Consider the following 70,919-nt stretch of genomic DNA (forward strand, 5'->3'; position numbering starts at 1 on the left):
GTCAGATAGATAGATAATCTTCAAACACTTCATAGACCTAGATAATAATGGCATTTAAATGTTTTGATAACTTAGAGTTCTGTTGACATGAGACACGATTGCTCCTGGCCCCATGGATCTGATCCCGAGAGAATGTTGGGCACCAAAGACACTCCGTTTGGAAATTTGTCTTCTTTTTGGCACAAAATGGCCTACTGGACAAAGAACTGCCCTTGCCTCGGCTGCTGACAGTATGCACGCTGTCCTTTCCGGACAAGCAGGACACAAAGAAACGTGACCGCTGAACCTTGCCAAGACAGGGTAAAACAGTCTTTCAAAATTCCTGCTTCTGAAAAAGGTCTGTCAGATATTCTGGGCCTGTAGCCAATATGGATGCCCCAATGGTGCTGAAACATTAGGTGACTGTCCAGGCTGCCAGCTGTCTCTGTCTATTCTTGCAATTTTTTGGAAATTGCTTGCTTACACTTTCTGTTTTCTCAGATAACATTATTTTCCTTCTCAGGTCTTCGATGGGGTTGAAAACTAGATAGTTACAGTTGTAATCCTCTCATATCTTAGCTAAGAACATTTCGGGTACTAAAGTTAGACTCTACAGGATAGGACAGCTATTGGAGTAATCTCTGTAACATGCCATTTACCTATGGTCTGGACATTTCTGGACATTTAGCATGTGTTTCTTTTTTGATGTTGTTCTTGTTGGTTGTAGTTCCATTTTTGTTTATGTTATTACCTTTCCCTCCTCCTGAACATTACTTGATAATCATTTTTATTATATATAGTTTGCATTTGGTTTAGAACCTTCTTATTTAGACAAAAAGGGGAAATGTAGTGGTATTTGCTCCACCCATGACGTTGGGCTATAAAGCCTGAAGAGGCGGTGCTTCTTGCCTTCCTACATGACTTCTTAAATGGAAAGGGAGAGGGATCTCGTAGCTCCTTGTTTCTTCCTGGCATGATCAGACGGCCAAGTGCATTCGCTCCCAGACAGAACAGAGGACTTCAGCTGTTTCCTCGGTTCTGTGTTCGTGAGTGTATTTCCTCAATTTATATCTTAATAAATCCCTATTACCCATTAATAGAATCACGTGGTTTGATCTTAATAAAAAACCGCTGAATTAGATGCTCTAATTCTCCTTTAAATCACTTACACTGGTAGCCTTGGGATCTGGAGCATAGTAGAAACTGAATGAAATAACAAGAAATGAGAGACAGAGACAGAGGGGAGATATATCTCCAGCAGAGCAAACAGGGACTTCATATTCACCCACTTATTCCCTCTCTACCTTTTCTCAGGACCACATAAACATGTTACATTATCTTCTTTTGTCCTCATTCTTCTTAAAGAGTACATTTCCTTATCCCATAGTCTCCTCATGAGACTCCTGAGGTCCCCAGAGATTTAACAATTTGATATCCCAGAGGCTGGAAGCAGTCAGGGTTTGAACTGAGACCCATTTGACTCCAATGGGATGTAGTTCAGGACTTGCCAAGCACCCGGGCCCAGGAACACCACATATGGCCCTCAATATTCTCTGGTGTCAGAAATATAGTCATAATCACCTTTTCTGGCTTTTGTTAGCATTTCCTTTAAATGCATGGCTTTCACAGCAGCTTTTTTACCCGCTGATAAAGGCTGTAAAGATCCCATTGACTGGTACAGAGCAGTCGGTGGCTCTCAGTCAGACGCTGACGCTATGGTGGTTGAAGTGTCCGGAGGTTCTAGTGGGAGTATTCAGATTCCCTGTTTCGACTTCTGTTGTTTTTTCCTCTTTGGTTCTTTAGCAACTTGTGTGCCGTCTTGTGTGACCTGTTTGCGAGGGATGCGAACCTGTTGAAAGGGTGCACCCGCCATGCCATGCGAGACAAGAATCCTGTCTGCACCCCACACTGTTTGCTTTGTGAAATTCCAGACTGTTTAATCTGCTCTACCTCATCCTAATAACTCCAGATTCCACTTTTCTTAATGACTTTCCCCTCCTTACATGCCTACACACAGTTATCTTTGAAGAAGGCCTGGATGAATCACTTGCAGGAAATGGGGGGGCAGGGAAGGAGTGTGGTTGGAACAGCAGATGGCTGAGTGTGTGGGCACTTAGCTGTGTCTGTTGTTTCTCCCGCCACGCTCTGGAAACAAGTCTCTTGGAAGACGTATAGTCATTCCAGGGTGGGAGCTGCATCCGCTTTCAGGTACTAACATGTAAATCCACATCCGCTGGGATGCGTTGCAGACATCCAAACCCCAGGCTCAAGCCCAGGTTGCGATAGTCTCCTGTGCTTGAATTTTTGACATTAGGCCTTCTAGACATAAAGTAATAAGCCACTTCAACTAGTGGAAACAGAATTTCTCATGACGTGTCTCTCTCTCTCTCTCTCTCTCTCTCTCTCTCTCTCTCTCTCTCTCTCTCTCTCTCTCTTCCCCTCCTGCAGGATATGAAGTAAGTGTGTGGGTATTCCTCACGCGTTGTAGTTCCAGCTCCCTGACCTTATAAGGGGCTGGCAAATGCTTCTATAGAAGCTGGACTGTGTTTTCAGAGAAAAATATAGGTTAAGCAGAAAAATCGCAGATTGGTCCTCCTGGAGCTTGTGGTGATCGGGGTGTGGAAAGGAATAATGACAACATTATTCTGCATGCCTGGGGACAAGAACTGACCAGAAAGCTCACTGACGTGAGCTCTCTGATGTATGCATCCGAGCAATTGTGGTCATTTTGCTTAATTAGCTGGACTCGATTTCTAGAATTCAAAGCAGCATGGAGTTGGAAAGAGTCTGACTTTCTCAGAAGGCTTCATTTATCCCCTTTCTTTCTTCCATTTAAGTTGCCAGATGTCATCCATGTATGTACTAGGGGAGAAGTATTTGCTATTTTATTTCTCTGTGCATACACTCATTTAATTGACAAGTTGTCTTTGACTGTTCTTTCTTTCCACTTTCATGGTTACCATCTGCCCTCCAGACCCATTCCATAGCACACAGGCATGCAGAAGAGGGAATGTCCTCTTGTCCTTAAGTCAGTAGGTGTTTTGGTAAAATATCTTTCTAGAATTTGGGCTATGTCTTAGCACAGACGACTACATATGACTTGGGAACAAAACACTGTGGTTTAGACCACGTCTGATGAATGAATGCCTTAAGAGATATCTTTATCTTTAGCAGAGGAGAGGCCTTATTTGGTAACTGTTTGCTGTACACGCGTGAGCACCCACATAACAAGCCAGGCATAGCAGCATGCCTCTGTGTCCCAGAACTGGGAAAGCAGAGACAGGGGGATCCCTGGGACTTGCTGGCTGGCTGGGCTTGCCAATACGTGAGCTCTAGGTACAGTGAGAAATCCTGCCTTAAAAACAAAGTGGAGTAATAAAGAGGATACCTGAGAGTTACTATTGGCCTCCTCACACGCACGTTCACTCACAATCACCTTTAATAGTAAATAATGAACATCATCTGATTAAGCATGAGTAAACTTGGTCCAGAAATCAATATGCAGGGTCACAGAATGTATTTCACAAATCATAAATCAAGATCATAAATTTTGTTAATAGTAGAATTTCCACTCCCATACTCCTTATGGTTAAGTGGCCTTTTATCTGAAAATCTTTCAGATTGATCCCACAAAGATACTAATTCTTAGATCGTAATCATTTGTCATAATTTTAATACACAACTAAACAGACTTTTCTCCTTCTTCTTCTTCTTCTTCTTCTTCTTCTTCTTCTTCTTCTTCTTCTTCTTCTTCTTCTTCTTCTTCTTCTTCTTCTTCTTCTTCTTCTTCTTCTTCTTGAGATTTCCTAGCTTCCCCTGGCCCCATGGCTTAGTGCTTTCCCAGTGATCTGGGGAGAGGGTGGGACTTGGCACCCAGTCCCAGCAGGGGGAACCTCCATGGCTTCAGGACACAGGTGTGGTGTGAATAGGCTGCACGCCTCACATTTTATGGCTGCTTTCCTCCCTCCTCTTCCAGGCACTTCAGTGAGATCTGTAATCTAGCTTCCCCACCCTCTCCCTTAAGTGGCTGAGTAACAACCCAAAAGTATAGGGAAGTGAACATTTAAATCAAGGGATTAGCGTTCAAGGAGAAAATGCCCTCGGTCTTTCTTCCTTACCACCGCCCACCACTCAAGAGATCATCAAGGTGACTTGCAGGACACAGGAACTGGCTGTGTTTGCTTACAGTTATGGCCAGATCCCTAACACATCACCTAGCATTTGTATTTCTTCCTTCTGCCTCCGGCCGCCCACCTCCATTTTACAGCCTTGGGATTTCTTCTCCCGGCACAGCCTAGGATTTCATTTTCCAGAATATTTGGCTAAGAATTACATGTATCTGTATCTATTGCCCTTCCACTTGGCTTCTTGCCAACAGCCTGCTTTCTTCCTGATGAGATGGCTATAGATCTATAATCCTTATGAAGGATAGCTAGAGTTATTTCAGTGAATTGTCTCTGTGTCAAGGATACGACTCTCGCCTAACTTACCTGGGACTTGAAACTCATCAGCCTGTGGTTAGATGTTGGCCAGAGGTTGAGCACAGCGAGAGTGCATGTTCAGAATGTGTGAAGCCCAGGGATAAATCTCCATCCTCAGAGGAAGAGAAATCAAGTATGTTTGGATGCGAGCAGTTACTTGGTTGGGTCAGTTGTTGCTGGCTACCCTAGCCGGGTAACTCCCCTGATGGAAGTCCCACCTGCAGCGCTGACAAACCCACTCCCCTGTCTCTACAAAAACCAGCCACACTGGTGGCTGTCCACTTCTTTTCAAGCAGGAACCCCCACCTCTGTGCCTGAGACAAAGCCGTCCAGAGCAGTGTTTAAAATCTTTCTCATTCAGGAATTTTCTCATTCTGTTGTGTGTATATTTCGGCTGCCAAACGAAATATGATATTTAGGGATTGTAAACAGACACTTCAAACCTTCCCAGATGGAGAAAGAAGCAAAGGGACTTTTCCCACTTCCTTCTAAGTGGGTGAGATGGTATCTTTTTGGGGGGTAGAAGGATGGAGGGGAAGAATTAAAGCCTTCTTGGAAGTCTTGCTTTCTTTTTCCTGCTCCCACTAAGGCAGGAACTGTGAGCAGGGCTGGACCATTGACGCTCTTAACTTCATGACTTAACTTCCTTAGTAAGTTTGCATGGATAATCTATGGCTGAGACGGAGTTTATGGCAAATGACTCTTCTGGGGTTGAAATAAGAGAAATAAACCCCACGGGGAATCTAAAGAGTGAGGACAGGTCTCATTGCAATTTGAGATTGGAAGGAAAAGTCAGGCATTGAATTGTCTCAAAGTGTACTTGAAGATAGTTGAGTAACTCTACATTTATTTATTTTTTTCCTCTGTGAAACTAATGATTGGTTAATGGTATTAAATCTACTGGCTATCCTCAATGTATCATTATGGTTGTATATGAAGGTATAAAGGTAATATTGAAAATCCACTTAGAAATGGGTTAAGAATAGGAAGAGATAGTTCAGAAGAGATGAAATGCATTTGTTTTCTGGTTGCTGACTGAACCCAGACAAGGCTAGGAAAATGCCCTACCACTGAGCTACACTCCCAATAGAGGAAAGGAAATTCAAATAGCCTTTAATTATCTGGAAAATGCTCAACTTTCATAATATTGTAATACTTTTATAAATTAAAATAATCTAATAACTGGACCTTTAACAAAAGAAATACAGATTAAAAGGTACTATGTGATTATCAGTACTTGTGTATCAGCTCAGCAGAGGGTTGTGGTGGAATTTTGAGAGGAATATCTTTTTTTTTTTTTTTTAAGAAATCCTTCTAATTCTTTCTTTCTTTCTTTCTTTCTTTCTTTCCTTCCTTCCTTCCTTCCTTCCTTCCTTCCTTCCTTCCTTCCTTCCTTCCTTCTTTCTTTCTTTCTTTCTTTCTTTCTTTCTTTCTTTCTTTCATTTTTCAAGACAGGGTTTCTCTGTGTAGTTTTGGTGCCTGTCCTGGATCACGCTCTGAAGACCAGGCTGGCCTCGAACTCACAGATCCGCCTGCCTCTGCCTCCCGAGTGCTGGGATTAAAGGCGTGCACCACCACCGCCCAGCAAGGAATATCTTCTCGGTGGGAATTCAAACTAGCAATTTTTAAAAAAGGCATTTGAATAATCCCCATCAAATTCTAAATTCATGCACTCTGACCAAACAACTCCACATCTAAGAATTGTGGCTGTGCTCACATAAAAGACGAATATGTAAAAATAAGTTATAGCTTGTGATAGCAAAACTGATTCTGATTAGCTAAATAAATTATGTGGTGATCATGTACCACAATACTGTGTGTCATTAAAAAGAATGACATTGCAGGGTGGTGGTGGCGCACGCCTTTAGGACCAGCACTCGGGAGGCAGAGGCAGGCGGATCTCTGTGAGTTCGAGGCCAGCCTGGTCTACAGAGCGAGATCCAGGAAAGGCGCAAAGCTACACAGAGAATCTTGTCTTGAAATACCAAAAAAAAAAAAAGACATGACGTAGCGGGGGAAAAGGCACCTGACGCCAAGCCTGACAGCCTGAGTTCGATTCCCAGAACCTACATGGTGGAAGGAGAGAACTGACTCCTGCAATCTGTCCTTTGACTTCCCGTAGACACATTATGGCACCACCCCATAGAGAGAGAAATAAATAAATAAGGAAAAGAAAATATAGACTAAAGAAGTTAGGCCTGGTGACAAAAACCGCCGGTCCCAGCTACTTGGAAGCTGAGGCAGGAGGACCGCCAACCTGGACTACACAGAGCGACTTCCAAGCCAGGCTGGGTAATTTAGTGAGACCCTATCTCAGCATTTAAAAGTAAAGAGAGGGCTAGAGATACATTTCAGTGGTAGAGTCCTTGCTTAGCATGCATGTCATCCTGTGTTCAGCGCCCAACACATGGGGAAAGAAAAGAATGAGGACTCTCTCTATTTTCTGGAAGCCATCGCCAAAATGGAGTGAAGAGAAATGTGTGAAGAGAAAACTCAAATTGTATTCACATGAGTTTTGTCTGCTAGACCTGTGTCATAATAATGAATATGTATATGAATTCATATTCTTGTACAGAGATTGTCTGGATAGACATGTTGGAAGCCAGCTAATAGTGGTTGTCTTGAGGAGAGGTAATGCATGGCCAGGAGAGACATGCTTCCGCTTTCTATTATTCCCTTCCTTTTGGATTTTATTTCATACAAGTATCATGTGCCCCCAGATAAATCAATAATGTTTTATCTTTTTCAATTTTGGTTTTGCTTTTACTCGGTAAAACAAACAAACAAACAACAACCCACCTGTGCATATTTATACAAAAGGTATAATATACTCAGACATTTGAAAGGAGCTATGGTTGTTTCCTGGGTAAACTATCTTTGCAGTTCCAAATCCCATGGCAACCGTCAACCGCATACATTTTTGTTTAAAAGTGAACAAAACATCTTTAAAGATTCTACCAGAACAAGGACTATCAAGTCGCTGCCCACTGTACTACTTGTTCGTGAGTGAGCAAATGACCCTTCGCCTGCAGGTGTGATTCCTGCAAGTCCGCACAGTCCGCTTCCGGCTGCTTTCTCCGAGTTCTCTGAAGTGAAAGAATCTTAGCGTCACACCGAAGAATGCACCAGAGAGCAGGCTGAGATCTGTGAGATGTAAACTGTCCTTCAAATAAGAACAAAGTTGTGTGAGGATTAATGAGGCTTATTCGTCTGTTCTTTGTAATCTTCTGATTGCTTTGTGACAAGTTTCACCAGTGCGTTCGTTTTCCAAGAAATGCCTGATAACAGGAAAGGAATGAATCAGAGTAGTTCACTATACTAGTGCACAGATTTCCACTTGCAGGAACTAATCATTTATTACTCATGCACATGTACTTCAGAGGGGAGTGTATATTATCTATTATCCCCTCCCTATGGGTTCATGGTTTGCCTCCTCATAGTATCACGCTGTACCTATTCAGCTTTCTTTTCCTTTTCTGTTTCTAATTAATTATGTTAGCACACCTTTAACGGTTTTATTAGGACATTTTTATACATGCACATTGTGATACTTTGTTCTGACTGCCCTCAGCTGGACCCTCTGTTCCCTTTGCCTGGTTCCAGAGAGTTCTTTTTTTCTGCGTTTATGTCTTAAGTACTCCCTGATCACACACGCCTGAGATCTTCCTTTTTCATTATTTTAACATGTCCTGCTTTTTAAAATCTCTTATGGCTGATTTTGGACTGAAATCTACTTTCTCAGATGACAGATTAATTATACCAGCTTGTTTTCCCGATGCTATTTGCTTGACAGATCATCGTGCATCCTTTGACTCTCAGCCTGTAGATGCCTTTACCAGTATGATATGTTTCTCGTAGGCGAGAATTGAATCTAGTTCTTTGTTTTGTTTTGTTTGTTTTTGTAATGGTTTCATTGTAAAGCTCTGGCTGCCTTGGAATGTGCTATGTAGACCAGGTTGGCCTCGAACGGCCTGCCTCTGCTTCCTGATGGAATTAAAAGCATGCGCCACCAAGTCCTGCTTGGATCTAGATTTTTAGTCAAATCAGCCCACTTTGTCCCTTTGTTGGTGAGCTGAGGGCATCTACTTTTAAGCTTGCTGTTGGGAAATGATTACTAATTCCTGTGACTGTGTTTTCCTGGATACTTGGATTATTTGCCCTGGACTTTCTTCATCAGAGTTAGAGTTTGCTGATTTACTGTGTCGTCCACGATGGGTTCCTTTCTGACTCTCATTTCTTCTGTCTCTATCATGGAATCTACTTTTTCCCTACTGAGACTCTCTTCCCTATCTGTACACAGCAGTGCTTCCCACCCTTCCCAATGCTGTGACCCTTTACTACAGTGCCTCATGTTGTGGTGACCCCCAACCATAAAATTATTTTCATTGCTACTTCATAACCATCATTTTGCTACTGTTATGAATCACAATGCAATATCTGTTGTTGTAGAATATTATTTTAAGATGTGTTACATTTGTTTGTGCTGTGGAGGATTTGTTTAATGATACAAAGATGTGTTGCATTCTTTTACGTTGCATTTGTTTAACTCTGTGAAGCTGTGTTACTGTGCCTGTCTAAAACACCTGATTGGTCTAATAAAGAGCTGAATGACCAATAGCAAGGCAGGAGAAAAGATAGGCGGGGCTGGCCGGCAGAGAGAATAAATAGTAGAAATCTGGGAAGAGAAGTAGAGTGAGCAAGAGAACAAGGAGAGGAGGACGCTAGGGACCAGCCACTCAACCACCCAGCCAGCCACGGAGTCAGAGTGAAAGTAAGATTACAGAAGGAAGAAAGGGGAAAAGCCCAGAGGCAGAAGGTAGATGGGATAATTTAAAGAAAAGCTGGCAAGAAACAAGTCAAGCTAAGGCGGGCATTCATAAGACTAAGTCTCTGTGTATATTTGGGAGCTAGGTGGCAGGTCCCCCAAAAGAGCAAAAACAACCAACAACAATCTGTGTTTTCTAATGGTCTTAGACCCTGGGAGAGGGTCTTGCAAAGCCCACAGGGGTCATGACCCACAAGCTGAGAACCACTGGCTTATCATCTTCTCTTAAGTCCTTAAAGTGCAGGCTTTATGATCAAAGACAGCTCCAGTTCGTAGTTACCTTGAAGTGTCCTTAATGCTACAGTAATTTTAAAAGGTAGCTTTGATGGGTGCGGTAGTTTGGGTTAGCAGTCAGGTACTTTTAGGGCTGGAATCCATTATTCCGTGCTTTCCTAGCACATGTTCAGATGTCTCTGTCTTTGTCAGTGGATTGACATTTTCCCTGTAGAGTTTTCAATATTGCCACATTGCTTTATGTTTTTGACATCTTGACTACAATCTGTCATGGAGAAGTTCTCCTCACATCATGTCTATTTGAGATGATAAACGCCTATGATGTTTGAACGTCTGCATGTCTCTCTAGTTTTGGGGGGGTGGTTTCTGCTGTAATTACTTTGAACATGGCCTTTGCACCTTTGTTGTATGCCTAAGCTCCTTCTGTCCCATATATTCCCCCGGTTCCCTTGACTGTATTACAGGGTCTGGGGCATTGTGATCATCTTTGGTGACTTTATTTTCCTAATTGGTGTTTGAATATGTTATTCCCTCTGGTAATTGACCATTTTTACTTTTTTTTTTTTTTTTTTTTAAATTCTTGGTTTTTTAAGAGAGGGTTTCGCTGTGTAGCCTTGGCTGTACTGGAACTTACTCTGTAGACCAGGCTGACTCTGCCTCCTGAGTGCTGGGATTAAGGGTGTGTGCCACCACTGCCCAGGTCCATTTTTACTTTTTAAATCATCTAGCATTTTACTTCTTTCAGTATCTGAGTTCTGTGAGTGAGGAGTCACATTAGCTTACTTTTTTCACATGTCTTGTCTTTCTATGTTGCAATTTAGATATCTGATGATTTGTATATCGATTCCAGTTTTATTTAGTAATCTTATTGAGCAGCCTACTCAACTTGGAAGTATCACTTAGAAGAAAGCAAACTGGAAACACCTTCTGCCTGCCCCTGCGGGTGACAGACTGCAGCTATGTTCAGCTCACATCTGGATGTATCACCAACCTTTTCCTCTGTACTCTTGAGAGAGTCTTTCATTTCCTTTGTGGGTCCCAATGCTCTTTCTATCTCTTTTGGAATAGAGTCTGTCTTTTCTTCCAACTCTCTTCTTCACTGGCACACAGAGGTGGCTGCTAGCCTGCCCTCTTACCCAGAAATCCTATTTTTTTTTTTTTTTGAGGGAGGGCTTCTCTGTGTTATAGCCCTGGCTGTCCTGGAACTCACTCAATAGACCAGGCTGCCCTCAAACTCACAGAGATTCGCCTGCTCCCTAGTGCTGGGATTAAAGGCATGTGCCACTACTACCCAGCCCTTTCATCTTTTAGTAGTGAGGATTGAATGGGAGGCTTCAAATATTCTGGACAACTGGTCTACCACTGAACGACAACCCCCAACCCTCCTTTTGAGACAGGGCTTCACCAAATTGCCCAGACTATCCTTGAACTTGGAATTTTCCCACCCTAACCACCCTAACCTCTCAAGTAGCATGGATTACAGCTTTGGGCCACCATGCCTGAGCTCTTAACTCTTCTTCTTCTTCTTCTTCTTCTTCTTCTTCTTCTTCTTCTTCTTCTTCTTCTTCTTCTTCTTCTTCTCCTCCTCCTCCTCCTCCTCCTCCTCCTCCTCCTCCTCCTCCTTCTTCTTCTCCTTTTTTTTGGTTTTTCAAGACAGGGTTTCTCCGTGTAGCTTTGTGTCTTTCCTGGAACTCACTTTGTAGCCCAGCCTGACCTCGAACTCACAGAGATCCGCCTGCCTCTGCCTCCCAAGTGCTGGGATTAAAGGCGTGTGCTACTACCGCCCAGCATACTGTTCTGTTCTTTTCTTTTCTATCTCCTGAATATCTTATACTAACTCAGCACGAATATGGAATATGGGATTTTTTTAAGGTGGAAGACAAATGCATTTTGAGAAGACTTAAACCAGACTCAGTATGCTGTGCATTCTCTCATAGATTCAAGTAATCCTTTTCCAACCAAAATGAGCAGAGAAATAGTGTATGATCCAGGGCAATGGATTCCTAATAGCGGCATAAGTCTTGGTAGCTGAAGGAAAGGGCATGGTTAGGTGCCCTTGACTATAAGGACAGACTGCAAGCTTCAAATTACAAAGTATAACCTGGAGACATTTTGCCCAGTTCTTAACTTAGATATTGTATAACCTTCTCCTAGCATGCCCAGCCCACAATTCTGTAAGAGTAATAATAGGAAGAGCATCTGTGACACTTTTGTTCATAATGGGAAAACCAGGCCTTCCCTTGCAAAATTTCTCTGCAGAACAGTGTTTGCAGCCACGCAGGTTGCAAGGGCACTCTCCTCTGGAAAGCAAAGGGCTCTTCTGTTGAAGCTGTCACTTCCTGGGTAGGGACTCCTCGGCATTTCTGCAAAAGAATACTTCAATGAGTTCTGCAGATTCTTTGACTCAATTGTCAATTTTTCAGTAGGTAGGCTTGGAAAATTTCATAATAAACCATTAAGGGTGTGTGTGTGTGTGATGACAGTTTCTTTTCTCCAAGAAAAATCATTGCAGCTCGCATTTAAAATAAAGTTTCTTCCTTTTCCTGGCTACAGTTGCAAGCATCTCTCGGTACCACTCTGCATGAGGTAAGGTAAGTATTTTGTCATCGTCTATTATTAGGGAGGGATTCTGAGTCATGGAGAAGCGAAGTGATTTTTCCAGCCTCAGAAATAAAGGGATGAAAACGAAGCTGGCTGATGAGTGCATTATTTTAGGATGAGGACAACTGTGTTGGTGTAGCCTCATTTTCCTGGACAATTTCAAGGGGCTTCCTAATTGGTTTTCCTGCCCCCAGTTTCTCTGCTCCCTACAATGTACTCACCCCATCGTTTCCAGAATTACATTCTGAAATCATGTCATACCCCCTTATAAATATCTCTGATAACTTGTCATGCTTTCCGTGTGTGTGTGTGTGTGTGTGTGTGTGTGTGTGTGTGTGTGTGTGTGTGTGTTTTGGCAGGGGGTGGGATGGGGGGTTGGGGTGGTCATGGAGGGGGGAGCATCTCAAGCTCAAACTCCTTCCCATGGCATCTAAAGCCCTTTCGGGATTCTTTTGTTTGTTTGTTTGTTTGTTTGTTTTGAGACAGGATTTCTCTGTGCAGCTTTGGAGCCTGTCTAGGAACTCGCTCTGTAGACCAGCCTGGCCTTGAACCCACAGAGATCTGCCTGCCTCTGCCTCCCAAGTGCTGGGATTTAAGGCGTGCGCCATCACTGCCCAGCCCCATTTCGGGATTCTAAGCTGCCTTGCCCACGTCCTTTGCCAGTCTTCTTCCTCTTTACACTGCTCAGCTGCACTCTGATGATCATGTATGCCCATTGCTCCAAAGCCCACCCCCATCTCTGCCCTAGAACGCCTTTCTTTCTTCATGCCTTGCTGTTATGGTTTGGACCTGAATGTCTGTCAAAAGCTGTGTGATGAAAGTTTGATCTCTAGCCCCAGGGAGACACTGGGAGGTGGTGGAACCTTTAGGGAGTGGGGCTGAATTAAGAAAGTTAGATCATTGGAGGTACACATTTGAAAGAGATAATGGGAACCAACCCATTCTGTTCTCTCCTTGTTTCTTGGCCAACATGAGTGATCGTTCTCTTCTGCTACATGGGTCCGCATGGTGCTTGACTTCATCACAGACTCTGGAACAGCGAAGCCAGCTGACGCCCACCTAAGATCTCTTTAACAAAGAGATCGTTCTTTTTTGTTTGTTTGTTTGTTTTTGTTTTCCAACACAGGGTTTCTCTGTGTAGCTTTTGGAGCCTGTCCTGGAACTTGCTCTATAGCCCAAGCTGGCCTTGAACTTACCACCTGCCTCTGCCTCCCTAGTGCTGGGATTAAAGGCGTGCGCCACCACCGCCCATCGAGATCGCTCTTTTTTTTTTTTTTTTTTTTTGCATTTCTCTTCCTTTGCATTGAGTTTCCTCAGGTGTTTCGTCGCAGCAACAAAAAGCTAACATACTTGGGGATGAGGAAGGGAGAGCTCTGCTTTTCCACAGAGATCCAGCTCAGATAGAGGTTTCTCTGGGTCACTTCCCACCCCCACCTACCCCTCATCTGAGAGTAGAGGATACACTTCCTCCTCTTGGTCCCACACTGCTTCCTTTCTATTGCAGTTACATTATATATATAAATATATATCATATATGTTTATATATATATATATATATATATATATTTCTCTCTCTCTCTCTCTCTCTCTCTCTCTCGCTCTCTCTCTCTCTCTCTCTCTCTGTGTGTGTATTACATTCTAGCTACTGAGGCATGCATTTAGCTTTCCTAGGCAAGTTTCTGTTGTGTGATAACTTAGCTTGAACGATTTCCTGTGCTGCAGCAATCATTTAAGTCTCTTGTTCTCAAGAAATACTTGAAGTCCCTATCAAGGACGGCTTCCTTTCAGGCAAACTAACAGATAGATCTCAGCCCCATGCTCCAGTCACCTGAATAAACTCAGAGAGCTATGCCTTCAAAGGCATGTGGATGAGTTGTGCCGAATATGTCTTTTGGTATAAAGTTTGCCATGTATGCATACAGGGTACTATTTGATTCATCTTTCCAGTGAAGAATCTTCAGGATAATCTCTACACTCCATGACTGGAACACATGGGAGAAAACCCCTTGTGTGGGATATCTTGTGGAGCTTCTCAGAGTGTGGTTTTCCCATCTAAGCTCCTCCTGGCTGCTAGGCTACAATTTAGTTCCATGGGCCCCTCTCTAGACTTTTGGTATAGAAGTCCTCTGGAGATCCAGGTATGGCAGCACATGCCTTGAATTCCAGCACCTGGGAGGTAGAGGCAAGCAGATCTCCATACATTTGAGGCCAGCCTGGTCTAATACCACACTCCAGGCCATCCAACGCTACATGGTAAGACTCTCTCTCTCTCTCTCTCTCTCTCTCTCTCTCTCTCTCTCTCTCTCTCTCTCTCACACACACACACACACACACACACCCCAAAGAAAGAAGGAGTGGGGAGAGAGATGAAGGAAGTGTAGGTGGAGTTTTCCTGTCCCAACCACTCCATCTGAAATAACAGATTCAGAGGCTAAATATGAATTATAAATGCTCAGCCAATAGCTCAGGCTTATTACTAACTAACTCTTACATTTTAAGTTAACCCATATTCCTTATTTACACTGTGCCACATGGCAGTACCTTTATTATCATGGCATATTCATCTCCTGCTCCCTCTGCATCTGGTTGGCAAGGCCTCTCCACCCTTCTTCCCATCATTCTCAGTTTGGTATCCTGCCTAACCTTATTCTGTTCAGCTATTGGTCAGTCAGATTGTTTATTAAGCCAATCACAGTGACAAATCCTCACAAAGGGATTATTCTACAGCAAAGAAGGAAGGAAGGAAGGAAGGAAGGAAGGAAGGAAGGAAGGAAGGAAGGGAGGAAGGCAAGTAGGCCAGGCATTGTGACAGACAACTTTAATACCAGAACTCAGGAGGCAGAGGCAGGTAGATCTCTGAGTTTGAGGTCAACCTGGTCTACATAATGAGTTCCAGGACAGCTAGGGCTACACAGAGAAACTTTGTCATGAAAAAACAATAAAATAAAACGAACGAACAAACAAACAAACAAACAAACAAAAAAAAACCCCACCAGAATGTCTCTGGGGAAGTCCTAGGTATAGAATAGGAGAGAGTAATTATAGGTGTCTCCAGACATTTAATTGTGAGACTTACTAATCTCACGCTCATGGGAAGCCTGTGTAGGCAAGAAACTGATGGGTTCCTTGAATGGGTGTCATGAATCTTTAGCTACCGGTTCTCAGTTCAGCTCACATCTATTAGAATTTTCCCAGTACCAATGTCTGAAACTTTCTTTAGGTCAGCTAAGTCAGAGTCATGGGATGAGACCTGAGCATCTCTACCTTTCAAAAGTTCTGCTTTCAAGATGGGCCTGGCATAGACCTAGAGTCTCAGGAACCCATGTGTGTGAGGCAGGAGGATTACAAGTTCAGTGCCTGCCAGGGCGAGTTCAAGGCTAGTCTGGACCACTTAGTAAGATCTTGTATCAAAATATAAAAGTAAAAAGAGTTCTGAAGACCTAGCTCAGTGAAAGAATACCTGTGTGCCATGCCCAAAGCCTTCAGTTTAATTGCAAGTATTTCAGAGAGAGAAAGAGGAAGAGCAAGGGAGAGGAAGAAGAGAAAGAAGGGAGGCAGGGAAGATGGAAGGAGTTGCTTCTGAGTTAGTATGGCTGTAAGGTAAATATCAGATTTTTCAGGTCAGATCTGGAGTTTCTTTTTTTTTTTTTTTTTTTTTTAGACAGGATTTCTCTGTGCAGGCCCGGCTGTCCTGGAACTTGCGCTATAGACCAGGCTGGCCTCAACATCATAGAGATCTGCCTGCCTCTGCCTCCCAATGTGCACCACTACCACCTGGCTAAATCTGGAGTCTTACACTCTATTGGCCATAGGTCCCACATCCCGGTTAGTGTCTTTACTGCATTTTTTTTCATGATGGAAGTGGAACCCATCCCACATTTAACTGGCTTTCACTCCCATAAGCGTTGGCAATGAGCAATGTAGACAATGGTCCTTTTCCTTGTCCTTAGCACTCTGAATACCAGGGGCCCCAAAGGCCTCATGCTGAAGCAAAAGTGGCAGATCTTTCAGTCTCATAGAGGCAGATCCTAGACACCGTGACTGGAGGCTACAAGGTCGTGTTTGCAGGTAACCTGCTTGACGTCATCCTATAGATTGATCATGCACGATCCTTGGCTCACAACTCCTCCAACAGTAACGTTGTAAGCCCCTGAACTTCAGCACGAAATAATATTTCAGCTGGGCCTGGTTTTTACAAGCATGTCGTCCCAGATACTCAGGGAGGTGAGGCAGGAGGATTCCAAATACAAAGCCTGCCTTGGCAAGTGAGTGAGACCCAGTCTCGAAGGGCTGGGCCAGCACTTGCCTTAGCATGGGGAAGGCACTAGGTTAAATGTACAGGAATACACACAGAGAAGGAGAGAGTTCATCTGTTGTCTTTTATGCTAAGCTGAAAAAAAATTCTCCAGTCACTAAGATGATTCATGCTGAAGAATGTCACAGCCGTCTATACCACAGTGGTTATACTGATTTACATAAAAAGTAAATTCACACTGAGCAGTGGTGGCACACGCCTTTAATCCCAGCATTAGGGAGGCAGAGGCAGGTGGATCTCTGTGAGTTCAAGGCCAGCCTGGTGTAATCAGGCGTTTCCCATCCCAACCACTGGGCCTCAAATAACCAAATCAGAGGCTGAATATGAATTATAAATGCTCAGTCAATAGTTCAGGCTTATTACTAACTAGCTCTTACAACTTAACCCATTTCTTTTTATCCATGCACTGCCCCAAGGCTTGTAGTCTTTACCTCTATCCCATGTTATGTGTTCAATTCATTCTCCCTCTGGCTGGTGTCTCCTTTCGCTCAGCCCTTCTTCCCATCATTCTCAGTTTGGATTTCCCTCCTAACTTTATCCTGTTCAGCTATTGGCCAGTCAGCTTCTTCATTAAACCAATCACAGTGACAAATCTTCAGTGTACAAAAGGATTTTCCACAGCAGCCTGGTCTCCAGAGTGAGTTCCAGGCCAGTCAGGGCAACACGGAGAAACCCTGTCTCATAGCTGGGTGGCGGCGGCGCACACCTTTAATCCCAGCACTTGGGAGGCAGAGCCAGGCGGATCTTTGTGAGTTGAAGGCCAGCCTGGGCTACAGAGTGAGTTCCAGAAAAGGCGCAAAGCTACACAGAGAAACCCTGTCTCGAAAAAAAAAAAAAAAAAAAAAAATTCTTTGGGAAACTGGCTAGATAGAGACATAGCCCAGCAAGGCACTTTAGATTTTGGATGTATGGGTGAAGAAGCCAAAGCTTTTGGTGGGTTTAAAAGAGCTTGATAGATTACAGCAAAAGATGGTTCATGCCAGACATTTAATAAAAATAATCTTGTAGTCTCACGTATGTAAACGTTGCTACAGCAACCGTGTGAGCAGGTGGATTGCTCACTCAGAGCTGGCTGTGAACCTCCACAGCGGCACAGCCTTCCTCACCCAGAAATGGAAGGTTTCTTCCAGTCACACATGGGCGCCTTTCACACCCAGCCCTTTCATCTGACGAACTCCCTCGGGGACAGGAAGGGAGAGTGGAAATTCCCAGAGAACGAGAGTCCTTCCATGCCCAACTCAGTATCAGTGTGTGCTCCCATCGGGGAGGCAAGCTCAGAGGACCTGGGGATGATGGGTCCGTGGCTCAGCCAGTAGATTTCCAATCCCGCTCTGGTAGAATGAGTGTGCAGTCCACAGCAAGCGGAGCAAGTGATGGAGGGTAGAAAGCCCCTGCTACATCAGCAGGTGTGTTCTGGAAAAACCTCTGGAGTGCAATCCGCACTTGCAGCATCCTGGTGTCCCCGCGTTTCTCCACATCTCACAAAGCTTTCCCAGGCATGGTGGTATACACCTTCCATCTCAGCACTCTGAAGGCAGAGTCGGGTGGATCTCTGTGAGTTCAGGCCAACCGGCTACACGCAGCTAGTTCCCGGCCAACCAGGGCTACTTACAGAGATCCTGTCTCAAAAGAAAAATCAAAGATTTGCTTTGGGACTGTTTGCCTCAGCGATGAAAAGGAATGAGAAAAAGGAATCCAGCCACCAGCATCTCCAATATTATTACTGTTATTAGTGTGTGTGCATGGTTAGGGAGGTCCATGCTGTATGGCCCAGGTACAAGTGAGAGGACGACTTCATGGAATTGGTTCCTCCTTTTCACCTTTACAGGGGACTTGAGATTCAACTCAGGTCACCAGGCTTGCATGGCAAGTGACATTTTTTTTTTTTTAACTTGCTGAACCATTTTACTGCCCATTCTACTAAATTTTTATTTTTCCTCTCACATTTTAAATATTTGGGTTTTTCGCTATTCCTGAGAGTTAAATCGGCACTACTGTGTTTTTCATTATATGATCCTTTTGGGCAGGGATAATAAACACTTTTGGAGGGGTGTGTGTGTGTGTGTGTGTGTGTGTGTGTGATCAGTGAAAACAGGTAGCAGACAGTGAATTATTGACATTTTAGGGCTCCTACCCTGTTACAAATATAACCCAATCACTGCGGTAGTCCAGTAGAATAGTATTACTATTTTACAGGTGGCAAAGGGGAGCTATGAGGAGATGAAGTGGTTTCCTTCAGAGTCGCATGCTACAAAGTAGTTGAAGCAGGGCTAGAATCTGGCTTGGTCGGACTCCAGAACTCCTAGTCTTGACCAGAAAGATAATAGTTAACTAATTACATAGACATTGTATCCTATAGCATAATTCACAAGATGCTGCACAGCTGACTTACCCTACCCCCGCCCCCCCCCCCCCCCACCGTTGGTTGGGTGCAGTACAAACCAGCAAAGCTTCAAAGGGACCGGGATGTGAACTGGGTCCCTGACATTTAAACCTTGGCTTCACAATTGTAAAACTTGAGTGATGGTATACCGGCTTTGCAGGGGTATCATGGCAGATCAATTTTTTTTTAAAATATTTATTTATTTACTGGGGAGGTGGGATATGTGTGCCATGGCCCAAGAGGACAAGAGGACAACTTGTAGGGGTCAGTTCTTTCTTTCTAACCCATGGGATCGAGCTCTGGTCGTCAAGTTTGGGGGCAAGTGCCCTCACCCATTGACCCATCTTACTAGTCCAGTCATAATAGATTTAATATGTACAAATCTGGGCACAAATAGACCGTAACCATGGCATTATGTCATGATGTATCAAGACTTGACTCTGACAGTAATGAATCCCCCCAGAAGCAGCACTGCTTAGACTGAAATCTGGGGCTTCCACCAGTGTGTGTGTGTGTGTGTGTGTGTGTGTGTGTGTGTGTGTGTGTGTGTGTGTGATGGGGGCTCTGAGTGACATTTGAGAATCCAAGTTAAAGCCGGAACACGGTCATATCCACTGATTGCTGAGGGAAAATAGAGGGGGAAACAGGGTGGTGTGAAATAGTACGTAACAGATTCTCTTACACCATGGCAGTATGTGTGCTGTTCCCGCCCATGTCAATAAAGGAACGTACTATGAAAGGATAGTCCTAAGGCCAATCAATATAAGGAGGCAAGGGGCAAACACTCAGCCTCGTCCCTGGATCCTACACACAGGGTGCATGCTGGGAAAGACTCTAGAAGGAGGATTGCCTATGTAGATGGCAGGGGCTTTTGGAAACAATTGGAGGGGGCTGCCGCCACTTCTTTTGAAGAAGCAAAAGCAAATGGGCTAGCAGAAATGTCAGCTTCCTGGTGACGGCCTGACTATATACTTCTCGGTGGAAAGAAACAGTAAAAGGAAAGAATTGGGTGTTTTCCTAACGGAAGGAAGAGAACAAAACCTTCTTCAGAAGTTAGCATCATCTTTAAACGAATTCACTTGCCGCTGCTGGAGACAGCCAGCTTCACAAGCATCTTCTAGATAAGGTCTCTGTGGGGTCTGGAAGGTAAAGCAACTGGTGTTGTGTCGGGTGATGGGAAACAGAAACGCAGGAAGGCAGATGGTGGCTGTTATGTTGGCTAAGACCTGATGTTCACCACACCAAGGTTGTTTGCTTTTTCCTCCGGTAGCATCCTTTTGGCAAGGTGTGAAGGCACCATCCTCTTTATAGGTGATCTCTGGCACTCATTCTCCCTATATATATGCTATGGACAAGAAACTGGCACTGCCACCTCCTTTGGGGAAGTCATTAACTGCACTCAGGCTCTATCGCTCCTCTACGGGGCCCAGTTCCATGAAGATCATTGTGAGACATGAACTGACTGCAAACCAAAGCCTGCAGTTAGTTCTGATGGGTTGTGCTAGTTGACTGCAAACCAAAGCCTGCAGTTAGTTCCGATGGGTTGCACTCGTGGTATCGGACATGGGGGCAACTTGAAGCTCTAACTTCGTGCCCGGCCAATCATGCATATGATCAGTGCATCCTGTTGTCGATCCTTTAGGTCTCTTGGGTTCCTGTTTCTGCTGTTCAAGCATAGCTTGCTATTTTTTCAGGCCCCTGTCAGGAGAGACCTCAGGATGAATTTCATGCATTCTCGTATAACTTTATTTTAAATCAGATGATTGCAAACGGTACTCTTCAGCCATAGTTAGATTTCATTTTAAGGTTCAGCTGCTCCAAAAGCCGTTGTCCTCCCAGGACATCTAACAGGAAATTGTGAATATATTACCTGCCTGTATTTTAAGTTGGTGCTCCCAAAACACCCTCTTCCTGTTTGTTGAAAATCCGCTTAGCTGTTTTCACATGATGTGTTAATAAATGTCATTGTATCCAGAGAGATTACTCCAAGAAGATTAAAGGTCGTGCTAACTTCTCTGGGTCCGAGAAGTCCCAAGGCTCCTTAAACTCAGGAAAATTCCTGCAAAGCCACACTGTCTCTCTAAGGGCCTAAAGAAAATATGTAAACAAAAGAATTAGTAACAACTTTTTAAAAGCTTTTCAGGGAAAAACACCGAGAGAAATCCAGCAATTGTTGTTTAGTGCGGCGCTGCCCCGCCCCCTCATGCCTCCTCCTCCCCAACCCCCCAAACAAGGATCATAGAAAGTGCATGCCCCAGCTTGGCCTCTGTTGCTGTGATAAAAGATCTTGACAAAAAGCTAATTGGGGGAGAGAGGAGTTTATTTCACCTTCCAATTCCAGTACAGTACATTATCTTGGGGGATGTCAAGGGAGGAATTCCAAACAGCTAATCTCATGCCATTCGTAGGCAAGAGAGGAGAGAACCGAAGGCATGCATAGTCACTTAAGCTCAACTCAGTCTCTCCACTCACAGACTTCAGGACCCTCTGCCTAGAGAATGGTGCTGCCCACAGGCAGTTGGGTCTTCCCACATCCATTATACTTAATTAAGACGATCCCCCCCCCTCCCACACCAGATCAATCTAATCTAGACAATGCCTCATTGAGACTCTCTTCCCAGAGGATTCTCGGTTGTGTTAAGTTAACAATTTGTGTTAACTATCACAGTGCATCTCCCTGCTTAGCAGAGTAAGTCCAAGATGACTTTCTGCATCTCTGCTTTTTAAAATAGTCTCCTGTGGTTGCGGAATATGGTTCAGTGGTAGAATATTTCCATGGCACATTCGAGGCCCTGGTTTCAATTCCCAGCACTATAATAAATAAATGAATAGCCTCCTACACATGAATGATATTTTAGAAAAGGATGGAAGGCATCATTATCAAGGAAGCCTGTGGTCCTTCTCTTGGTTAGAGCCTTTCTTTATCTTGGGAGAGAGTTCTTCCTGGGAGCCTGAGCAGGCAAAAGATCTGGGCAGACAAAGGGTCACACACAGCAGCAAATCATCTTTATTCAGAAATAAAGGAGTGATTTAAAAGAAACATCATATTTGCCAGGCCTGGGGCAGCAAGTCTGTAATTCTGAACTCTGAAGGCTGAGAAAGAGATTGGCAAGTTCAAGCAAGGCCTGCGTGGGCTACAGAATGAGTTCAAGGCCAGCCTGTGAAACTCAGCAAGATTCTCGCAAAATAAATGATTTAAAAAGGACCAGGGAGTACCAAGCAATCTCCGGTAACACAAGGGGGAAAAAAAAGTCATACTTAGTACCCCTCTTCGTGTCCTACACTTTTGAGTTGTCCCTTATCTCCACAGTCCTTTGAGTAAATATACATATTCCTAAAGGTCCTTTACACAAATATACATATTCCCAACTTCACACATCTCTGCCTTCTATTCCTTTCTTAGTGTCCTGCACAGAACTTCTTCTTTCCAACATAGTGCATAATTGTTTTATTTCTGTTCTTATGGGAAGGTAAGCTCAAGGAAAGTAGGCTATTGCTAATTTTAAAAAGTATATTTATTTTTTGCCGGGCTGTGGTGGCACACGTCTTGAATCCCAGCACTCGGGAGGCAGAGGCAGGCAGATCCCTGTGAGTTGGAGGCCAGCCTGGTCTACAGAGTGAGATCCAGGAAAGGCACAAAGCTACACAGAGAAATCCTGTCTCAAAAAAAAAAAAAAGTATATATTTTTTATTTTATATTTGTGTGTCTGTGGGTTCAAGGTCACCTACGCAGATAAGCCAGAGGACAACCGGGTCTCTCACTGGCCTAGAACTCACCAACTAGGCTGGGCTGGCTGCCTAGTGAGCTCTAGCGAGTTGCCTATCTCTACCTCCTTAGTGCTAGTATGACAAATGTTGGTTAGTATATGTGTGTGTGTATACACACACACACACACACACACACACACATATATACATATATATTTTAAAAAAAATTTTTTTTTTTTTTCCGAGACAGGGTTTCTCTGTGTAGTTTTGGTGCCTGTCCTGGATGTCCCTCGGTAGACCAGGCTGGCCTTGAACTCACAGAGATCTGCCTGTCTCTGCCTCCTGAGTACTGGGATTCAAGGCGTGCTCCACCATCGCCCAGCTTTAATTCTAATTTTTTAAAAAATATGGGTTCTTAACTGGGTGGTGGTGCATGCTTTTATCTCAGCACTTGGGAGGCAGAGGCAGGCAGATCTCTCTGAGTTTGAGGCCAGCCTGATTTACAGAGGGAGTTCCAGGACAGCCAGGACTACACAGAGAAACAAACAAACAAACAAAAATACGTTCTGGAGATTAAACTCAGGACCTCATAGTTGTTCGAAAAGCAAGCATTTTTACCTCATCATTCTTGTCTGTTTCATTCCTAAGAGTTCAGCAGACACTAAGTAGTGCTGCCTCAATATCGGTGAGTGATAGAAGTCAGATCTGAACCCAGGTCCACCCTACTAGATTGGAGCAACTGAAATTGTGAGGATTAGAAGCTATGACATATACCCCAAGGTAGAAAGAATGTTGTTCATTTTGTGAATGGTTAACTAGTGAAGAAAAACCACCCGGTGTGTAGAAGGGCAAAGAAAGAGCCTTAACCTCCCTTAACATACTTGGAGTGTGTGCTACTGAACGTGTGGCCGAAATGCAAAATGTACAACTTAGCGTCTTAGCAGGAAATGGAAGCTTAATGATCTTTGGACCTGGTCATCTTGGGTCTGACCTCAAAACCGGAGCACATTCTTTGTTACCGTATAGCTTCAGGCCAGTTCCTTAATCTCCGTTATCTAGGGTGTGTTAAATTTTCTCAAGACCGTCCAAAATTACCCAGGTGGACAGAAAAAGGCTATGCCCGCCCTACAGTACTGTTCCATACATAACTATTTCAACGGTCTTGGTTTGATGTGATGAAGCAAAAATTTTAAATGCAACTGCAAGAAGTTAGGCACTATCTAGATCCACCCAGCCATAACAACGCTAAGGTGTCATTTGAGCCTGGGCTAGGACCTCTCCTGTTTTATTAAACTGGAGTGAATAAAACTGGTTTGGGCAGTCCTCTGAGGGGTTCTCTGCAAGTGGAAGAGAGGCTGCCAGGCAGGCTTCAAAGGGAGTGTTTGGATTAGGACCCCCTACAAAAAAAAACTACCAAACTGAAGGGCTCCAGCCATTTTGTAGGTAGGTTAGCTCAGAACACATAAACACACCAGCGAACAGCACACCATTACCAGGCATTTCATTGCGTCCATTTAATGTTACAGCGGCCCTACAAAATACAAGGAGAAAGAAGGTAACTGCGTGCAGTTAGCTAGAAAAGGTCTAATTTCTTGGAGGCAGTGGGAGATAACTCAAACTCAGAAACACGGGTACACATGCTTCGCTTCCCACGCGTGCCAAGACGTTACGATCATCCTCCCTAATCTCGGGCGGCTTCACTTTAAAATTTGGTAGAAAGAAACGCAACCTCCTTCCCTCTTCTGTTTGGAGGTTGAGGCTCTCCTTTCACGTTTCCGCGGCAGAGCACCCCGCTCTCCTCCTCCTAGCCCTTTGGTCCCACAGATGAAACATCTCGGGGTGGGAAAGCCTGTAACAGATGGGGAAGGATCCGGGGGCGTCAGCTGCAGCGCAGGCCTACCCCAGCGGGAATTGGAAGCCATCCAGGGAATTATGGGCGTTTTGTTCCCAGCGCAGCCCAAAAAAGGCGCGGAGAGAGGATGGAGGCAACCCCCCATTTTCATCAAAACGCTCCTCCTGGGGCGCCTGCCTGCGGGAGAGCTCCAAAATTGGCAACTTGGACCTCGGAGTCGCCCTGTTTAGCCCACAGTTCCCCCAAACCCCAGAGGAGGAGGGTGATTCAAAATGCAAATTGCACTGCGGGTGACAGCAGGTAGGATGGGGATGCGCGGCGCCGGGCTGGGGAGACCCCGTGACCTCAGGCGCCCTCCGCGCCCCGGATTCGGGAAGGGGCCACAGCCCGCGCTTCCGCCTCCCGACCGCTGCCAGACAATGAGCGGTTCCTTTCCGTGGGGCCGGGAGGGCAGACCGGATCGGGACCCGCGCCTTCCGCAGGGTCTGTCGCCGCCGCCGCCGCACACAGGTGGTTTTCCGTCCGGGAGGGGCGGCCTCGGCACTTTTATATAACAATAGAGCTGTGCGCGCCGGGAATGCGCCCTCGTCGCCGTCGCGGCCCCCGCCGGCCACGCCTCCATCCGGCTCCGGAGCCGCGCCGCCTCCGTCCTAAGTTGCCTGCGGGGTGGTACCGGGCAGCGGAGGTTGTCCTTGAAACTCCCCACCCTCACTTGGGAACCACGGGGTCCGGATACGGACTCCCCTGGCTCTCCACCCGCACTACTTCTCTTCCCGAGGCGACAGTCCCGCGCTGGCCCTATAGGCGATCGCAGGGTCGTCGCGCTCTCTCCCCCTCCCCCCAGAACAGCCGGGCTGTGGCCAGAAGCGCAGCGCGCAAGCGCGTTTGGAGCTTCTAGAGTGCTCTGTGCGGGGCTCGGGCACCGTAGGAACCAAGGAGGGATCGGGGACCGGCCTCACGGTCCACAGTAGCCAGTCGCCCTTTTCGCTTGAGTTCCCGCAGCCTGCAGCTCTTGCGGGAGCACTGCGCCTCGTCTCCCTGGTTGCGGGATCGTTGGTGAGGCCAGGCGTCCTAGGCACCTACCTAACCTAGGCTGCCTTGCCAGACCGGTTCCTCTTAGAAGGCAAACTCCTGCTCCCGGCCTCAAATCATTAAAGGAGCAGGACTCCCCGAGCTCGGTGGGTGACCTGTGGTTGGGAGAAGCAAGATTTCCAGAACAATGGCTCAGAATGTCTCATGCCACCAAAGCAAAAGAAAAGTGTAAGGCTAGCCGACGAGGTTTTTTTCTGCACCCCCCCCCCCAGTAGAGAAAACCTGGGGTTGGAGAGTTACTGGTTTTCTGGACAACCAAACGCTTGTTTGCTTAGTTACTTCAAAATGTTTCGACAAAACCCTAGTTTGTTTCGAAAGATGTTGGATTAGCATTTAACACTTGGTCGGGTCACTAAAGCCCAGGCAGTTCACCAGCCCCAACACAGCCTCGGCTAAAAGAACATCAGAACAAACAGAACTAGACTTTTTTAAAGAGCCAAACAAATGCCACACACGATCTAAAGGAGGACGGGGAGGGGGGCTCTGGCGGGTCTAGAGTTTGAAGGAAATAAAAAAGAAAGGGGGGGAGGGGGGAACCCACTAAGTTTTATTAAAGCTAGCTTGAGAGCGCAAAAGTCGCGAAAAAGGGCTTTTGTGCTTGCTAATTGCACCACTGGTGCGCAAGAGTTCGACGCGGAGTGTGAACTCTCAACAGAAGGAAACACGAGACAACTGAAGTGCCCTGGTTTATGTGCCCTGCTCCTCCTCCACCGCCGCCTCCTCTTCTTTCTCCTTCCTCCCGCCGAGTCCGCAGTTGCAGCTTGTTTGCACTGGGGCTTATCCGGAGCGGAAATTCCTTTCCGTTTTTGTGAATGACAAACTCATTAACAATTCATCAACACAACCTGTTCCAGCCGGCCCGTCCCCACGGCAACAGCCCCTTCCGCAGCGCGCTCATTGGCTGGCGGAGAGAATGTATCCATTGAGACGCTGGCTGTTTGTATCCATTGAGGAGCTGCCTCGCACAGGGGGTGTGCTCTCGCCTAGTCCTAGGGACTGTGAGCAAACCGAGTCTTGAATCCAACCGGGTTGGAGCTGAGGTGCAGCCTCAGAGGGAAGGATTAGGAGCCGCTAGACTTTTTTTTTCTTTTTTCTTTTTCTCCCCTCTCAGTGGCACGGAGTCCGAATTAATTGGATTTCATTCACTGGGGAGGAACAAAACTGGGTACCTTCATTCAGAGAGCTTCGCTGACTCCAAGAGTGATCCCTGCAGCCCGGTGCAGAGGGACCACCGGCTTGGCTTCCGTGCCGCCTTCCCTAACCGCTAGCCCCGGCTTGGGAAAGGCGAGGCAGAATCGAACCCCGCTCCGAGAGCGGCAGCTTCGTGCAGCGTGCTCGGCCTATGCCTGCCTCGAGGGGCGTCTGCTAGGCACCCCGCCTTCTCCTGCAGCTCGACCCCCATGATAGATACGCTCAGACCCGTGCCCTTCGCGTCGGAAATGGCGATCAGCAAGACGGTGGCGTGGCTCAACGAGCAGCTGGAGCTGGGCAACGAGCGGCTGCTGCTGATGGACTGCCGACCGCAGGAGCTGTACGAGTCGTCGCACATCGAATCGGCCATCAACGTGGCCATCCCGGGCATCATGCTGCGGCGTCTGCAGAAGGGCAACCTGCCGGTGCGCGCGCTCTTCACGCGCTGCGAGGACCGGGACCGCTTCACCAGGCGCTGCGGCACCGACACCGTCGTGCTGTACGACGAGAACAGCAGCGACTGGAATGAGAACACCGGTGGGGAGTCGGTCCTCGGGCTGCTGCTCAAGAAACTCAAAGACGAGGGCTGCCGGGCGTTCTACCTGGAAGGTATGTTGTGCACCCCGGGTGCAAGGCTCGCGGGTGTAGGGCTGCGGGCTGGGGAAGCAGCCGGCGAGGTAGCGACCGCCGCGTGCGTTCTGCTTAGGGGAGCTAGGTCCGCGTGTTAGCTTTTCCTCCCTGGCCACCCCCCACCTCCCCAAAGGGTTCTGTCTAACCAGGCAACCTCTACCTTCCTCTCGCTTTCTTTTGGTTTGATTTCAAATTAAGATTCGGAAGACTGGAGAGGTGGCCGTGGGTCAAAATATTAAGAGGAGTTGTCAGTTTTTTGCATTTCCGGATCCAGATGAATACGAGTTCCCCGGGGGGGGGGGAGTAGCCGGTTGTGTTCCTAAAGGTGCGCATACTTAAGTGTGTTTCTCTTAGGACTGCAGGGGGTTCATTGGGTGCCTCGGTAGTGTTTCCTGCACCCAGCTGCGGTGGTTCTCACAGGCTGAAAATTACTACGGCATCTCTGGTTACAAGATTGCTTTTCTTGTTCTGGCAGGTGGCTTCAGTAAGTTCCAGGCCGAGTTCTCCCTGCACTGCGAGACCAATCTAGACGGCTCGTGCAGCAGCAGCTCCCCGCCCTTGCCAGTGCTGGGGCTCGGGGGCCTGAGGATCAGCTCCGACTCTTCCTCGGACATTGAGTCTGACCTTGACCGAGACCCCAATAGTGCAACGGACTCGGATGGCAGCCCGCTGTCCAACAGCCAGCCTTCCTTCCCGGTGGAGATTCTGCCCTTCCTTTACCTGGGCTGTGCCAAGGACTCGACCAATTTGGACGTGTTGGAGGAGTTTGGCATCAAGTACATCTTGAATGTCACCCCCAATTTGCCCAACCTCTTTGAGAACGCAGGGGAGTTCAAATACAAGCAGATCCCGATTTCGGATCACTGGAGCCAGAACCTGTCCCAGTTTTTCCCCGAGGCCATTTCTTTCATAGGTGAGACTAATTTACAGTCATTCATAGAGTGGAAGATGTTAATCTGTTTTTCTGCAAGCTGTTTTGCTGGCCTGCAGGCCTCTACTGTTCCTAGAGTGTTCTTAATTCTGGTTTACCTTCTTGTAAAGGGTCACAGGGCCCTTTGACATAGCAGATCATGGGGACTATTTGGGACATTTCCTTGAACCATTTAATTCTACTTTTAAAAGGCCGTTCCCAATCGGCGTGTTTGTTGTGTGTGTGTGTGTGTGTCTCTAGTCAGAGTAGGAGAGTGAAGAGAGCTAAGTAGAGGCACTCACTTAGAGACCCCAATCCTAGAATTGCTTTATCATTTTAAAAAAGACCCAGGAGTTATTTTAGGACACCCAAGTTAGTTGTTGGAAAGCAGTTCGCATACTAAATGTTACCCAGTTGAGTGATCCTGCAGTGTGCTGGTCACAGCGAGACTCTGGGTAACCTGATCTCAGCAGGAAGAACTATGGGCTCAGAGCCTAAGAGAAGCGAATCTCCAGGCATTGTGGTGCATTTCCTATTACAAAGGAACTCATTTTCAGGCCTTGTAGACATCCTGTTCCTCCTCATGGCTGTCCCCTGTGACTTCCCTCTCTTTTAAAATGCCTGAATACCTCCATTGTGAGCTGCACAACAGTTGGAGAATAATTTAATAGACCCTTGCAGTCTGCTTGTCTGTATGAGAAACATTCAGGACCATATTGCAGGATTTCTGGTATTCACATGCTGAGGCAAAGAATGTACACATTAAGGGATTTTTTTTATTGTTGGTAGAAAGCGTAATACAAAAGCTCTCTTTACAGGAACTATCTGAAATATGTCATTGTGTTCGGCATACATGTTTATCTCAGTTATACATTTTCTCCTGCCTTCAGGGCTCAGCTGCCACACAGGATTGTTTTGAATGTCCCTTCTTAATTCAGATCTTAGGCTGAGCATTCGCAGAGGGTGGTTTTTCCGGTCTAGTAAAATCTTGCCTTTCTTTTTTTGTGTTCACAGATGAAGCCCGAGGCAAAAACTGTGGTGTCTTGGTGCATTGCTTGGCAGGCATCAGCCGCTCCGTCACCGTGACTGTTGCTTACCTCATGCAGAAGCTCAACCTGTCCATGAACGATGCTTATGACATCGTCAAGATGAAGAAATCCAACATCTCCCCGAACTTCAACTTCATGGGCCAGCTGCTTGACTTTGAAAGGACACTGGGGCTCAGCAGCCCCTGTGACAACCACGTTCCAACACAGCAACTCTACTTCACCACTCCCGCCAACCAGAACGTCTACCAGGTGGACTCCCTGCAGTCGACGTGAAAGGCGCCCGACTTGGCCTCGCTGGGAGTGTCCTTGTTCCTTCAGCAGTTTCTCTTGGGCAGCAGCGAGCAGGCTGCTTTCTTTGTGTGTGGCCTCGGGTGTCAGCAATGTCACCAGCTGTCTGTAGTGGACAAGGTTGCCAAGTGCAAAATTGGTTATTACAGAGGGAGAGGTTTGCTCCATTCATTCTTTCTGGAAGGACAGGACATGCTGTCTAGATCCAAGGCAATAGGTTTGCTCCCGTACCCCAGCCTACCCAAGCAGGGACTGGATGTCCGTCCAGATGAAGAGGGTAGGGCCAGGAAGTAGGGTAGGGGCATGTGTTCCCTAGGGCCTCCAGTGGCTGTTTCCTGTTGCATCTGGAACTAACTGTATATTGTCTTCAGTGAAGACTGATTCAACTTTGCATATAGTGGAGCCAAAGAGATTTTAGCTCTGTATTTGTTGTGGTATCGGTTTGGGAAGACAAAAACAGAACTGATACTCTTTTAATTGATCATTGTAAATATTTGATCTTAAAATCACTTGACCAGTGTTTGTTTGGCTTGTGTTTGTTTTTATCTTTGATGGGTTTAAAAGAAGAAGTCCAAAGGGAGAGGAAGAGCAGTGTGCCACTTCTTAAAACAAAATAAGGAAAATTTTGCTCTTTTCTAATCCAAAGGGTATATTTGCAGCATGCTTGACCTTATTGTACCAATTCTGATGACATTTTCGCAGATATTATTATCACTAAGACTTTGTTAAGGTGCGATCTTAAGTATCTTTCATATATCTTCCTTGTGATTTTTTTTTCCCCCTTAATGTACTTTGACTCTGCCTTACCTTTGTAAATATTTGGCTTACATTGTCTCAAAGGGGGGTATCTTGGGAAGACACCAAAATTGGGGGTTCACTTTTTTTTCTTTAACTTCAGCTGTGCTCAGCAGTATATTATTACCTCTGTACAAAATTCTTCAGGGAGTGTCACCTCAAATGCAATACTTAGGGTTGGTTTCTTTCCTTTAAAAAAAAAATGATATGAAACTGGAAGTGTGTGTCTGTGTGTGTGTGAGCATGGGTACCCATTTGTTAGGTGGGGTGCATCAGGCTGTGGAGAAGGGAGGATTAACTTGCTCCATGATGTTCGTGGTGTAAAGTTTTGAGCTGGAATTTATTATAAGAATGTAAAACCTTAAATTATTAATAAATAACTATTTTGGCTATTGAATGTGTTTTTATTTTTAAATGTCTCCTTAGTGTGTGAAGTAACACATTTAAGTAGTGGGGACTGATAAAGCTTGTAGTGATAGCCAAGTCAAGGTTATTACTGTTTTTCAGACAGAAATTTAATTTTGCTTATCGAGAAGACTTAATAGGGTATACATCATACATACAGATAATGCGTTATGAGTAGTTCAGGCTTAACATTTTCCTCCCCTGGAAAAATGAAGTCCGTAGTACATCCCTTCTAAGGTTTGGCTATCTGTAAATTGCCAAAAGAAGGCTGTGCCAGGATAATGAGCCACATGGTAACCTCTGCCCTGCAGGATCCTCTACTCCATGATCCTTTGGCATGCTAGGAAGGAAGTAGAGATAATCATTTTTTCCAAGCTGTCTGGTTCTACTGGAAGTTATCTTAGCACAAGCTAGAATGCCCCCCCACCTTCCCTCTTCTGTGCACATGACTTTCTGATGGCATCTTGGCTTTCTTATGGACTTGCAAGTGGTCGCTTAGGATGAAATCTTGCTCTCCCAATTCAAGTCTGCTTATGTGCTTAGTGGTTTCAGAATGTAGGCCAGAACCCCCACTGAATCTCAGTTATAGACTTGAAATTTCCTTCTGAGCCAAAGGCTTGGCATTCTGTCATTTTAAAATTTTATTTATTTATTTATTTTGGCGACTTTTGAGCACGGAAGTACATAAACCAAAGGTAGAAGGCATGCGTGTTAGAGTCAAAAGTGCTAGGACATAGATTTGGGGATCTCACACCTGAGCTCTATCATGTTGAAATGGGAAACTGAGCTTTCGACACCAGCACCACGGGAGACGACTGCCATGCTCTTTGGCATTCTAACATGTCATTGGCAAGTGCCTTTCATTCTGTAAGCAATTGTGCCCACCTGCCTGGGAGTGATTTTTTTTCTCTTTTAAGCGACTAAGTCCAAAAACCAAACTGCAGAAAAAAAAAAAATAACCGAGTCAGGCTCCTCTTTGGGTGTCCCCGTCAGCAGGAACCCAGAAAGCAGAAACGGATGGCAGTGCAGCTTGGCTCCCGTTAATCCAGTTCTGAAGAGTTTCCGTTCCTGGCATTCCCTAAACGCCCCGTTCAAAGTAGGGATTTGCAAGGAACGTTTCCTGTCCAGCTGCAGCTCAAGTAGCTGAGCGCTTTCATTCCTCCTTTCCTCTGATTTCTTTCCTCTCTCTCTCTTTTTTTTTTTCATTCTTTTTCCGTGGCGGGGTGGGGGCGGGGGTGGCGCTGTGGGTAATTTTAGCGCGTTTCCCCTTGGTGGACCGACGACGTCGCCATCCCTCCCCGAACTTGCACACACTGGGTTCCTACTGCCGGGCTCCAGCCCGACAGCTGGCCTCCCCCCCGGTACTTCCTCTTATTTCACTGAGGGTTTGTTTGTCAGTCCACTTCTGAAATTAATAATGTTTTCTGGCCAAATGCCACAGGCCATTACCACAAAGGGGAAGTAACACGTATGAATAGCAGGAAGCCAGGCAGGGTCACAGTGTGAGCTGAACCTGTGGAGGGGAGCATAATTGAGCCTGGCCCATTCAGCAAGTGTCTGAGAGTGATTTCAGGAGAGGGAGCTTGCAGCGTCTAAGCAGCTCAAGCTGTGAAAAAAAAAAAAAAGAAGTGTCCAATAAATTGGGAGCAAATGGTCTTTGTCACCAGGCTGAGCGAAGGAGACAGAGCACGAAGAGTTTAGGGTCCCCATAAAGTTGCAGCGTTTGGGGTTTCTCCCCTCCTCCTGGCATATTGTTTCGTAAGGCTGGTGAACGCATGGGGTGCCTGCTTCCTCTATTCCCACAAAAGGGCTCATGTTAAAAGGGTGATTTTTACGGTTCACGTAGGCCAGAAGATCCAAAGAGCTGCATGCTTTTCTGCCCTTGCTCCTCTGAATGGGGGGAGGCTGTCACTGACAGCATGGGCCCTCACCTCACCCCGCCTGTAGCCTCCCCTTTCTTCCTGCTACCCTGTCGGCTTTCTTTGTGCTTGCAAGGAGCCGAGCAAGAAGGCTATCATTTTCCTTCTCAGAGTCGGGCTGGTTTCCTGAATGGAGCCCTCACCGTTACCAGGGGCAACCTTCGCCCCGCAGCTGCGGCTCGGCGGGCTCCTTCACTTTCTGTCCCCATCTGTGCCATCCTCCAGTCTGGGGGAAAGTCCTACCTTCCCGGCCTAGAGGCGGGAGGAGGGGGCTCTTGGAGGAGAGGAGGCCGTCTGCAGGTTTTGTGGGTGCTACAGAAAGCTCAGGGCAGCGTGCAGCAGCAGTTAGTGGGATGGACAGGCTTTAGGGTTAAAAGTGGAATGAAGAAGGCTTGTCTGGGGATAAAGAAATACCAGCAGTCTTCAGAGGGATGAAAACGCAGATTTGCATGCACCTGAAAATTGGAAGGCCTGAGATGTAGCTCTTGTTCTCTCACTAAGGAAGGAAGTAATCCTGGGCAAGGCTTTCCACCTCACTGAGTTTTTTTGTTTGTTTGTTTGCTTGCTTGTTTGTTTTTTCTTGTCTGTTAAATGAGTGAATGCTTATCTATCATTCAAGGCTCTTCTCGTACTTCCAACCTTCTGATCACGGGTGGGTGAGACTTGCAAAAGGATAAAATGAGAAGGGTGGTTGAAACTGTCTGTGATAGGTACCACATACTGTACGTGGTGAGTAATACCGCATTTACTCCTCAGAATGGCTCTGTGAGGTAGGCTTTATTATTGTTATCTTCCAAAGGGGAAACTGAGGAAGTGAGAGCTGGGGATCATTTAAATCCACCCATATGGGGCATCTAGTGCTGTGTTGGGGAATCTCTCTCTCTCTCTCTCTCTCTCTCTCTCTCTCTCTCTCTCTCTCTCTCTCTCTCTCTCTCTCTCTCTGTGTGTGTATGTGTCCGTGTCTGTGTCTCTCTATATCTCTCTCTGTCTCTGTCTCTCTCCTGTGTGTGTGTCCACTGACTATTGTTACCTTTCAGAACTGACCTCTGAGGCTCTGTCTACTTTAAACTGCTTGTCCCTCTCCTTACAACATCCTGTGATGCCGGATAGGAAGTGGCGCCTCCATTTTTACAGCCGAGGAAGTGGAGGAATCAGAGGTTACACGGCCAGGATGCCCACAGCCAAAGCATGAAAGGCCAAGCTGCCGTGTGCTGCCGGAGAAATGTCAGTTCATCTGGAAGCTTCTTCCCTTCCTCTCCAGAGAGAAGTTGCCCAACCCCGGGGCCCGATTAGCACATAAATTACAAAACCTGTGTTCCTAAGGATCTCTTGCTAGCTAGCTCTGCCGACCTGGCCCTGACCCTTGCTCACACTCCTCTGCTGGGGGTGAGGGTCGGGGGTGGGGTGGGGTGGGGGATTTCTGGATTTCTGAATGCAGCTCCCCTCCTCGAAATTTGTGAGAGGGAGTCAGGGTGAGGGAAGGGCAAGAGAAAGCGTGGAGGTCTGCAGAACAAGAGGCAGAGGATTAACAAGAATGGGAGATAGAGTGGAGCAGAGTACAGAAAGGTCCCATGGTGGCTGGCTGGAGGACAAAAATCCTTGAAAAGCCCTTAGAAAACCAGTCCACAGACCGTAAACCGCTTCACAAGGATTACTTTGGTGGTAAATTTATATGCAGTTCCTCCCAGGCAGTTTCTCAAATATCCTTCAAGACTTTCAAACATTCGTATCCAATCCCTGCGTCCTCGGCGCTCACTTGGCAACTGGCTCTTCAGTGGGTCCCGTTTGGGGAGATGAATCTTTTAAAATGTCCTTCCAAGTCCAAAGAGAATCGAAGGGCACAGAACAAAGTTCAAACCATTCACAAATATTTATTCAGCCCTGGATGTGCGTTGGTGTGATGAAACAAGGTGAAAATAAAGGGCGCCCGAAGACTGGGACTGGAACCCTCCAAGGCCAAAGGCAAGGCCGAGCTCCCAGGTATCAATCACCGTGTCGGTCTCCGACTGCCCCACATCATAGGGCCCTCTGAAGACAAGCGGATTCCTGGTACGTCCTGCTTTGTTTCAACCATGCAAACAACATTTTATAGCCTGTATGTTAATGTTGACAAAGGAAAGGATGAATAGCCTACGCATCCGCAGTTTGACCCAGCAACTTACCTGGACAAGGTAGGGGAGGTCTGTGACAGAGAAGCTTTGAATCACCGTGTTTTCAGAAGATGAACTCTCAAAGGCGCGGGGAAAATGACGCACGACACCTTCTTTGATAATGACACCCTGAAAGACACCAAGAAAATTAACAACAGAGCCGGGCGGTGGTGGCGCACGCCTCTAATCCCAGCACTTGGGAGGCAGAGGCAGGAGGATCTCTGTGAGTCGAGGCCAGCTTGGTCTACAGAGCGAGATCCAGGAAAGGCGCAAAGCTACACAGAGAAACCCTGTCTCAGAAAAAAAAAAAAAAAATTAACAACAACAACAAACTCTACTGTTCCTTTTCTGTTAGAATTGTCCCTTTCTGGCTTTTGGAGAAAAATCTAGTATTTTATTATAGTTTTTAAAAATTAAGAAATATTCAGCTTTTTTTTTCGGGGGGCGGGGAGGGGGTTCTGAGACAGGGTTTCTCTGTGTAGTTTCAGCTGTTCTGGAACTTGCTCTGTAGACCAGGCTGGCCTTGAACTCAGAGATCTTCCTGCCTCTGCCTCCCTAGTGCTGGGATTAAAGGGGTGCACTGCCCGGCAAAAAATACATTCTTAAAAATTTTTAGTTGTACTGGGGTTTGAACCCAGGGTCTTTGGCATATTAGGCAAGCACTCTACTACCTAGGTAACATGCCGAATCCATTCCATACTGACTACTTTGTGTGTGTGATATTTGTATGTACAGGTAGTTACTCACAGAGGACAGAAAACAACCTTGGGTGTTATTCCTCAGGTCCCATCCACCTTTCTCCTTTTTTCTTTCCTCCCTCCCTTCCTTCCTTCCTCCCTTCCTTCCTTCCTTCCTTCCTTCCTTCCTGCCTTCCTGCCTTCCAACCTTCCTTCCTTCCTTCCTGTCTTTCCTTCTTTCCTTCTTCCTTCCTTCCTTCCTTCCTTCCTTCCTTCCTTCCTTCCTTCCTTCCTTCCTCTTCCTTCCTTCCTTCCTTCCTCCCTTCCTCTTCTCTCCCTTCCTCCCTCCCTCTTTCTTTCTTTCTTTCTTTCTTTCTTTCTTTCTTTCTTTCTTTCTTTCTTTCTTTCTTTCTTTCTTTCTTTCTTTCTTTCTTTCTTTCTTAGACAAGGTCTCTCAATGGCCTGGAGCTTGTGAATTTGGCTAGGGTGACTGGCTAGCAATTACCTGGAATCCTCCCATCTCTGCCTCTCCAGCATTGGGCTAATCACACCACCACACCTGGTTTGTGAATTCTGGGGATCAAGCTCAGCGTCTCCTGCTTGTAAGACAAGAGCTTTACTGACAAAGCTCTTTCACCAGCTCCATATTGATGACTTTTTAGTAGTTTCCATTTAATTACTACTATATACACTAAAGGAAGAAAAAAAGAAGGAAAGAAGAAGGTATGGAAAGAGATCTTTGAAAATAGACAGTCGTCCCCCCCCCCCCGATAATTATAGCAAGAATGACCCTTATGTTTCTGTTAGTTATTGGTACATGACAAAACACCCCAATGATAATTTATTTTGTTTATAAGTCTGCACTTGGGTGGTGCTCAGGAAGGAAGGGTGGTCTTCGCTCTTGTCAGGTTGGTTCTCTGGATGTTCACTGAAATTCTCTGAAGCTCACCTTCAGTCCCAGAGAACCCAATTCTAAGACATCTCACTCAGTCATCTGGCAGTTGATGCTGGAAGCTGGTCAGGGGCTGAAGCCTGCAACTTTGGTTCTTTTCCACATGACCTAGATTTCCTCACAGTAGGGTGGCTAGGTTCCATGGATAAAATCCCAGTGAGAGCACAAGGTGGAAGCCGCGGGAACGTTTACCGCCTCAGGAGTCACTTCTGAACACAAGTTCAGAAGAGGACATTGGAACCTACCTTTGGATGGAGGAGGACCAAGTTTGTGGGAGAACAGGCACAGTGGGGTTGGGTAGCTGTCATTCTTGGTAAACACAACCTGTTTCACGTCTTACATGGAAAAGGCTTGAATGCAGGGCTGTGAGAAGTAATCGTGAGCTTCCCCTGAGTGAAATCGAAATCGTTTAGCTGTATTTATCTCATTGTCCTACGCGGATGACATGATGTTCAGCAGCTACTGCCATAGTTCTTGTAATTTTACTTCCCCCTGTTTTCTAGAGTTAACAGTGGAGTAGGAATGCCATTCAAATATCTTTGAGATTCCTTCTCAAAATTGAAGAAGTATTTCAGGTTTTTAGGTGCATAAATGTATATATATGTGTGTGTGTGTCTCTCGTGTCATGGCTAGTGTGTATGTGAATGTGTACGTGTGTATGTGAGTGTGTGTGTGTGTGTGTGTGTGTATAGGTCAGAGGTCAACTGGCAGGAGTTGATTCTCTCTTACCATGTGGGTCCTGAGGGTTGAACTTAGGTCTATAAGCTTGGAGGCTGTTGTAGAATATTATTTTAAGATGTGTTCCATTTGTTTGTGCTGTGGAACATTTGTTTACTGATGCAAAGATGTGTTGTGTTTGTTTAACTCCGTGAAGCTGTGTTACTGTGCCTGTCTAAAACACCCAATTGGTCTAATAAAGAGCGGAACAGCCAATAGCAAGGCAGGAGAAAGGATAGGTGGGGCTGGCAGGCAGAGAGAATAAATAGGAGGAGAAATCCGGGAGGAGCAAAATCAAGGAGCAAGAAAAGAAGGGGCCAGCCACCCAGCTACACAGTCAGAAACGGAATAAGGAGGAAAGAAAGGATATACAGAAATAGAGAAAGGTAAAAGCCCAGAGGCAAAAGGTACATGGGACAAGTTATGTAAAGCTGGCTAGCCAGGCAGTGGTGACACACACCTTTAATCCCAGCACTTGGGAGGGAGAAGCAGGCAGATAGATCTCTTTGAGTTCCAGGCCAGCCTGGTCTACAGAACGAGTTCCAGGATAGCCAGGGCTGTTATACAGAGAAACCCTGTCTGAAAACAACAACAACAACAACAAAAGCTGACTAGAAACAAGCCAAGCTAAGGCTGGACATTTATAAGAAAGAAGAATAAGCCTTCATGTGTTTTTATTTGGGAACTGGGTGATGGGCCCCCCAAAGAGTAAAAAAGATAACTATAGGAGGCAAGTGTCTTTACCCACTAAGCTATCCTGCCAGCCAAGTAAGACAATCTCTGAATGCTGGGGTTATAGGTGTATGCCATCAAAACAGCTTAAACACAGGTTTTTGTTGTTGTTTGTTTGCTTTATATTAATAAAGGAATGTTAATTTTGATGGAGAAAGCATCATGACTGAGGGTGATTATCTAACTTATTCAATAACTCCCCCCTCCCCAGGGTAAACCTCATTCCTACCTTAGGAAGGGTGCATGACCTAGTCTAGGCCTAAAAGAATCTCACTTTGGGGCTGGAGAGATAGCTCAGTGGTTAAGAGCACTTGACTGCTCTTCCAGTAGGATCTGAGTTCAATTCCCAGCACCCACATGGCAGCTCATAACTCTCTGTAATTCCAGTTCCAGGGGACCCAACACCCATGGCAAAACACCAATGCACATAACATAAAAATTAATTAATTTGTAAAAAGTCTCACTTCTGGTTTCAGGGGTAGATTTCAGAATGGGACATGAGTAAAGTTCACCTATTCATATCACAAGCTCAATTATTATTTTTTTCTCTTAGGGTTGCCAGGCCCCAGAACTAAAGAGTCAATAATCAACGGAAACAAAATTCAGAGCCTGTTTCTTATAAAAGGTCCCTGCGTGTTTTTTTTTGTTTGTTTGGTGTGTGTGTGTGTGTGTGTGTGTGTGTGTGAAGTTTGGGAATTACCCCAATAAGCCATGTACCAGACACGTGTGTTTAAAGAACCTTATGAAAGGGAACTTGCTAACTATGACATGGGCCTCCAGAAGCTAAGCACACATAACTTAGCTATGACCTCACACAGTACAGCATGCAGCTATGGACAGTTTCAGAGTTGGACTTTCTCATAATTCATTTCTTGCCCTTTAGAATGGGACATGAAAACGTGGATTGTTTTACAAGCCCCTGGTTTTGGTTTTACTGGGTCTGTCTTACTGATCTGGTGTCTCAGTTTGTGTGGATGGTACTTGAAGACTTCGTGACTCTGGGCTGCCAGTTCTCACGTTTTTTGTCTTTCTAGGCTCGCGTGTGTGGAAGTCTCCTTGCTTCCTTTTCAATCCCTAATCATTTTACGAGACCTTCTCTGGACAACCTCCAGTTTCATTATGACATTTGGTGGCTAGAACCCTACGTGATATTTCTAGAGGGGATGAATGCTAGTGTCTGTGTGTGTGTGTGTGTGTGTGTGTGTGTGTGTGTGTGTGTGTGTGTATGAGTGCTCCAAGTCTGTGCTTTTCTATTTTGTTTTCTACATCCTTCCTAATGATGCCTGCCTTTGTGATTGCCACAATACATTGGACGGACCTCTTCAGGGAACGGCCTGAATGATGCCATCTTCCTTTTCCTGAATCACGTCTCCACCCGGAAGCCTTGGTCTCTGGAGAATGAGGTGGGTCCCTTTCTACACAGACCATTATTGTGCAGCTGACGCCACGGTGGGTGACTGTCAACACCCTCACACAGGCTCTGTGAGGCCTACTTCACCATTGATTCTCATCAGATTGATGCTTCCATGGCCTGAAACTCTGGATGATTTGAAGTTTCACTTTGTTGGCATTTCAGTCACTGTGGGAAAATGGTGAGCAAGACTGGTTCATAAATACCCAGCTCACAAGTTTCATATATCCTCAGACAAGGCATGGTTATTATCCTTTTCATTTTCCTTCACAAAGTCCACCTGCAACCTGCAATGGCCCCAGGACTTGATTTAAAAATTTGTGCACTTCCTATGAAAATACAGCTTTGTGATCACTTAAAAACTCACCTTTTTCTTCTAGGTCCAATGAGATTGTTACTTCTAAGCCCTTTCAGTAAGGAAACATCAGAATCGTTGCTGGTCTCTATCCATTCTAGTAGTGAAATACAGTTGTTTTAGATAGTATTTTGCTCTGTAGCCCAGCGGGGGCTTATGGGGTCATGGCTGTGGAACAGATTTTCACCCGTGTGCCATGTGACCTTGGACTCAGACTCCCTTCCCTTTGGTTTTCTCACCTAAACAGTGGGGATGAAAACAGTAATTGAAGTCTTGAAAGTCAACGAGACAGCTGATGTCAGTCACTTAGAATGGTGCAAAGAGATGATGATTGATGGGACTCTGGGGAATGTGATTGCAGTATAGACTTCTCACTAACTCAGTGACAGGTAGACAACCCATTGTACTTAGGGAAGGTTCTGGAAAACACAGAAAGCTAGGTTTATATAAATATTGACCTTTAGCCTTGATAGAAAGATAGTAAATATAAATAATTGATAGATGTAAAGTAATGAGTGGTACTACAGTTAAGAGCCCAGGCTCTGGGTTTGGATTCTTGCAGATTCAAATATTGCTTGCATCCTTACATACCTGGGTAACCTTTATTAGCCTCATTAAGTTTTCCTGTTCTTACAGGTTTAAAAGAATGGGGAGCCCAGGTGGGGGTGGCCACGCACACCTTTATTCCCAGCACGTAGGAGGCAGAGGCAGGTAGATCTCTGAGTTTGTGGCCAGCCTAGTCTACAGAGTGTGTTCCAGGACAGCCACGGGTACACAGAGAAACCCTGTCTTGGGGAAGAAAAAAAAAAAGAATGGAGATAATAGTACTATTGACCTTACAGCATCGTTACAGTATTAACTGAGAAAATTCATGTAGGGAAGTTCAGTGTTTTGGCTACCCCATTGAGAATCATGCTATCCCTCACTGCAAAAAGAGATCCAGAAAAAAATAGTGTGGAAATTCAGAGGAGCGTGAGATCTCTCTGTCTACTGTGTGGAGAAATGCAAAATCGTGGGAAAAGATGATAAATCACAAAGTCCCTCCCCAGCACCACGGCATTTGTGATTTGGGACCTCACTGTGGTGCTGTGTGAGTCAGGCAAGTACTCTGCCGTGTGCTACATTCAATGTCTCAGCTTACTGAAGAATACACGTTGTGCCATTACTACTAAGCTGGCTCAACTCTTCTCTGAGGTAGTTTTTGTCTTTTCTCTTCTCTTCTTTTCTTTTCTTTCTTTTGGTTTTTCGAGATTTCAGGATTTCTCTATGTCCTGGAATTCACTCTGTAGACCAGGCTGGTCTCGAACCCAGAGATCCGCCTGCCTCTGTGATTAAAGGTTGTGCTGCTACCACCCAGCTAAGGACTGTTTTTTTTTTTTGTTTGTTTGTTTGTTTTAAGATTATTTTTTATTTTATTTTATTTACGTGTCTGTGTATGTCGTGGGTGAAATGTGCTGTGTGAGCTCAGGGCCTTAAAAGTTGACACTAATGTGTCAGATCTCCCTCCGTGACAGGTGACTGTGAACCAGCTGACGTGGGTCTGGTCAGTATGAACTCCTACCCATGAGATATCTTTCTAGCTCTGAGGAAGGTTTTATATCAATGTTACCTCTTCATCTTTATGACAAGGAAGCAGAAATCCAGCAACTTCAAATGAAATCACTTGCCAAAACTCACCCCCCCCACTCCCCGCCACATATCCCACCCCAGAAACTTTTCTGAAGCTGTGGGTCTGCTGCAAAGCCCGGGATTTCAACTGTTGCTTTGCCCCCAGCTACAGAGAAGGGACTATTGCTCGTGTTTCCAGGATGAGGATTTGTGGGGAGTGGGGTGTACCTGGAAGGATGCTAATACATGTGGAATCTGAGCCACAAGGGTTTGTGGCATATATCATCCTGGTTGTATTAAGGTCAAGAAATAAAACAGCCTTTTCCTCACTGGGATGTTCCCTGAGTGGTACTGGGTCATTCCCACACTTTTTTTTTTTTTTTTTTTTTTTTTGTCCACTGATTCTCTTGTCTCTGTCTTTTTTTTGATGGAAACCCAGTATCATTTACACCTACTCTTAATCTCCAGTACATTAAAACACTAATTGGTTTCACTATTCAGCAGTTGGATTTCTTACTTCTTTTTTTTTTTTTTTTTTTTTTTTTTTTTTTTTTTTTTTTTTGGTTTTTCGAGACAGGGTTTCTCTGTGTAGCTTTGCGCCTTTCCTGGAGCTCACTTGGTAGCCCAGGCTGGCCTCGAACTCACAGAGATCCGCCTGGCTCTGCCTCCCGAGTGCTGGGATTAAAGGCGTGCGCCACCACCGCCCGGCGGATTTCTTACTTCTTGTTAAGCCCTACATAAGAGATGAAAAAATATCACCAACAGCCACCGGCAGATGATTTTCCAATAATAAACATAGAATCGCCATTGATTGAATTCTTCCTTTGTGGCCAAGCCAGATGCTGTCCCACAGCTGACCAGCTTGTCTAGGCCTTGGTGCTTCTCCTGACTCTCAGATTCCTCTACTCTAGTGTTAAGTGCAAGGACTCCGGAGCTACACTACCAGGTTCAAATCCTAGCTCTGTCACTAGTGGCCTGACTTCAAACAAGCTGGCTAACCTTCCTTGTGCCAAGTTTCCTTATTACAATATATATGGAGAGAGCTATGGAGGACATGGAATTATATAGATTTCTATGCTCTGGGTACTTAGAGCATTGCCTTGGTGAGTAATAGATATCGTGTTATCTCTACATCCAAGGAAAGCCTTATGCTCTTTTAGTTCCAGTTAGGGGGCGAGTTACAAATTCAACTGAGAAAAGACACATTGTCAAAAGATTTTTTATTTTTCCCTCTAAAAGACAGGATCTCATTATGCAGTCCTGGCTGCCTTGGAAGTCACTATGTTGACCAGGCTAGACCTGAACTCACAGAGATCCTCCTGTCTCTGCCTCCTGAGTGCTGGAATTAAAGATAGATTTTCTTCACTTCTGTGTGTTGTGTTCATGTACGAACGTGACTTGAGGGAGAGCATAGAATTTGGGAGCTGGCAGCTAAGATGGGTGGGGTAGAGGAACGCCAGTTTGGGAAAAACAAATGACTTCTAGTAGCGATAAATCCGCCCTTAGAAAGAGATGGGAGAAGTGATAGTCTGTGACAATGTCTCTTCCTTCTATTCTTGGTGATCAGAAACTATTTTTCCTGCCGGCGACACTCCTGGCGAGGGCTGTACAGCACTTGAAGACTTCCGGGACGCTCTATACTCAAGTCGGCCAGGGCATTCCAGAAACAAAGAGAAACTGGTCAATCCCAGTGGAATATTCCAGATCACTTCCCATGGTGTCTCCATTTTACAAGTAGCACATTGGAGGCTGAGAGAGATTAATTCACCTAGAATCACCAAAGTGGTCAAGGTTGGAGTTGAGGTTTAAACCCAGATATATCTAACCTCCCAGCTTGTTTAATTTTTCTACTTTAAGGAGAAATTCTAACCTGCCTCGAATTTCTGAGGACTATAAATAGTTTCTCCTTCCCTCCCCCACTCCTTTTTTCTTCCTCCTTCTCCCTCCCTGCTTCTCTTTTTTTGTGACAGGCCGGTCTTCCTATGTAGATGAAGATGACCTTGAACTTCTGATCCTCCTGCATCCACATCACAAATGCTGAGATCGCAGATGTGGACGCCATGCTCACTTTATGCAGTGCTGAGGACTCAACCCAGGGCTTTTGCTGTAGGCAAGTACTCTACCTACTGACCACATCCTCAGCCCTTGGGTGAATATAGATTCTTTGGCATGAATTTATAGCAAGTTTCACCTTCGTTACTTAGAAAATGATAATGTTGAACAATATGGCTTTTAGAGGTCTGCCTGTTAACACTGTGTATTTTGTGTGTATTTTGGTTGTTTAACTGAAGAAATAATAGTCATGTTTTAAAGCATGAACTAGACAAGCCATTGTAGTCTCTCTCTCTCTCTGTGTGTGTGTGTGTGTGTGTGTGTGTGTGTGTGTGTGTGTGTTACCCATGGCCTTGCTCATTTGTGCATACCTTCGCAGGGTCTTGAGTTGCTCTAGAACGTTGGTTCTCAACCTGTGGCTTGCATATCAGATAGCCTGTATATCAGATATTTATAATTTGATTCATAACAGTAGTAAAATTGCAGTTATTAAGTAGCAATGAAAATAGTTATATGGTTGGGGGTCACCACAACATGAGGAACTGTGTTAAAGGGTCACAGCCCTAGGAAGGCTGAGGACCACTGCTCTAGAAAGAAGGGGATGATATACAGATGTAGATAATTGTTGTTTGTTTCTAAGCATGAGTTGCTGACCCAGGCTTCTGCACGTCCTCAGGGAGTGTCTCTTGCAGGCCTTTTTGAAGAGGTGACTGGCTAAGGGAAACAGTCCTTTTTACAAGAGATAAGTGTCTTCTTAAAGTAAACCCAGAATCAATGGAGGACAAGTTCTGTTTACTAAACGCTTCCTGCTTGACAGCCGTCAACGTGCAGGTCCACATGGCGTGTTCTCTGAGGCAGGGAAGAAATGAAGCCCAGCTCTCTTTCCCCATCACGGGAAAGGCATCCAGGAACTACCCCACAGACAGAAGGTTGCGACACTTCTGAGCAGATCACGCACCCGTAGAAATAGGCGCCAACATCGCCCGACCCCCTCCACCCGTCCATGGGGGGGGACGTGTTTAATTTGGAGACCGTTGATAGACTTAGAGGATTTTGAAAGCGTCACACAAAATTTGTTAAGTACATTCCCTTTGGTTTATTAAATCTAGAGAATTCTTCCGTAGCCATGCTTCGCTTCCTTTCTGTTCCCAATCCTTCAGGGCAAGGGCCTTACCTACAGAGCCATCTCCTTGGCCTGAAATTTTGCATTTTTCACTGTTGGGTGGTTTATTGCAGAATTGGGAGTTTTTATTGCAGGTCATTCCTCCCAGGGACTTTGCTCTTGGCTCTCCCAAGGGCCCATGGGGAAGGTGGGTGCTTGACCCAGCTGGCTCAGACATTCCTTTTTGTTTCTTTTTTCCTTTCTTAATTTTCCCCCCCCTTGGAAACATTTCATCTGATGATGTCAGTGATGCTGACGATTTTTGTATTGATTCTGACTTTTCAAGTAGCTTCCTTCAGTCTAAGGCCAGGCCAGGTGAAAAGGGGGTTGTCTGGTGTGGCGAGACCTCTAATCAGGCCAGAAACAAAGCTCTTAATGGGACGCAAAGCTGTAGGGATTCCTCATGATGTCTAAGTTAAAGAGAGAAAGCAGTCTGGCTTTTTATCCCGGCCGTGAATGAAAGGAAAACCCACAAACACATAAAAGTGAACGGAACAAAACCCAAGAAAAGCTGGCCACCAGTCAGTCACCATCAAGAGACTGACGGGCAGGAAGGGAGGCCGGCTTTCTACCAACAGGCTAGAGAAACACGTGGGTGGGATGTTAAATGAGAAAGGCTGGCTCTAATGAGCTCCGGAGCAAAAGGAAAACTAAATCCCACTGCTGTGGAGATTTGAGGCCTAGGGATGCCCTAACCAAAGGAGGTGGAACTGAGGTCATCCAAAGGTCAGGAGCCCTCGCTCAGGTTTTTCCAACTGTACCTAGGGTTAGGTTAGTAATTTGATAGAGGTTAGTAAACCCCGAGGGAGGGAGGAGATGGGAAGTAGTGAGACTTAAAGAGAAAGGGTTTTCTTTTTAAGTTTTTGGAACCTACTCCCTGATTTAAAGAAATAATCAAGTGGTATACCCATGACCTTAGCACTCTGGAGGCTGAGGCAGGCAGAACTCTGTGAGTTCGAGGCCAGCCTGGTCTACAAAGCGAGTTCCAGGCGAGCCAGGGTTATATAGTGAGATCTTGTCTCGGAAGGAACAAACTCAGCCAACACAACAAATAAACAACAACAACAAAAAAAACCCTGATCTCTGGGATGGGTTGAAAATCTGTATTCAGCTGGTACTATGACCTCAGTATTTTTAAGGGTAAAATAGACTATGATAACAGATACATTATAAATACTGTAATTAACAGTGCCTGGTGCACAGCCGTTGCTTAGTAGGTATTTGTAGAATGCAGAGGCAAATAAGGGCATAGTGAGTATTAATGAATCGCATATGTAAGGCAATGCTGTGTACCTGGCACACACCCTATTGTAAAGTTTTGAAAAAGGACCTTGTTAGCCTGCTCTCACTCTGGCACACGCACAGCTCTGGGTCCAGCATCTTAAGTCATCAGCAGGCAACTACGTACCCGCCTTAAAAAAGCCGGACGCTGACCCCCACCCTCTCTAAGTCAGTAAGTAGGTGATGGATGGGACGCTCATGCTCTGGGGATAGAGGTAAGTCTTGGGTAAGCCTTGGCCTGGGAGAAACATGCAAATGAGTGAATACGTAGGAGGCGGCACCCGGGGACCTGGAGAAAGTCTTTGGGAATCTGAGGCACTTAGAATTGCAGGACATTTGGAGAAAAGAGAGCTCAAGTGCCTTTTCCCTACCCTTCTATCATGTTAATATTCAATTTAGTCTGTCTGTCTCCTGTTCCCTTGATCTCTGCTCTTCTTTAAAGCATTTCTCTCTCTCTCCTTCCTTCCTTCCTTCCTTCCTTCCTTCCTTCCTTCCTTCCTTCCTTCCTTCCTTCCTTCCTTCTTTTCTTTCTTTCTATTACCTCAGGTTTTGTTTGTTTTAATTTCAGATGTAGGAACCTTGGGGTCCCTAATTTTCAAATTTCCTTTTTTCTGTGTTTGGCATTGGAAGCTCTAGGTTTCCCTGTCCCCCTTGTTAGCTGCTGTCCTGCAAAGTACGATAGACTCCGTGCTGGCTAGTTTTTCTTTCAACTTGATACAATGTGGGGTCACTTGGGAAGAAGGAATCATGATCTAAAAAAAAAAAAAAAAAAAATGCCTCCATAAGGTTGATCCATAAGCGTGTCTGTGGGGCATTTTCTTGACTGATGATTGATGTGGGAGACCCCAGGCCATGGTGGGTGGTTCCAGCCCTGAGCAGGTGGTCCTGGGGTATGTAAGAAAGCAGGCTGAGCAAGGCAATAGACATCATTCCTTCAAGGCTTCTGCTTTGATTACAGTCTCAAGTTGCTGTCCTGACTTCCTTCAGTGATGGACCGTGTTGGGGAAGTAGAAACGAAATAAACCCTTTTCTTCCCAAATTGCGTTTGGTCATGGCATTTTATTGCAGCAATAGAAACCCAAACTAAAACAGAGACTCTTCTGGCACTACTTAAAAAAACAAAAACTTTATTTTATGTGCATTGGTGTGAGGGTGTCAGATCCCTTCAAACTGGACTTACAGTCATAAGCTGCCATGTGGGTGCTGGGAAATGAACTTGGGTCCTCTGGAAGAGCAGCCAACGCTTTTAACCACTGAGCCATCTCTCCAGCCTCTACTGGGACTATTATTCAACCTAGTTTATCTTATAATTTTCTTTGTATTTTTTTCTTGGTCCTGTGCAATAGTTCCAATATTTGCAAGTAAGTCTTATACATTTTATTATTGATTTCCAATTTGCCTTTATAATGGCTCATGAATAAACTCTGTAATTCCAACCGTTTAAAAACTGTAATTTCAACCCTTTAAAATAGAATTGTTTTATGGCTTAGCCATAATTTGATGGTCAGATCTTGGGCTTTGGAAAAAAAATAAATGTTCTGTAATAGATGGGTACAATGGTCTATAAGTAAATATCAGTGAGCTCCTGGTGGTTGTTCAAATTTACATCATCTATTTATTGTTTGAGAATTTCATTCACAAATATGTGTTTGATCAAATCCATTCCGTACTCCATTCCCTCCAATTCCTCCCATACTCCCTCTACCATTCCTTTCGCCTCCTAACTTTATGTATGCTTTTAAACCCACCCAGTCCACTTAGTACCCTCATGTACACTGGTATAAGACCATCCACTGGAAATTGGGTGACCTATCAGAGGGCTACCTCTGAAGAAAACTGAGTCTCTGTGGTGGTTTGAAAGAAAGTGGCCCACAAGGGGAGTGGCACCATTAGGAGGTGTGGCCTTGTTGGAAGAAATGAGTCACTGTGGAGTCAGGCTTTGAGGTCTCATATATGCTCAAGATACCGCCCATTGTCTCAGACCACTTCCTGTTGCCTGCAAGTCAAGATGTAGTTCACTCAGCTACTTCTCCAGCACCACGTCTGTCTGCACGCCACCCTGCTGCACCATGATGATTATGGACTAAACCTCTGAAAAATGTAAGCCAGCCCAATTAAATGTTTTTCCTTCGTAAGAGTTGCCGTGGTCTTGGTGTCTCTTCACAGCAATAGAAACCTGGACTAAGACACCCTCCCCGGAAGTCATCAATTGTCAACGAATCCTCAGTTAGTGCTTTGTGAGCCTTCAGCCATCCGTGCTGGATCTTTGGCTGGCTTGCTTTGAGGAAGGTCTGAGGAATGCCACTGTGAATTCCTGTGATCAACAACTCTGCTTTGTCTGGAAAGAACTTTCACAGCAACTGGGTCCCTGCCTTTGGTCTTCGCAGTTTTTTGTTTTTTTTTTGGCTTTTTGAGACAGGGTTTCTCTGTGTAGCTTTGCGCCTTTCCTGGAACTCACTTTGTAGACCAGGCTGGCCTCGAACTCACAGAGATCTGCCTGGCTCTGCCTCCCGAGTGCTGGGATTAAAGGTGTGCGCTACTACCGCCCTGCAAGTCTTCACAGTTTTTAAACATCTCTTCCATGATGATCCTTGAGCCTTGGCAGGGACAGACTATATATATAAAACTACATTTTGCTAGTCTGTCTATTAACTGCTGAGAAAGGGATATTTAAATTTATGAGTTTCATATCAAATTTTCTATATTTTTAAAATTTATTTATTTTTATTTCATGTACATTGGTGTCTTGTCATGTAACTGGAGTTACAGACACTTGTGAACTGCCATGTGGGTGCTGGGAATTGAACCAGGGTCCTCTGGAAGAGTAGTCAGTGCTCTTGACCTCTGAGCCATCTCTCCAGCCCTAAAGTGTCTATTTTTTTCCATTTAACTTTTATGGATTTTTTTTTTTTTCCTGAGACAACTTTTCATTCGATAGCCTAGCCTGGCTTGGAAATCATCATGTTGTTCAGGGTGTTCTCAAATTTGTGGCCATCCCTCTGCCTCAGTTCTCCGAGTGCTAAGATGATAGTTGTGAGCAACTATACCCAGTTCTATCCTCACTTACAAAGCTAACCGCGGCACATTTATATGTTTACATAGATATGATTATATTCGCGAATTCCTCTGGTAATCCCCTTCTGGTTGTACTCCTTCTCAGTCAGGAGAAGGGCACACACTGAGGTTCTTTTCACCCACCAAAGATCATGCCATGCCAGATCAAACTTCCCGACAGTACAGATGATACATCAATAGAAACAGCACACAATAGACATTCCACCTGTTACTCTCCCTTTTTACCTTCGTGATGTAGATGTCGAAGATAGAACATAGAAGAGGAAAATCAAAAATTGTATTATAAATGTGTGAGAGATGTCCATTTGACCTACAGTATTTTAACCTCAGATCTCTGTTTGCTTCAAACTTTTGCCACAAGAAAACAATACCTTACCCTGCTCACACCACTCTGAGTATAGTGGCCCAAATTGAGGAGCAATTTTGCAGAAGATAATATCCCTGTGTAGGATGCCATCGTGGTTTGAATAGGAATAGCCCCCATAGACTCCTGCGCTGGAATAATTGGCCCATAGGGCGTGGCGCTAATAGGGGTGTGGCTTAGTTGGAGTAGGTGTGTCTTTGTTGGAGGAAGTGTGTCACTGGGGTTGGGCGTTAAGGTCTCGGATGCTCAAGCCGTGCCCAGTGAGGTAGTGTCTTCCTGCTGCCTGCCAATTTGGATGTAGAATTCTCAGCTACCTTTTCAGGACCATATCTGCCTGTGTGTTACCGCGCTTCCCACCATGATGACAGTGGACTAAACCTCTGAACTGTAAGCCAGCCCTAGTGAAATGTTTCACATTATGAGTTGCCGTGGTCACGGTGTCTCATCACAGCAATAGAAACCCCAACTAAGACAGATGCCCAGGCAGGGGGATGATAGGAGACAGGATAATTGTCTTCGGAGGGTCTGCCCTCCGCATTTTAGGGGCTTCACATGTTATCTCGTTCATTCCCCACCCCATATCAGCCCTGAAAGTCAGGCAATGGTGTTGTTATTCTTCTGTTTTCACAGGGGTAAGCACAAGTTCTCAGAAGACAAGACACTCAGGTCCAAAGGCAGGTCTCCACTATGCAGCATGCCTTCCAGTCTCTAAGAACACGCCCTGGGCAGTGGGTACAGGGCAGCCAGGAGGAGGAGTTAGAAGATGAGGCAGTTCTCTGTCCTCCACAGGACAAATGCCTTTGTGAGCCTTGGGGAACCTGTTGCTGTGTTGGCCAATCAAGCCTCAAGACTGTCCTAAACTGGCCTTGCTTTTGGCAACAGTAGGGCCTATGTTTGTTTCCAGAAATCACAGTAGTGATCACAAAGAGGCTGTGTTCACATGTAATTTGGTTTGACAGAAATTAATTTCTAATAAGAGACTCTATTCAGTCAAATAATTGCCCTTAGGGGCCTGTGTCAGGGTCAGTCATCCAGAGCTGGCCACTGGGACTACTTGTGCTCTTGGCTATAGCCTGGGGCATGTGTGTATGTGTGTGTGTGTGTGTGCATGTGCATGTTCATGTGCATGCCCGTGGAGGGTGTTGGGGTTGGGGAGTGTAGACTGGTCATAGTCGGGTGACAAATTAAGACCAGGTATTAGTTTAATTAGAATTGAGGAAAGGCAGGGAGCCCATTTATTTCTTTGCCCCACCCCACCCCCCAAAAGACACTGAGTATAGTACCCCTCTTTGGTGGCTTATGCTAATACCCTTTCCACACACTCCAGGTCTTATGGACCCCAGGGCAAGTCTTCCACTATGGTGGTGTTAAGGGATGTCTACTTTATTTAATCCTAATGGCAGCCCTCAAGGTACAGCGTCATCAGCTGCATTTCATACAGCCAGGAGGTAAGGGGTTCCCTCATCCCCATACCCAGTCATTTTGCTTTCTTAGTGGCCTGCCCATCCTCATGGTTCCACCCAAGAGTCGCTCTTCTGCCTGTTCCGTCTCTCTCGGTGGAGTTACTTGAAACAACAGTACTTCCTTAGGCCATGAGCGGTTTCTCTCTGTGCTCTTCACCTAATCTCTATGTCATGCTCACCTCTTGCTCGGTATCAATACTGGTGAGGGGGTGCTTACCCCATTTTCAGAGGATCTGAGGACTTCTGGGTTCTCTTTTTTTGGTAGTTGCTTCCATTTTCCTGGGCATTTTCTCTCTCAGGAAATGCACACTTTTTTTCTTTCTTTCTTTTTGGTTCTGCTAAAAGACAGAACCTTGCAGCTCTGTCTTCTCAGAGTGGGCGGCACTGCCATTTTCAGTGCTGAAAACTTATCCTCCAGCCGCCCCCAAAGGCTTTATCAGGAGACATGGTGACTTCTCTCCTAAATTACTCAGATGGGTTTAAAAATAGAGTGCAGGGGTTCCCTCGTCAGGAGAGCTGTCAGCCTGCCCACTCTTGACAGCCTTTTCTACCTCCCTTTGTTGGTACACGTCAAAGCATTTTTTTTTTTTTTAAAGTGTTCTGCTTAAGTTTTCTGGAGCCTTGAAATTACCAGAAACGTCTCAGGAGGCCTTTAAAAAATGATTCTGTTTCCTGACCTAAAATGACGAGCAATTTGATTTCCTGGGCCTTTACTGTCTTTGCAGGCGCATTGTTAGTATGAAAATGAATTGTAAAAACATATTCTGGTGAAGTCGAGAGAGTCCTGATATCTAGAGTTCTGCTGTGGGTCAGATTGGGGCGTAAAGCAGATTGGGGTTGTGTATAACTGTGCCTAGTGAGAACGACGGAGGGTATAAAAGATTAAACAAACGAACAGAAGGCAAAACACATAAAAATGCACTCTGCAAGGAAGACCAAATTAGCCCTAATATTAGTTAAATAAGAACGCACTACACTAATGTGTGGTGGGGACAGAGAACGCAATGGCCTGCCTTCTGGCCAGCGCTCTTTTGTTGATTCTTTCCCCAGATCACAGAGTCTGTGGCAGCGTCTTGTCCTTTGTGTGTGGGGGAATGTAAAACCTTCCATCTCCCCCGTAACCTTTTGCCTCTCCATTCCTTTCCTCTTATCTGTGCTTCCCATTCTTCCCTTATATGGCCATGGCTGCCCTCGGACGTCGAGGAATTTGAATGTTATGTGAAAGGCTAAATGCTAATTGGGCTCAGTGACATTCACGTCGCATGGGAGATGTATGGGGGTCACCCTGCGAGAGATCAGCGGCTATCCTCATTGGGCTGTGATGCCTTCCCTGGCTGTCTCTGTAAACACCAGTCTTAGCTAATGGCCCCACAGCCCTGCCATCCCCCCTCCCCCCTCCCCGCCCTAGCCCGCTGTTTCCTTAATTAGCAGGGCAAAGATTTCTTTAATGTTTCAGCCCTGCAAAAAGATGTTTACACTCATGATCTCATGTGCTGCACACAGAAGGAGCCTGTGAGATAGAAGGGTAGGTATTATATTACATCATGCCCACTTTGCGACCCAACTGGAGGCCTTAGCTGCTCCTGGTTATTGCTCATGATGGTATGCTCATTAAAGGCAGAATCCACTTCCCCTCTCCCCAGCCGCAGGCTCCTTGGCGCCCTGTTTGGGGTGGATTTCCTTAAACAAAATACTTCCTGACTTCAGAGATGAGGCCCCATTTGTGGATCCAGTGACAGATAATTTTGTCATATGAAAGCTCATTCAGATTTATGTCTCATATTAAAGCGGGCCTTCCTTATCTCCATCTAAACGACTTCATACTTTGTAAAATATATTGGCTTCATTAGTGAACATCTGGACTGACCTAGTTTGAGTACAGAGAAGTGAGCAAAATAGAACAAAACTTTTATGGCGCTCCCTTCCAGTGCAGAAGACCTGGAATAAGCAGGGAAGCTAAAATGTGCATGATGAGTCTGGAAGTGAAGGCTGGTAAGGGAGGAATTACTCCAGACTAGGAGAGCAGAGGAGGCAGTGCCCTTGGAAGAGATGCCCAAGGATTCAAAGAAGCAGTGCTTAAGTTACTTGGGGTGGGTGGGGTGGGATTAAGATGGGTGGGAGGATGGGTCAAAGCAGCTCTCAGGAATGGTGCCCCGGGATGGGAGGACACCTGGCAGGTTAGACGGAAATGCGCTAGGGTTGCCTGAGCACAGCCAGGGAGGAGGGAGGGCAGGTGAGCTGGGGAGGTGTCGGAGAGACGGGACCCATAGTGAGACATTTGGCTTTAAGTCAGGGTGAGATAAGATCCCCTTGGAGGGGTCAGAGTGTGGGACGGGCCGGTGTCAGAAAGAGCAGTTAGACAAATGTCTGCATCCTGCTGAGCTCTGGCCCAGTTCTGACCCCTTTCATTTCTCACCAGGGGTGGATACATAACTCGCATGGCCCACTTTGAAAATAGAATACAGTGCTTCCTGCTTAAAAAGCAGGAAAAAAAAGAAGAAGAAGAAAAAAGAAAAAAAAAAAGACATAGTTAAAAGCTACTGAAACATATAGCATTTCCTTTCACCTTCATCCTGGTATGGTGGTTTCGATTTGTCACTTCCCATAGATCTAAGTAGAGAAGGATTCACATTTAAAACTCTTAGCGTGAATTTCTCTGTTCGTCTTCGCACTGCCCAATACCAGTTCTCAGTGCAAATATAAGTGAGAACATTTTCGTAGACACACTTCCTGTGTGTGTTTTGGTTCTACCAAGACAGTGGAAATGCAATAAAAAAGGGCACAATCCCTCCTCTGCCCACCCCTGGAAATGCAACCTTCTACCAACCCTGGCCCTTTTATGTGACAATAAGTTAGGGGGACCTCAAAGTCACAGGAATTATTGGTTGTACTATCTTAATCTATTTTTTCCCCAGGTCATTATTTTTGGGGTCAATTGTTGATTCTAACAAGGAAGCATTTGGAGTAACAAAGGATGTGATAGGAAAAACAGCCAGCATGCCATGGCCTTTGTTCTGTATCTGCTGCAGGTTTTTTTTTTTTTTTTGGAGTGGAAGATGCAGTCCCGAGATGCCGCCTGCGCTCCCTATAGTCCCAGATGTGAAGTGTCTGTCTTGTTGAAGACTGTATCTGGACCCCAGACTGTATAGCTGGCCGGGAATCCTGTGCTCCTAGGATATGGCAATGCCCACGGGAAGGCAGGGGCTACCCAGGGTGGGCATGCAGAATGGGAGGACTTCCTTTGCTTGCGCCAATGGCTCCTTGTTCCGGTGGATTTACAAAACAAAAAGACCAAGTTACAAAGACTTTTCGGTGGATGACATCAGACCCGGGAGCCATGTTGGCCGTGCCTTGTGGCCTGCCGGCCACAGGCTGCACACCCACACAGCTGACCCCGGTCAACCCCGTCCTTTAGAGAACTAGTCTGGCCTTTGTGGCGCAGATGTTAAAGGGCTGAATGAATGAGATAAATAAACCTACTGCCCGAGGCACATCCTGCAACCTTGGTTACAATTTATACTGCCAGCAAACAAGGTTTGAAAATTCTGGTTGAGAAAATGGTGCTTGTTTTGAATGGGGGTTATTTATTTATTTATTTATTTTTTTAAATCAGAGATGCATGAGGGTCACCATGGGAGAGATCGCAGACATGCATCTGCTGTGCCGTTTCAGGACCAAAATCCTAGAGGATGAAGAAGCAACAGCTTGTGTTAACGAGAGAAAGCAGGTGAGGAGTGGATGAGGAAGAGAGCGTGCAAACAGCCCAGTCACCATGTTGAGAGCCGTTTTGTGTCCGGGGCTGAGGAATACCACTGGGCCCCGAAAAATGAGTGTCAAAATAATATCTTGGAAGATTTGACTGGTGCCCATGTCAATGTCAGCACTATTTGCAAGAATACCATTAAAGAAGAGGGCATATTAGTAACATTAGGAAATAATTAGGGCCCAGTAATAGAGACACCATTGGGTATGAGCTTTAAACATTTACTGATTTCTTATAGAAAGTGAGGGAAGAGTGATGTCTTAAAGATGATATTCACATATGGTGTGTGTGTGTGTGTGTGTGTGTGTGTGTGTGTGTGTGTGTGTGTATCTGCTGTGGGATAATTCTTCTGTAATCTGTGAATATGTATTACTCTCATTAGTTAATAATAAAGCTGATTTGCCTATGGCAAGGCAGGATAAAGTTAGGCAGGGCAATCAAACTGAAGACTGGGATGAAGAAAGGCAGAGTTTGGGGAGATGCCAGGGAGCCAGCCATCCAAGAAGCAAGATACTAGAGGGTAGGTCAAGCCATGAGCCACGTGGCAATAAAGGATGAATAGAAATGGGTTAATTTAAATGTAAGAGCTAGCTAGTAATAAGCCTGAGCTATTGGCCAAGCATTTTGCAATTAATATAAGCTTCTGTGTGTTTATTTGGGACCAGGCGGTCGGGACAAAAAACCCTACCTCCGTCTACATATATCCACGATTTTCCTTGGAGAAAGAAGAACGAGCAGGATTACTTTGGTGCGGGATAAAATGTCAAGAAAAGACAAGCTTTCTGAATTTGGAGAAAATGAGAAAGTTGAGTGGCTTTTTCAGACCGAAGAGTAATGTCAGGAATGAGACATTAGAAGGGAGCTGAGTGTCTGACATTTGTTTGTGATTTGTGGCTAAGGTTATGGGGAATGGAGGTGTCACCTAAAAGTAGTTCAAGTACAGAGAATTTCCATGGAGGCCGCATGTCTGTGGGAGAAGGACCTCCCTGTCCCCTGGAGCAAACCTGAGGTGTTCAGAAGAGAAGGGCTGTGTTTATTTAGTGGCCCCGAGACTATGGAAAGATGCATTCCTGCCTTTACTTGAGGGGGACTTGCTCCGACTTCTTTAGGGATGGATGGGTAGGGGGCCTGTAAGGCCATCCGCTCCCCCCACCAGGAAGTCTATACTTTCTTTTGAGACCGTGATCTAGATCTTCAGGGTCTAAACTCACCAGGCCTGATTCCAGCCCCTAAACCCCTTCCTCCAAAAAGATTACAGTGCTCAACGCATGGGATTGCTGAGGGCCAACTGTTAGAGTTGGACTGCTGGGATGATCAGGCTGGAGTAGTTCAACCCTTGAGGCTGCTTGTTGGGAGGGATGGGCCTAGGGCATGCAGAGTGAAAGGGAGGCTTATCCCACAGCCTCATGATTCAGTGCAAAATTCAGAGTGGTCCAAATCTGAACTTGGCTGGCCTTGTTACCAAGGCCATAGTATATAGCTGTTAGAGCTGTTCACTTCTTATATAATTTCCACTTATTTATTCATTTGCTATGTGGGCCTGCATTTATCCTCCTGTTCTGGACCTGCCCCCAGGGGAATTCCTTCTTGAGTTGAAAGGCTTAGGCAGAGGGTGAGGAGAGTCTCATCTCAGATAAAGTAACTTTTACTGCTTACATTATTACTGTTATTATCTTTAGTGGTTATGTAGGAGACCCTTAAAGACTAGGAGAATAACCTTTTTGCCTCAATGTGATCTCAAATACTTCTCGTTTTTTTTGCGAATGGGCGTAGTTGTTTTTAGCAGAAGAATAAAAATACCTTGATGTTTTGGACATTATTTGTCCCCTTGTACATGATGGAAAGACCAGAATTACTGGTTAAACTGAGTGTCTCCTTTCCTTCAGATGTCTGGAAGGCAGCTTTTCCTGCAGAGCTGGGACTAGGATTCCTCCCTGAACTGGGAAGGAAGACAATGTTGGTCTGAAAAAAAAACCTGTTTTTCCAACTCAGCTTTGAGCCTGGGCCCTGAGCCTTTTTTTATTTTCCTTTATGCTTGACATTAGGAATTTATTTATTTATTTATTTATTTGGTTTTTTTTCTAGACAGGGTTTCTGTGTATAGTTTTGGTGCCTGTCCTGGATCTTTCTCTGTAGACCAGGCTGGCCTCGAACTCACAGAGATCCGCCTGCCTCTGCCTCCCTAGTGCTGGGATTGAAGGCGTGCGCCACCACTGCCCGGCAGGGACATTAGGAATCTTAAAAACAGGGAAGAGAAACGACTCAAGCAGGGCTGAGAGAGATGAGGACCCAGAATGATCAGTGGAGTTCAAGTTCTTCTTTGTCCCGTAAGTGTGCAAACTGAGTCAGGGTCCAAGTGATTACGAGGGAGGTGATTTCAAGATTCCTTTGTTACCACCAAGACTCAAGCCATTTAATCAAGTGGACAGGATGAAGAGACACAGCTTAAGTTCTAGTTCAACATATGGACACTTTTCTTGAAGAGCTCGTCAGGCATGTGCTGTTCATTATCTTATCAACAGTGGATTTTCATGTAACTATCATTCTCATTTTATAGGCTTTGGGCACCTAAGACACCTACCCGAGATTGTGTGCATAGTCTGTTACTGAGACAGGCCTAAAAATAGTCCCTTTTGATAAATCAGAGCTTATGCTTTTGATCACAGTGTTGGTATGACCAGCTTCCCAATAGTCCTGGGTATGATATTGGGAAGCAAAGCTATTTAATTTACTTATTTGTTTGCTCATGTATTTTGGTACTGGGGTCTGAACATAGGTCCTTATATTCTCTAGGCATGTACTCTACCACAAACTCAAGTAGGTATTTCCTATAGTTTCTAGAAGACCAACATTTAGAGAGGTTATTTGGTCTGACCACTTCATTTACTTAGTTATGTATGCAAATAACCAGAGGAGTCACATGATACGTCTCACACCACACAGCTGGTTAATGGTAAAAGGAGATTCTAGGCATGGGGATACTGCATGGGTATTTCCACTGCTTTCTCTATTCGGAAGGACTAGTCCAGAAATGCATTTCAAGTTATGCTTAGCGGAGAAGTAGAAATGTTTTCTTCGAATCTTCAAACTTGGAGTGGGGTGCCGGCCTCTCATGGCCCTGCACTTCATTCTGTGGATGCTGAATGAATACATAAGGAAACACATTGCTTGTGGGCTGGCCTCACCACGTCATACTAAGAATGAAAACACATGGTGGTTTGCTTTCAGTTTTACACCAAGTGTGTGTTTTGTCTTTGTGTGTGTTGTATACACGCGAGTGTGCCTGTGTGCAGGTGTGCAGAGGCCAAAGCAGGGCGTTGAGTGTCTTCCTTTATTGTTCTGCTCCTTAGTCTCTTCAGACAGAGTCTCTTATGGAACTGGAAGTGTGTTCTTTTTGCTGGACTGGCTGGCCAGTGAGCTCGAGGGATCCACCTGCCTCATTTCCACTCAATGCTGGAATTACTCACAGCGTACACTCACAGATAGACTCCATTTTTAAATTGAAGTGAGAGATTTGAACCCAGGCTTTTAGGTTTGCTCTTGCTGACTGAGCCATCTTTCCAGCTCCTCTGTGTTTATCTGTTATCAAAAAGCCACTTCCTTCTCTGAGGGTAGCTAGGCCAGGAGCAAATGCCTCTGCATTCAAGTTGCTAATCCATAATTGGCTTTCCTGTTGGAACTCTTGGCTCATTATTCTGCCTAAGTGAAGTTATAGGGAGTTAGGTAGAGTCATGGCTCATGCATGTAATCCCAACAGTGTGGAGGCTGAGGCCCCAACATGCTGACTTGAAGGCCAGTGTAGGTTATACAGTGAGACCTCATCGCAAAAACAAAACAAAACAAAACAAAACAAAACAAAACAAAACAAAACAAAACAAAAACCCAAACCAAAACGAAAAAACCCAACAAATCAGCAACAGTAAAGCACAAAACTAAAATTTAGTTAATTTAGAAGAAGAGTCACATGAGCTAGACTTCCATGTTTTTCAGAGAAGGCTTTAAAACAGGAAACTGAAAAAAAGAGGGGGGTTATTTGTCTAGCTTGTGGGTTCAGAAGTTGTTTCAGTTAGTTTGCACAGACTGTCTCAGAACTTTAGTTGCCTCAATGGTCATTGCTTATTTGTTCGTAATCACACGAGTCAGTGGTCCATTCTGGACTCTCATTGTCTGTCGCCTCAGGTCTCGACAGTGGCCAGAGTGGTGACTTTGTAGACAGTTTGCAGATAGCTGTGACCATTCCTCCCATCCTGTCCAAAATCCCTCTTGTACGGCGATGTTGCCATTTCTGTGTAAAACAGAAGAGATTATTTCTCATTACTATTTGTTGTTGCTTGGGATTTTTAGGTTTTGAGACTGAGTTCTGCTATCTCACCTAGGCTGGACTTGAACTCTCAATTCCTTTGTGTCTCGGTGTCAGCCTTCTATGATGAGATACATAAGACCACGTTGGGCTTTTCTCATTCCTTTACCCTGTGTGTTTGGATTTAACTCAGTGACATTTCCCCCCTCAGTGGGACATTAACGAAGGACACCGCAGCCATTTGTTAAGTTTTTGCCCAATAGGACTTGTTTTCTTGCTTCTATGAAGCAGGGGGATCATCTGCGAAATATACTTCACTCTGTCTCCTAGAGAATGGGGACCCATGTGTTCTGTTCTAGCTGAGACTGGAGATGTGAATGAGGCCATCTAAGCTCTACAGCTTCGTCAACTTGATCCAGACCCAAAGAACTGAGCACCATTGGTGCCACAAGCCACTTTGTTATCCCCGTTTGCCAGCTTGTTTAAACTGTTATGTGTATGGTCTTCTGTTTAAGTCACATAGTACAACCGTTTCAACAGTTATTTTTGTTTGTGTGTGCTTTAGGAATCTGGATGATCCGAATAGCTTTTGTTCTACAAAATGGTGTTTGCTTGTTTTTGTTTTCGTTTTTTTTTTTTTTTTTTTTTGGTGAAAGGGTTTTTCTATGTGGCCCTGCCTGTTCTGGAACATGCTCTGTAGACCAGGTTGGCCTCAAACTCACAAAGATTTGCCTGCCTCTGCCTCCTGAGTGCTGGGATTAAAGGCACAAAATGGTGTTCTTGATGTATGGTTCATAGTTCAGGAAACTGTTCTTGCCCATGAACTCCACTGACCAGGAAACTTATCAATGGAAGGAAGTCCGGAACATATGTTGGTACCCCGGATTTTTAGAGGAGTGCTCAGGGGGTGCTCTTGTCCCTCTAACAGCAGGGGGACCTTCAAAAGTCCAATGGCAGCTGTGACATTCCCAAGAGGAGGAAAGCCGAGCTGGTAAGTAAAAGCGATGGAGCTCAGGAATGAGAGAAAGCCTTATGTATGTCCCTCTTGAGACAGGTCCTTGTGAACTGAGACCAGAGAAATCATTTCACTTTTCCTGCCTGAGACGATTAGTGGTTTACAATGTTAGGTTTAATTAAGTCAGTGTCTTCAGAAAACAAAGAAACAAACAAATAAAAAACAAAACCAAAAAACTCTATTGTACCTTCAACAGATGTGGGCCCATACAAATCCAAGACATGCTGTCTTTCTACCATTGCCTGGGGATGGAGACCACAGCCCAGTTTGGAAACACTCATTTTCTTCTAGGTTCCTTGCTACTGACTCCATGCTCTTTGGATGGGTGGCCTCTGGATGTGTGTTGTCAGAGCTCAAGTGAACTTGAAGCGGGCCTTGACAACCACAAAGTCCCCTGCCTCCCCCCATCATTGAGCACTGTTAACAAATGCTCACCTTCTACTTCATCTACAATGCCATAACGCTGGTGGCATTTTAAAGGCTTAGGGTACACAAAATATAAGCAAGCACAGTACATTTAGGAATTGGAGATTTAAAGGATTGGCCAGTTTTCAGATAAAGCAACGAGCTGGTGAAATCGCTTTCCTGCAGACATTTCAACTGGTGAGAGAGCAAGGTTGTTATTAGAGATGGGAGTGAGGGAGAGAAAACATCAGAACATTGTGAATGTAAGGAAGGGATATAAGTTCCCGGGGTGGGGGAAGAACTTCAGAACGGCATGCAGACTATAAAGAAAAGGGAGAGGTCGTCAAGCACAAATCCTTTGCTTGCTTTCCTTCATTCGTTTGTTCGTTCGTTCGTTCGTTCGTTCGTTCGTTCGTTCGTTCGTTCGTTCGTTCGTTCGTTCGTTCCTCCCTTCCTTCCTTCCTTCCTTCCTTTCTTTCCTTTCTTCCTTCTGTCTTTCTCTCTCTGTTTCTCTCTTTTTTCTTTCTTTCCCTCCCTCTTCCTCTCTTTCCCTCTCTTTCTTTTTTTCTTTTTTTGTGTAGGGGATTGCACCGAGGACCTGCCTATGTACACTTGGCGATATCCCTAGCCTTATGGGCTACTCTTGACTTCAGGAGTTGAAGACAATTGCCACCATGGTTATCACTGCCTTCTTCCTTCTCTTCCTTCTCCCTCTCCTTTCTACGGTCTCCTTCTCAAATCCCACCAAACTAGAGTTCTGAGAACAGTTTAGGGGGATTCTGACATACCTAAAAACTTTCTGAAATATGTTCTAATAGTTGTTTCTTAAAATGCTCAGTATAAAAGAGATAACTAATCAAATCAGTTTGAGAAATATTTATACATTAAATCTCACTTTTTGTTACCATGGACACTAGCATAGTTTTCTGAAGACTTTAAAAACTATCACAGTGGAGAAATAATTCTCTCTTTTAAGAATATAATGCTTGCCTATTCTATTTAGATATAGCAACCTTCATGAAATGATTTAATAACATGTATAAATGACTTCACTTGAGAAGTACTAAGTTGGCTGGCTCAATTTAACCAAAAAAAAAAAAAAACAAAAAACAAAAAAAAACCCAACTATGTGTGTGTGTGTGTGTGTGTGTGTGTGTATGTGTACTAGGCATCTTGGGCATATAGAGCCCACTAGATATGGTAGAATAGGATATATCAAACTTATACAGAATTGTATTATATAAAATAGGAAAAAGTAAACAGCAAATCAATAAGGTGCTTTCATTGAAGGTTTAAAAAAAAACCACTCAAAGTGGCTTAAGTGGTGAGAAGATGGCTGGCTTATGTAATCGGGAAGTTCAAGGTTAGGTAAGCCTTGCTGAGCTTGTTCTGTCTGGGCTCTGGTTCCACTTCCATATCAATCTTTTGGTTATGCTCTTCCCTGGATGCCAACATCATCCTCAAGTTGGCTTCTTTCCCGAGAACAAAATATATACCATGGCGACATGAGCCATGGAGTGCCTAGTTTTCAAATGCTGAAGGAGAATGTGATTCTGCACTGTCATACTTCGAAGACTTGGGATGGTTAAAGCTTGCTTAAACCAGCCTATGGGGGCAAGAAGACTTCAGATGTCTGTTGGCTAGGCTAGGCTTACTTGGACTCAGTCAAAACGGATGAAATCATCCTTATGATGTGGATCCTGACCCAGGCTCAATATTGTTGGAATCTTTGCTTGCCAACATGTGTTGGAGAGGGCGAAACAATGTTGTAGGGAAATAACTAAAAAAGTCTGTTGCAGAAGGCTCATAAAGAATGTGTTGAGGCTCAGAGAATCCAGTTAATAGGCTCTAGTTGTTAGAAATTTGAGGGCGATAGCCTTCAAGCTGGTTGTAAAGAGCATGCATTGGCCTTGCATATGAGGGAGAGGAAGAGAAAAAGGCCTTGGCAAGGAAGTCAAGAGGCAAAAACATGAGTGAGAGTGAATGGAGAGCTCTTAGGCAAACAGACCCATTTGGACCGAGTAGTCATAACAAAGTTCTATGGTAAAATGCATTCCTCATTGCAAATCCTTCAAAAATGAGGTTTTGAAATATAACCCATTAGTAAACTGGGAACTCCCTGTTCTCATGGAGATAGTGGGAAGCCCTATTATCATTAGTAATGTTTGTGTTCCAAGAGGAGTACAGTTGGTATGTCCATGAAAAATCGTTAGGGAGAAATGGCTGGCTTGACTGAAGAAAAAAAAAAAAAAAAAAAAAAAAAAAAAAAAAAAAAACTAGCTTAGAGGGCTGACCAGTGACACATTTTAGAGCAAAATATTTGTTGGCAAAAGTTGAACAAAAAAGATTTCTTTTCTCTGAGGACTTATTTTATTGCAGATTATATATTATTAATCTACAGAGCAATTTAGTTTAGAGATAAAACACAATTTTACAGAGTTGAGTCTTTCTATATGGCTCATCACTTTATTGAGCAACTAAGAAAGATGATCAAGTTCTTTTTGTTTGTTTGTTTTGAGACAAGGTTTCTCTCTGTAGTCCTGGCTGTCCTGGAACTTACTCTGTAGACCAGGCTTGGCCTTGAACTCAGAGATACACCTTGCCTCTGCCTCTGCCAAGTGCTGGGGATCAAAGGCGTGCGCCACCACCTGACTTCATGTTCTTAATATAAACCTCCTGGATAAAGTTTCATCATTATAAATAAAGTCCATTAATAGTGTGTATTAAAAAGGAAAAGGGAGGAGGAGGAGGAGGAGGAGGAGGAGGAGGAGGAGGAGGAGAAGACATATATGGTAGAACCACATGGTGGCTGCCAGTTGGTAACAGGTACCAGAACAATAAAGAGTAGCTCTCATGTATTTTGAGTCTTTAAAAAAAAAAAATGGCTCCCTTGCTGTCTGTGCTGGAGCACACCTTTAGTCCCAGCACTCGGGAGGCAGAGGCAGGTGGATTTCTGAGTTGGAAGCCAGCCTGGTCTACAGGACAGCTAGAGAAACCTTGTTTTGAAAAAAAAAAAAAAAAAAAAAACCCAAAAAACCAAAACAACAACAACAATAAAATAAACCCCAAAATGTCTCCCTCACATTGGGTTTTCATTTTTAATTTGCAGATCCCTCCCCCCCCCAGCCACTTTCCACTTAGACCCTGTGTTGGTCCTTGTCGCTCCCTTGACAAACGTTTGTAGTTCTCCCTATAAAGCTCCAAGTTCCAAGCTTTGGTCTTGTTCTCTCTGCTTCTGCCACTGGCTGGTTCTGAATATGTAATTATTTCTAGGTGGAAAGGAGCGGATTAACAGAGCTTGCCCTAATTGCTTGTTTTTGTAGAGTTGTTAAGAAGGATTTGGGCTCCAGAAACACAGGGTGTAGCCAGACAGAAGGCAGCCGAGAGGAGTTCAAAAGTCTTGTAATCTTTGGCTCCACAGGCCTATAAAATGGAAGTGTTGACTGAATGCAAACAGCCTGCAGCCTGAGAGGCCCAGGTCCCAGAAAAGACGGAGGCCCCTTGGTCATTTGAAAAGGCAGGGGGTTTCATAATGACCCTGACTAACCTGTTAATGGATGGTCCCATTTGATTTTTTCCCCTGTTTCATGAATGCCGGATCTGAAGCTGTCTGCCACACAACAAAGCTTTTCTTAGCTCCCAGGTTCCTGGAATTCAAGACTAAATGAGGCTTCTTGCAAAGACCCTGCATGAAAGAAGCAAATTAAGAATTTGAAGGGATGATGATGATGCAATAATAACACACTCTTGTTTCCTGGTATCCCTCCGGAGGTGATGGTTAGAGGCTCATATTTATGAGCAAGATTGAGCTCAATGCTAAAACATTATTACAGGCAAGTAAGAGCAGGGGGCTCTTCTGGGAAAGTGCAGTGATGGGTCACCTTCTCACCTGGAAGGCTCAAGGGTTACTAGAGGTTATAAGGTTTAATGAGTATGGAAACTTTTGCTGGGTGAGAGGGCATTTTTAAAATGAAGCTGGAAATGCTTTTAAGTGACGGACTTCACAACAAATCCTGTTTCCCAGCACTCCTCGGGGTCCTTATGCATTTCCTGGGTATCTTCAAAGAGAAGACTAGTTGAGAAGCATGAACTATGTGCTCTACATGACTGATCAGTGAAATAAAATACCGATATGTCAAGATGTAACAGAACAGCACATGAATGCTGTTTAGGAGAGGATGTGGTTGAGAAAACAATAGACACAGACTTAAAAATGGTTTTTAGCTGGACAGAAACAGGTAGGGATTAACGGAATTACCTCTATTTTCTTTTCCTTCTAAGATGCACTTGGGTGTGTGTGTGTGTGTGTGTGTGTGTGTGTGTGTGTGTGTGTGTGTATGTCAGCAAGTGAATTTTCAATTATTTTAGGAGACTTATCTCAACTATCTTTGAAGGAATTGTAGGTAGAACTACTTTTTTTTTTTTTTTTTTTTTTTTGAGACAGGGTTTCTCTGTGCAACAGCTCTGGTTGTCCTGGAACTCGCTTTGTAGACCAGACTGGCCAACAAACTCAGAGAGATTCCGCCTGCCTCTACCTCCCCCGAGTGCTAAGATTTTTTTTTTTTTTTTTTTAACATTTCTTATTCTTAAACTTACTTGTGATCTTTTGAAACCAAGTAACTAGGGCTGGCCATGGTGGCACATGCCTTTAATCCTAGCACTTGTGAGACAGAGGCAGATAGATCTCTATGAGTTTGAGGCCAGCCTGGTCTACAGATTGAGGTCCAGGTCAGCCTGGTCTACACAGCAAGGTCCAGGCCAGTCGGGGCTGTCAGTAAGACCCTTTCAAAAACAAACACACAAACAAATTAGGAAACTAAAATCACTTTTAGGTCCGTATGAATAAAAATGGATACTTGTGGTAGTCTAAATTACTTCTATTTTTTTTCCCCTCAGGAACAAACATTTCTGAGTCCATTGTATTTTCCAGGTGATTCTCTGTTCAATGATACGACTGACAGACACCTCCCTTTGACTTTTTTATTTTCTCTCTCTTTTTAATCTCTGGGGGTAGAAATTCGAGACCCATCAAACAACTTGGGTCTCAAAAGTAGTTACTACCTCATTTTATTTCATAGAGACTTCACGGTTTAATTTTAACTAAAACAATTGACTACCCTGCAAAGAATTAGGTAGGGCTTTGCGTATTTGGAGCTCCAGGTTGGGGGCTGCTTTTTCTCCAACTCCAGAGCATCGACCTTTCAGAGAGAGAGAGAGAGGCAGGGTAAGAGGCTGAGTAAACTTTGTGGCTCACGTCATAGGGCGATGAGATGGACATCACATTTAGCCTATAGCCTGTCTCTTCTACAGGTTTGTTGGAAAATGTAAAATACAATTCCAGTATGTCTTATAATCATCCCAGCTTGACGCAGCCTTTTAGGTTATATTCAACTTCTCATGAATAGAGCTATCTAAAGACTTAGTTTCCATTGTCTCTTACCCAAGAGATAACGCCGAGTTAGGGAGCTTGGAGGTGAGTGTCGCTTACCCCTTGTGTATAGGCAGAGGGGACAATTTGAGAGTCTTCAGATGTGATGTCTTCTGGGCTCCAAGGTTATGGCCATTAGGTCCCTCATCGCCATCTCATCTCCTGGCTTTGAAAGTATATGAACCTACAGTTGTTCTTTGGTCCAGACAACGCTACCAGTGTGGTTATTTTTGATGTCTTTGGCAGGTCCTCACCTGCCACTGAATTCTGGTGTTCCCCTCAGCGTCAGCCGTAGACTCCTCACGCTTTGTCCAGGTGGTCGGGCTGCCAGAGGGCATGCTACATTTTCCTCTGAACTCAGACAACAGAAAAACACAGGTGCCTTAGAAACCCTAAACCTCAAGACTTCTTGGCCAATCCCCACGGAACTAAGTCGCTCAGAATAGCTGAGTTTCAGCTCGTATTCTTTAACAGACACTCTAACCTGGGATATTTGATCTTGTGGAGATTTCATCTATGAACCCACTTCCTCATTTACATGGTGGAAACCAAGGTAGATGAATTTCGGAGGGAGATCTCTCCTGTCCCCTCCCTTCCCCTCCCCTCCTCTCCCCTTCCCTCCCCTCCCCTCCATTTTGTGTCCAGGAAAAAAAAATACAGATTCCTGTTCACCTCCTTTATGGTGCATCTTTTGTCCACAAAAGAGATGCCACAATGATGGAACAGGTTCCTGTCTCATATCACCATAGAACCACGTGACCCGAGTCTTTCAGACTCCACTCTCCATATGTTAAAGGAAGGAAGAAGAGGGCCAGGAAGTATTTAGTGCTGGAATGAAATGTGCAAAGCTCCTGTCTGATGCATAATCTTACTTTCTTTTTCAGAAGTTAATTATTTCTTACAACACCCTGAATTTTCTCTGCAAAAAAAAAAAAAAAAAAAAAAAAAAATCTCATGGGCAATGTCACTGTCAGCTGTGACATATCTCTGGGATTTGAGGGAGTCCCAGGCAGCCAAGTTGAAGCAATTTGATTTGTGCTTTCTTTATTTGACCTCTTTGCTGAAGATATTTATTATTTATTTTTAATTTTAATTTTTAGATAACCTGAAAATTATAAAACACTGCAAGAGTAGCAAAGAACTAGAAATTCACACATCAGCATTTTTTTCCTTTGCTTCCCTGTTCTGTGTATATTTATATGTATTTTTTGCTTCCTTGTATTGAAAATAGATTTTTGAGGATTTATCTTAATATATCCTGATTATGATTTTTCCCTCTCCTGACTCCTCCCAGCTTCTCCCCATCTCCCCTCTTATCTGGATCCATCCCTTTTCTGTCTCTCCTTAGAAAGCAAACAGGCTGCCAGGAAATAATAATATAATTAATATAATATAACATAACATAACATAACATAACATAACATAACATAACATAACATAATATAATATAATATAATATGATGTAATATAAAATAATATGATAAAACAAAAACTAGCACAGTGGAATTGGACAAAACAAACAAACAAACAAACAAACACAAAGGAAAAGAGCCCAAGAGAAGGCACAAGAAAACAGACACCCATTTGTCACACACTCAGGAGTCCTATAAAAACACCAAACTGGAAACCATAATATATACAGCAAAGGTTCTATAGGGAAAAGGAGAGAAGGAAAACAATATATATATAAAATGAAAATTAAAAATAGATAATTAGATAAAAAAAGAAGGGAGAGCCCTGACACGACATTGGAGACAAGGACCCTCTAGTGATGTTGACTTTGTTTTCCCTTGTCTGTCTAGCGCATGGAATGTAGACCATCTTTAAGAGCAGTTTGCTTCCCCAGTGAGACTCCCTTGGAGGAAACTAAATTTTTCATTGGCAAAGGGTTATCAATTAGGGATTGCTTCTGGGTTAGGGATGGAGGCATGTGTTCATTTCTTTTTGGGGGGCCGTGTTTCAAGACAGAGTTTCTCTGTGTAGTTTTGGAGCCTGTCCTGGAACTCGCTCTGTAGACCAGGCTGGCCTCGAACTCACAGGGATCTGCCTGCCTCTGCCTCCCGAGTGCTGGGATTAAAGGTGTGCGCCACCGCCAGGTTTATATATCCGATTCTTTCCGCTCTAGGACCCGGTGCAGTGCGGGCCCCATTCGGTGCCTGCCCTGTACATGTTCCTTCAGTCCCTATGAGTTTGGATGTTTGTCTGTCTTTTTGATTCAGAGGGTCTTGTTTCCTTGGTATTCCCAATCACCTCCTGCTCTTACACTCTTTCCACCCCCTCCTCTGTTGGATTCTGTAAGCCCTGAGGGGATAGATTTGATGGAGATGTCCCTCCCAGGGCTGAGTGTTGCAGGGTCTCTCACTCTGCAGATTGTCTGGTTTAGGGTCTGCATTTGCCCCATCGGCTGCAGGAAGAGGCCTCATGATGGCTGAGCCAGGCATTGATCTATGAACACAGCAGATTGTCGGTAGGAGTCGTTTGTTTTTTTTTTTTTTTCAATTATATATATATATTAATTTTAAATGTCGAATGTCATTTCTTGAAGGGGGTAGGAGGTCTTAAATACAGGCTTACAGCACAATGGGAGGACCCCGGAAGGCAGAAGTTTGCTACCGATGTTTTACAATCTTGCATCTAAGCTGTTAATGCCCATTATGTAGGATACACAGACAAGGAACTTCCCTTAAGCATTTAGGAGGGTGGACCCCAGCAGGGAATTAGCATAGGGAGGATATCAAGGTCAAGGTCAGCAAGCAAGGCAACAGTTACCCAAAATGGGGGCCAGAGCCCTGCAGGTCCCCCTTTTATTAAAAAATGAGCTTCTGACTTGGGTTGTGTGGGACGTCAGCAGGTCACCTTACCTGTCATGGAGATGCCTGCCCATGCCACACAGGTGCTCTGTCTTAGGTTGGTGAGTGCCCGCCAGGCATTACCCGTCTCTGAATACTCATTATCATACCGGCTCAATCGTGTGAGAGCTGCATGGTTAATTGCTGCCCAAGATCTCAAAGTGGCACTGGGCTTGTAATCTGTGTGTTGGTAGGAGTCGTTTTATTGCTGTGTCTTTGTGTTTTTTTTTTTTCTTTTAGATCAATAGTATTTGGTTGTATCTTGTGGAGTGGCCTTCAGTCAAATCAGTTGTTAGTTGGTTACTCCCATACGTTTTATGCCACCATTGCCCTAACATGTCTTGCAGGCAGAACATCATTGCACATCAAAGCATTTGTGGCTGGGTTGGCAATTACATTTTTCCTTTGGTAGTGTGCAGAGTATTGTCCTATACCAAGGTACTAGCATGTAGGGGTGAAAGGTCTATGTAGGCACCAACTTGACTTCTCCATGTTCAATGCATTGGGTAAGGTGTTGTCTTCAGCAATGGGACCTTGTTGTCAGTTTGTGGAGGACACTCTATAGTCTTGGCAACAGCCTGAATTGTTTGGGAGGCGTTCCCATAGGACCCCTTTGCCCCCAGACTCAATTAGATGTAACCCAATCCCAGTAGCTCTGTCTCTCCCATTATTTGGTAGTTTTGTACATCACCTTCATATATGTATATATTTTAGGGGCTTCCACTGTATTAGGTTTCAAATAGCCCTTAATTTTGGTTGTCTCTCCCATACTCCCTCCCTCATCCACTTCTTTCCTCTTCCTCTACATTTGAGCCTCCCATTCCACTCTCCCTCCCATCCATAATTCAATTTCTGTTTTTCTTTCTTAAGGAGATCTATGTATCTCCCCCCCCACCCCCCACACCAAGTCCAGTACTCTGTAGTGTCACAGATGGTAGATTGCTTATCATTGACTTAGCACCTAATAGCTAATATTAACAAAGAAGTGAATAATACTATATTTGTCTTTTTGAGTCTGGGTTTTTCAGTAAGATTTTTTTCTAGTTCCATCCAATTACCTGAGAATTTCATGATTTCATTTTTTAAAAAATGGCTGAGTAATACTCTATTGTGTAAACAACCACATTTTCTGGCTATTATGAATAGAGCAGCAATGAACATGATTGAACAAGTGTCTCCGTGGCAAGATGAAATGACCTTTGGGTATATGACCAAGAGTGACACAGTTGGATAATGAGGGAGATTGAATCCTATCTTCCCCAGGAAGCACTGATTTCCATAGTAGCTGTACAAGTACACACTCATGAGCATTGGATAAGTGTTCCCCTTACTCTACATCCTTGCTAGCATGAGACGTCACTGGTCTGTTTATCTTAGCCATTCTTAGAGGTGTAAGATGAAATCTCAAAATGGTTTTGATTTGCATTTCCCTGATGATGAAGGATGTTGAACATTTCTTAGTTTCTTAGCCACTTGAGTTTTCTCTTTTGAAAAATCTCTCTTTATGTACCCCATTTTAAAGTTGGGTTATTAGTTTTCTTGATATCTAGTGGGGTTTTTTTTTTTTGTTGTTGTTCATTATGTATTTTGGATATTAACTCTTTATCGGATGTATAGATGTAAAAAATCTTTCCCTATTTTGTAGGCCACTGTTTTGTCCAAATGATAATGTCCTTTGCCTTTCTAAAGCTATTCAGTTTTATGAGGTCCCATTTATCAATTATTAATCTTAGTGCCTGTGCTAGTGATGTTCTGTTCAGAAAGTCTTTTCCTGTGCCAATGAGTTCAAGACTATTCTCAACGTTCTCTTCTAACAGTCTTGGAGTATCTGGTTTTATGTTGAAGCCTTTGATCCTTCTGGAGTTGAGCTTTGTGCAGGGTGATAAGTATGGACCTGTACTAGTTGATTTTATGTCAACTTGATACAAGCTAGTGTCATCAGAGGAGGGAGCCTCAATTGATAAAAATACCTACATAAGATCAGGCTGCAGCAGTTAACTCTACAGCTCACACATGATTGAGCCTGTATGATAATGAGTTTTCAGAGATGGGTAATGCCTGGGGGGGCACTCACCAACCTAAGACAGAATGCCTGTGTGGCCTGGGCAGGCATCTCCATGATGGGTAAGGTGACCTGCTGACATCCCACACAACCTAAGTCAGAAGCTCATTTTTTAATAAAAGGGGGACTTGCAGGACCCTGGCCCCTGTTTTGGGTAACTGTTGCCTTGCTTGCTGACCTTGACCTTGATATCCTCCCTATGCTAATTCCCTGCTGGGGTCCACCCTCCTAAATGCTTAAGGGAAGTTCCTTGTCTGTGTATCCTGCATTATGGGCTTTAACAGCTTAGATACAATATTGTAAAACATTGGTAGCAAATTTCTGCCTTCTGGGGTCCTCCCATTGTGCTGTAAGCCTGTATTTAAGACCTCTTCCCTCCTTCAATAAACAGCATTTGGCATTAAATAAATACATAAATTAAAAAGAAAGAAAGAAAGAAAG

General features: G+C 44.7%; 1 protein-coding gene and 2 long non-coding RNA genes across 4 annotated transcripts; 2 read left to right on the forward strand and 1 right to left on the reverse strand.

The window, feature by feature from the left end:
* Positions 1 to 26,342: 26,342 nt before the first annotated feature.
* Dusp6 (dual specificity phosphatase 6) lies at positions 26,343 to 30,730 on the forward strand. Its single transcript, XM_006979580.4, has 3 exons — positions 26,343 to 27,270; positions 27,767 to 28,204; positions 29,216 to 30,730. The coding sequence occupies exons 1-3, from the start codon at positions 26,871 to 26,873 to the stop codon at positions 29,521 to 29,523; spliced, it is 1,146 nt and encodes a 381-aa protein (XP_006979642.1). The 5' UTR covers positions 26,343 to 26,870; the 3' UTR covers positions 29,524 to 30,730.
* Positions 30,731 to 34,391: 3,661 nt separating this feature from the next.
* Positions 34,392 to 43,511, forward strand: LOC121823824 (uncharacterized). 2 transcript variants are annotated; one of them, XR_013045721.1, is made up of 4 exons: positions 34,392 to 34,706; positions 38,439 to 38,510; positions 39,212 to 39,288; positions 43,230 to 43,511. It is a non-coding gene; the product is annotated as an uncharacterized LOC121823824 (long non-coding RNA). The 2 variants fall into 2 exon arrangements; XR_013045720.1 differs by lacking the exon at positions 38,439 to 38,510.
* A 20,181-nt stretch (positions 43,512 to 63,692) lies between these two features.
* Positions 63,693 to 66,138, reverse strand: LOC107401508 (uncharacterized). The gene is made up of 3 exons (XR_013045722.1): positions 65,822 to 66,138; positions 65,628 to 65,733; positions 63,693 to 63,824 (listed from the first exon to the last, which is right to left on the reverse strand). It is a non-coding gene; the product is annotated as an uncharacterized LOC107401508 (long non-coding RNA).
* Between the last annotated feature and the right edge of the window lie 4,781 nt (positions 66,139 to 70,919).

Source organism: Peromyscus maniculatus, chromosome 18 (genome assembly GCF_049852395.1).
Source record: "Peromyscus maniculatus bairdii isolate BWxNUB_F1_BW_parent chromosome 18, HU_Pman_BW_mat_3.1, whole genome shotgun sequence".
Lineage (NCBI taxonomy): Eukaryota > Metazoa > Chordata > Mammalia > Rodentia > Cricetidae > Peromyscus > Peromyscus maniculatus.

Bases quoted from the DNA above. Each gene is read 5' to 3' on its own strand.
- Dusp6 (XM_006979580.4), top strand. From the start codon at position 26,871: ATGATAGATACGCTCAGACCCGTGCCCTTCGCGTCGGAAATGGCGATC. The intron at 27,271-27,766 runs GTATGTTGTGCA...TTGTTCTGGCAG, and splicing joins CCGGGCGTTCTACCTGGAAG to GTGGCTTCAGTAAGTTCCAG. The intron at 28,205-29,215 runs GTGAGACTAATT...TTGTGTTCACAG, and splicing joins CGAGGCCATTTCTTTCATAG to ATGAAGCCCGAGGCAAAAAC.